Source organism: Cervus elaphus, chromosome 12 (assembly GCF_910594005.1).
Source record: "Cervus elaphus chromosome 12, mCerEla1.1, whole genome shotgun sequence".
NCBI lineage: Eukaryota > Metazoa > Chordata > Mammalia > Artiodactyla > Cervidae > Cervus > Cervus elaphus.
Genome location: NC_057826.1, coordinates 21,824,816 through 21,895,563, shown reverse-complemented (window position 1 = coordinate 21,895,563; position 70,748 = coordinate 21,824,816). Strand labels below are relative to the sequence as shown.

The 70,748-nt window shown below is 50.1% G+C and overlaps 2 protein-coding genes across 2 annotated transcripts; one reads left to right on the top strand and one right to left on the bottom strand.

Annotated features, from left to right (window-relative positions):
* Positions 1 to 36,014: 36,014 nt before the first annotated feature.
* ZFP36L1 (ZFP36 ring finger protein like 1) lies at positions 36,015 to 41,822 on the bottom strand. The gene is made up of 2 exons (XM_043920019.1): positions 41,280 to 41,822; positions 36,015 to 38,833 (listed from the first exon to the last, which is right to left on the bottom strand). The coding sequence occupies exons 1-2, from the start codon at positions 41,334 to 41,336 to the stop codon at positions 37,874 to 37,876; spliced, it is 1,017 nt and encodes a 338-aa protein (XP_043775954.1). The 5' UTR covers positions 41,337 to 41,822; the 3' UTR covers positions 36,015 to 37,873.
* A 1,143-nt stretch (positions 41,823 to 42,965) lies between these two features.
* Positions 42,966 to 60,145, top strand: LOC122705109 (protein piccolo-like). The gene is made up of 5 exons (XM_043920318.1): positions 42,966 to 43,062; positions 43,984 to 44,037; positions 44,168 to 44,244; positions 44,401 to 44,847; positions 59,376 to 60,145. The coding sequence occupies exons 1-5, from the start codon at positions 42,966 to 42,968 to the stop codon at positions 59,418 to 59,420; spliced, it is 720 nt and encodes a 239-aa protein (XP_043776253.1). The 3' UTR covers positions 59,421 to 60,145.
* Positions 60,146 to 70,748: the final 10,603 nt, after the last annotated feature.

The following is a 70,748-nucleotide window of genomic DNA, read 5'->3' as shown; positions in this document are numbered from 1 at the left end:
GGTCTACCTAACCATGTCCCACCAGCATGGGAGTTCATGAGGAATAACACCATTGGGCTCTTCTGGAACTTCAAAACTGAATTTTCCCAGGGCCTAAGGACCCACAGCTCTGTGACAAACATGACCTCAGGTACTCTTGTGATACCCTCATGAGCCAGAGGGAGAGGGTGGCCAAAGGGGCCCTTTTCCTTCTTTAAAAGTGGAGGGGGTCTTCCCTGGCATTCCAGCAGTTAAGACTCCGTACTTGCAATGCAGGGGACACAGGTTCGATCCCTGGTCAGGGAACTAAGATCCCACACGCCGTGTGGTGCAAAAAAAAATAAATGAACGGTGGAGACACTGAGTTACAGAAGAAAGATTGGGTTTGCCGGCAGTTGATTAGCAAGAACTGAAACTCCGGTCCCTTTATCTGCCAGGAGGCCAGAGCCACAAGACGCCTCCACTGCTTATCCTGATCCAAGAAAGAATGATGGTTTCTAGGTCTCTCAAGGCAGCTGGAATAGAGGTGGCTCCAGGGCGCTCATTTAAAGAAAGGCAGTGGCCCTGATGGGAAAGAGCCCAGACAGCTGGAGTGAACAGTTTGGCCATTATCTGCAGGCCTCCCCACCTCCCCCTCCTACTTAACCGCCCTACCCCAAGATAACACTCAGGGGCCACTCTGAACACCATGGGCTGCCTGTAGACATCGCCTTTCCTCTATGCTGGCCTCCAAACAACCAGGAAGCAAAGCTACCGTTAGGCTGGAGAGCTTAGCTTGAGTCCTGCTCTAGCCCAGCCGTGCTGGCCTCCACAGCAAGGTCCAGCTGGGGGGGCCTCTCCTCCTCGCCTGCCCCAGGCAGACCCATTCAGCAGAGAGCTGGCCGGGCAATCCTGTGAGGCAAGGGCGCCCATCTCAGTCAGTGAGCGGGGATGACATCGCTGACTCCAGCCCCCTCAGAGGTCTACCCAGGCTGGATCTCGGCCTTGGGGTCTCTTTTGAGATGGCCCAGCAGGATGGACAAAGCCTGAGACGGTGGCTAATTGCTCTGATTCCCTATTCACAACCCCGACCCCTAACTCTGACCTTCCAGCCCTTCTTCCCTGATTCCTGCACCTCAGCTGGTTTCTATGACTGCCCTCCTGCTCCCCGAGTTGGTTCCCCCTTTAATACCCACCCAGGCAAACCCCTCAGCCTGAATTTCCTAGTGGTCTCCCTGACCCACCCTTGGTGAATGGCCTTTGCTGAGAACATTCAAGCTGGAAGAACCCCCCAAAACCACTGTCAGCATTTCACATTCAAGGAAACCATGCCCCCCCCCTCCCCCAGAGGGTTAGTGGCAGGTCCAGGGCCCCCTTTTGGTAAAAGCAGAACCGAACTGGTGTCCAAGATTCCAGAAATGTTTGCTCCACCAACCTACACACAAGAAACCAAATTAAGGTAATTGGGGTGGTAGGTGGGGTTAGGTAGAGAATGTTTCATCCATTTAAAGATGAGGAAACCAACTTCCAGAGGGGTGAACTGATGTTCAGGGTTACTGAATACAGGGTAACTCCATAATCAGATTGTTAGTGTGATCTCATATACACAGACTAAATGGATGAGAAGCCCCCAATTCTGTTGGTGACAGCAAACGTCCAGACAGCATGATTTTGTAACCTCAGTTAGTCACCTATTAACAAGCACCTCTGAAAATCCTTTGGCAGGGTTGCCGTCAATCCCTTTGGTTACAAGGTACTGTACACACCTTGGTTCCCAGGAGAGCTTCTCCACAAAGGGATTCGGTTCCCAAGTCAGAATAGAAGCCGGTGAATCAGAAAAGGAAGCAGGGCCAGGTGTGTGCACTGTGTGTGTTTAGTCATGTCTGATTCTTTTCGACCCTCTGGACTGTGGCCCACCAGGCTCCTCTGTCCATGGGATTTTCCAGGCAAGAAGACTGGAACTGAAGTTGGTTACCATTTCCTCCTCCAGGGGATCTTCCCAACGCAGAGACCCAAAGTTTGTCTCTTGTATCTCCTGCATCGCAGGTGGATTCTTTACCACTGAGCCACCAGGGAAGCCCTAAGGGCCCTACAGTACTTTCATTTTTAAAATGGTTTAATAAAGAAAGTTTTAAATTATTCAAGTAGCTAAATCACTAGCTCCTGGAGATCACCTGCTCATCCCTGAGTTGTGGGCACCACAGCTCAGCAGCCGTGGGAGCCCAGCTCCCCTGCCCCTGCTCCAGTTTCTCAGCCCCTTTGAGCCTCAGTTTTCTCATTCATCACATGGGAATATTACCTCCTTTTCTGTCTCTGTGTGAGATTGAAATTAGAAAATAAATGTAAACAAATGCTGTGATTTGTTAAGTGTTCTCCAAACATAAGCAGTTATTTGTGATTAACGTAATATTCTCCTGATGTTTGAGAAGGGCCCTTTGTGGGGAAGGAGGAGGGCATTGAGGTGACTGCCAGGTTACTCCCACCAGCCTGATTTAATGAGCCCCGCTCTTAGTCACTGAAGCTCCTCTCTCATAGGGCTGTCTGGGCCCATCCGCTCTCCTGAAATCTGTAATCCAGCTGCCTTGTCCACATAGCCCGTGGTCCCTCTCCACTGACGATGGAGCCCCCAAGGGCTCTCAGGAAAGGGTTTCTCCTTCGCCTGCTCCCACCTCCAGCTCCCGTCCAACAGGTGAGCTGACTGGGTGACCTGGGCAAGCTGGCGAGTTCCCTCCTTTCCCTGTAGAGGCACCACACGGTGAATCAGAGGCTGGCTGACCCCCGGTCCTTAAGGCAGAGCCTCTCAGGTCAGTCAGACACTTCCGGGGCGGGGACAGAGGTGGGCTTGGGCCAGGCTGGTGGCAGCATCCCTGGTCCCTCCCATTTTCTGAATCCCACACTACATCAGAGGGAGGGGCGGGGAAGTAGCATTTACTAACCCTCTATTATGTACCCACATGAGGGTTACTTCCCATAACCCACAGAGGGTATCATTATCTCCGTGTAACAGATGAGGAGAAACAGGTTCCAAAATGCTAAGAAACACATCCACAGTCACACTGGGCAGAAGGGATGGGACAGAAATATAAATCCAGGGTTCTCACCTCTCAACTTCACGGTGGGGGTAGATGACACACACCATGGTCATCTCCTGAGTCTATAGATAGCAGATTTACAGGAGCAGATGAAAAGAAAAGAAAGCATAAAATTCCACGGACTTCTGGAATTTTCTATTATGATTTCACAATAAATACTAGAAGTGAGTATAAAAAGTTATAATAGTTGCTGTCAGAATAGATATCTTTAATATTGCTGTATTACCTTCTCAGTAAAAAAAAAAACAAAAAAAACACCAGAACAATTCTTTCCCAACAATTTCCTATTCCCAAAGTGAATAGCTGAGTTATATAAAGAGTAGCAACTAATACTGATTGACCACTTAAATACACAAAGTCTTATACAGAAACAGTCTCTTTTAACCCACTGCTATGCAATAGGAACTATTGTTGCCTGTTTTACAGATGAGGAAACTGAGATGCAAGCATGATTTCCCCCACTGAGGTAGCTAGAACATTTGAACCCAAATAATCTAATATTGGGGTCTTCCCTTGTAGCTCAGTTGGTAAAGAATCTGCCTGCGATGCAGGAGACTGGGTTCAATTCCTGGGTTGGGAAGATCCCCTGGAGAAGGAAATGGCAACCCACTCCAGTATTCTTGCCTGGAGAATCCTATGGACAGAGGAGCCTGGCAGGTTATAGTCCATGGGGTCAGAAGAGTCGGACATGACTTAGCAACCAAATCACCACCAGTCTGATATTGGAGCCCATACCCTGACCCATTAAACCTAACATTATCAGCCCTGGGGCTTCCTGGACCAAGGATGGAACTTAAGCCAATGAAGGGATCTACTGTGGGCTAGTGCCAGAGTAAGTAAACAGTAACCACCAAGTGGAATGGAAAGAAGGAAGGAAGAGATGAGTAGAGAGCAAATGGATGACTTCCTGGGGGGGCCTCGGGGGTAATTGACACACATGGAAGGGTTGAGTTGACCATCAGCAACTGGATCCTTCTAACTGCCACCCAACGAGGACAAGATGGGGATGCAGACAGACACAGCTTCAAGAGAATCAGGCCCTACCCATATGGGGTACAGCTCAACCCTCAATATGGATCCCACCTGTCCTACTCCAGAGAGGCCAACCACCCAGGACAACACTGCCTGTCTGGTGTCATCTCAAACCATCCAAGGCTGGGCTGAGGGACCAGACAGATGCCTGCCACAGATGAGGCGGAGGCCAAGAGGAACACCCATGGGAGGGAGCCCAAAGCCCACAAGCGTTTGCCGAGCACTGACACTGGGAGGCAACCAGATGAGGATGATGAGGCTTCTTGCTCTGGGAGTTATCACGTAAGACCATCTCAGACTTGACTATGGTTCCTACTTCTCCACAGAGGAAAGTCTCCCAGAGTCCTCCCACCTCCCATCCCAACCAGTCCACGTTGCTCCCATTTTTTTCCCCTCCTCTCCAGGTCCCCCTTGTTATTTCTATCTGTCTGCCTCTGTAGCCCCATACCTCACTGCTTCCTTCAGACTCATGAAACACCACTACTGTCTTTGTCTCCCAAATACCCCAGTCTCTTTATCTGCATGATGTCCTCTGCCTGGGATTCTGTTCCTCTGTACTGTTCCCAATTATCTAGACAATCCTGCTCACCCTTCAGAAAGTCTTCCCCAACCATCAGGAAGGTTGGGTCCCTGCCATATGCTTCTATAGCACGTCCTGCCTTGTGCTTAGTTGCTCTCCACGAGGGCATGGACTATGTCTATTTTGTTCATTATTCTATCCCTATTCCCTAGCACAGCACCTAGCACAAGAGCAATTAATCTTCCACTGTGTTTAGCTCCCCAGGTATTGTACAGTTTAAGCTTTCTTTCAGGGAGGCTGAGGAATGCAGTACAGAAAAAAGTAAAGCAGGGGATCGTTGAATTAGCTTAAGCATGCTACCATAACGCTCTGTTGTGGCTGGAAACCCTTTTCCCAGAGAACCAGGAGGCCAGAGGAGAGGCAGAGCTGCCATACCCATTACATTGGGGATGCCAAGCCACACTCCAAGGTGAAAGCCTTGTATTGTAGCTCAAGTCCTTGCCTAGCCAGCTTTCTGCAGAAGTCTGGGCTGGGGGTGGGAGGTAGAGATGTAAAAAGTCACTCAGGCCTTGGCCAGCTGAAAGCAAGCCTCGGTCCAGGAACCCCACACTGCCCTCCGCCCACACGGCTCCTCTACCCCCACCCCCAGGGACCAGCAGCAAGAACTCAAGCTTGTGTAAACAAGGCCACAGGAAAGCAAGCACCCTTATCTGTTATCAGTTCTCTTTCTCCAGCTCAGCCACTTGGCTGGAATGGCAGCCAGGAGGTGGGAGCTGGCCAGGCTCCTCCCCTTTTCTTCTTTATCTTTTCTCCCTGGTCATCTCCTCCTCCCCCGGGGCTTGAGCTCCCCGGGGTCACTGCTCCCGCCAGCTGGAGAAGGGAGGCGGTCCTATCTTAACAACCCAAGTCAAGGCCAAGTCTCTGATTGTCTGTGCTGGGGAGGCTCCCTCCTCCCTCCTTTCTTCCCTCCCAGCTCCCTCAGGATGGGGTCGCAGATGTGTTTATCTTGTAGGAGGAGATGGGGAGGGGCAGTGGGCAGCTGTCTGAAAATAGCTAAAGGGTATGGAGTGTCCATGGGGTCTTAAGTCCTGGCTTTGACACCTAGGATAACAGCATTGCGTTTTGGTCCTCATGGCTTTCAGATATCCAGTTGGAACCAGATGGACAAGAGTTCATTAGGTGCAAGGTCTGTTCGTGCTCTAAACTTGTGTGATGACCAGCTAGAAGGCTGCGGGGGAAGGTTCTTGGCTGGGGTGAGTCTGCCTGTCTGCCTGTCTCCTCTTTGGACTTCTAATTACATAAGTCTGGTACTGACCCAGAAAGAGGGGGCGGCCGGCTAATACTCTCCAGACTGTCATATCACACCAGAGGCATTCCAGCCTGGAAAAAAAAAAAAAAAAAAAACCTATGAGTCCGAGGCATTAGGTTCCATGACATGAAAATATCTGAGCCACATCCCTAAGAAAATAGAGCTCTCTTCTCAGATCAGCTGAACTGTGAAGGGAGTGGTGAACTTCTTCTGCCTCATCCAGCCCTTCTCTTTTCCAACAGTCTAGAGGCCCCTCAGAGAAGTCAAACAAAGAATGTGGACTCATGCCCCAAAGGAAAAGAGATGAGGATACTGATTCAGTAGACACCTGAGACTTACAGCAACACAGTGAGACCCCAACCCTAGCCAGGCCAGGGATGTTAGGGAAGGAAAATAAACTAAAGCAGAAAATTAACACTGGAAGCAGATGTCAGGAGGTCCCCAAACTATTTTACAGAGATTAGAATAATAAATGTATGACCCTAAGATGGTCCCTGAAAAAGATATTGGGGGAAGCAAGGGGGAAAGCAAGAGCTTCAGAAGGCAGCCTTATGGCTAGATTAGAAGTAGGCGAACTACAACCTACCAGCCTATTCTGGCCCACAGACTGCCTTTGCAAATAAAGTTTTATTGGAACATAGCCACACCCACTGATCACCTGCACATTGTCTCTGTCTGCTTTTGTACTTCTACAGTTGACTAGTTGTCAGAGACCATATGACATGGCCTCCAAAGCCTGAAATCTTTACTATCTGCCCTCTACAGAAATAAAGCTTGCTGACTCCTAGGCTAAACCAATACGGGCTGAAAACAGCATCCCAAGTCAGGAGGTGTAGTCTTAGCTCCTCTGGTTTCATCAGAGAGCTACAGGTTCTCCATACCCAGAGACATAGGAGCATAGGACACAGATACTCCTTGGCTGAGGCAGAAAGAGTCAAATTGCACCTTAAACCCATTTATAATTCATTCAGCAACAAATACTTGTTGAAGGGCCTGTTCTTGGCCCTCAGGATACAATAAACAAATTATACCAAGATTCATCCCTCATGGAGCATAGGTTCCTGTGACTGGTTTATATCACTATCCCAAGACAGCAGTTATCTACAACAGGACTCTGAGGTGTCTACACCTCTCAAGAACTGGTGAGGCTGGATCCCGAAAGGATCTAAAGCAAAGCAGGCTTTGTGGGAGAGACTTTATTGTTGTTCATTAGAGAGCTACGCTTCCCTCTCCCAGGGGAGTTTAGGTTTGGCCACATGACTTGCTTTGGCCGATGAAACGTGAGCAGATATAACAACTGTCACTAGAGTTTTAAGGACCAAAAAGTTGTTCGTTATGTCAGTCTCTTTTCCTTCTGCTATGAAACCATCAGTGCCCCAGTTGAAGAAGTCCCACTGTTCCTCCATGAGCCCAGGAGTAAAAACCACTCAGCATCCCTAAAGCCAAGACACAATAGACATGTGGGACAAATGAAAAATAGCCTTTGTTACTCTGAGTCGCCAAGACGTTGTGGTAGTTACCACAGCATAACCACACACACCCTGACTTCATTTTTGTACACTAGATGTGTCCCCAGTTGAGCTGACTGTATGTTTTTTTCTTTTTCCCCATTGACTCTCATTGGGAAAATGCTCAACTGATTCCAGTTGACGACATGAAATTCTCCACAGGCCGCAAGGACTCTTCACCACTCTTCCCTGTACAACACAGGCCTCCCCTCAAGACTTTTTATTATTCTTGGTTAGTTCACTCACAGCTCCCCATACCTTCTTTTTGTGGCCCCTAAAGGACAAGTCTTGGTAGATCTGTGTTGAAATCTTCCTTTTTTTTTTTTTTTGGCTGCATCACATGGCATCCAGTAACTTCCCCAACCAGGAACTGAACTCTCAACCCCTGCAGTGGAAGCACAGCGTCTTAACCACTGTACCACTAGGGAATTCCCTCACAATTTTTAAGTAGGTAGAACCATCTTCCTCATACTTACAGATCTTAGCCTGATTCTAGGGGATCCCACTGGTTATAAAATATATCCAAGCTGACAGATGAATGGATAAAGAAAATATAGTACCTACATACAATGGAATATTACTCAGCCATAAAAATAATAATAATAATAATGCCATTATAGCAACACGGATGGACCTAGAGATGATCATGCTAAGTGAAGTCAAACAGAGAAAGACAAATGTCACATGGTATCATTTACATGTGGAATCTAAAAAATGATACAAATGAGCTTATTTACAAAACAGAAACAGTCTCACACCGGTAGAAAACAAATTTATGGTTAACAAAAGGGAAAAGTAGGGTGGGCAAGGGACCAATTAGGAGTATGGGATTAGCAGATACAAACTACTGTGCATAAAATAGATATAAACAACAAAGTCCTGGACTTCCCTGGTGGTCCAGTGGCTACGACTCCGTGCTCCCAAAGCAGGGGGCCTAGGTTGATCCCTGGTCAGGGAAGTAGATCCCACATGCCGCAGATAGACCAGGTGCAGTCAAATAAGTAAAAATATTTTAAAAACAAAGTCCTACTGTATAGCACAGGGAACTATATTGAATACCCTGTGATAAATAGTAAAGGAAAATAATATGACAAAGAATATGTATATATGTATAACTGAATCACTTTGCCGTATAGCAGAAATTAATACAACATTGTAAATCAACTGTACTTTGAATTAATATATACATATATCCACATCTGTCTCTCTCTTTAGTTCAAAGTCATACACATCAAATTCACTTGTGTTTTATCTGCACATATGTGCTCCATCAACCTTTCCTCACAGTACCTTCTATTTTGAGAGTGTTTCCATTTGTCTTCTGGGACTCTATACACCTTTCTTCTGACTCTCTTACTTCCCTGGCTGGTCTGGGGCAGCCTGCAGGTATTGGCAGAAGTTTCCAAAACTAGAATGCTGGGAAGATTGGTGTGTGTGGGGGGGGAAAATATTGGAGCATTTATCTGGGCCAGGATTGCCTGAGATCTGTGCCATTTGGCAGGAAGGAGGCTGAGACCTCGTCGGTATGGGAGACAGTATTGACCTCTGCCTCGCATGGCTGATGGACCTGCAGAGTCATTGGCAGAACAAGATGGAAAGCCATGGGCAGACCCGGAAGATGCGACAAGTGTGGAAATAAACAGGGGTTACTGTGATGTCAACAAGGTACCAGGAGCTCTGGTTCCCCTCCTAGCCTAGAGTTTCTCCCTTCTGGGAGACACAGGAAGAGGGGAGCCCAGATACGCCAGGCAGGTGCATGGGTCTGGGAAGAAAAGGGGAGCAGGATTAACAGAGATGAAGAGGAGTTGCAGGAAGGAGCACCCTCCCAGAGCCATAATCCCTCCTCTGACCCTACATGAAAGCTGAGCATAGCCGCACATCCCATACAAGTTCTCAGTCCCGGAAACAGGGAGGAGAGGGATGGGAGGGTCAGGGTTAAGGCCCTCATGGGAGTACATGGGGTGGAGGCAATTGAATTCCTCAATCCTCTCCCAGTTCATGAGCTAATAGATGTGAAAACCCTTTGTACACTACAGAACATCATAAAAAAATGTAAGGTATTGTCATGGTTGGTGGTGGTGGTATTATTATTATTACTACTATTCACTCTCTCCTTTGCCCCAGAGGTCAGCCCAGGTTCTATCAACCCCAGGGCTCCATTTCTCCTTAAGGACAAGGAGTCTGGTCACATCCCCAGGCTTACAGGGAGCTCTGTGTTCCATAGCATTTTGAGAGACATGTCTCCCCATACCCCTCTGCACCAGTGGTCTTGTTTTTTGGCTCCACCCACCAGCGTCCCCATCTCTCCTGAAGCGGCATATCATTCCATTTCCCTCGCACCCCATTCCATCCAGGCTGGAGGTGAACAGAGGCCTACCTGGTCTGAAGACCACATTGACACAAAGAGAAGGGCCACTGGGAGATTCCTGGGATGGTTCTCAACAAAGCCCTGAGTAAGTCAGTTGTCTTCCTTGTCCCAATGCCTCTTCTTTCCACCCCAGAACTTTCTTCCCTGGCGACTACAGTCTCTGGCTGTTCCAGCTTGGAGCCCCATTGTCTTGCCCCCACTGTGGAGCCCACCTTTCTTAGGCAGCACCCCCGAACTAAGCATTAAAGCCTACCAGTCCCATGACCCATCCTCTGAAGCTCTGCTCTCCTATGTAGCTCAGCTATCTACAATCTATCAACCTTCAGTAGATGTGTTATAAGCATGCAGTACTGTGGTAAGTGATGTGTGGACATCAGTGGGACCTGAGCCTTGTCTTCAAGGGAGTTAAAGAAATAAACATGTACCTGGAGACAGACATTCATTCAAGAGAATCAAGGCCATGCATGGTGCCCTATGTTCTGCGTAGGTCATGGAGTTCTCTGGGGGTCTATGGAGCTCAGAAGCAGGGTCCAGTCCTTCATGGAAGGTGAATTTCATCTGGGTGGAGAGGATACAGTGGGCCTTGCTGCCCTAATATGTTCCAGAGGGATGAAAGTCTATCCTGTTTGTGAAGGACCTCCAGGCTGGAGGTTCACGGCGGCCCAACGGTCTGGTGCACTGTTTTCCCTTTGACCTCTCACAGACATGGCTGTCCACTGCTGCCAAAACCCCCTGCTAACCCCCAGGGGATGGAAAACAGCTGGTGGCCAGCCTCAGGGCAACCACCTGACTAGTAGATGGGTAGATGGGCAGAAGAGTAGAATGGATGACGCTGAGAGCTGGGAAAACCAGCCCAGTTAGACCTTGAGGAAAGGATTGAGGGAGCAGCCCGCACCAGTCATCTGATATCTGGTTTCCATGATTAACAGACATTTAATTAGACACCATTCTAACAAGGGGGTGGGAGGTATTTGGGGATCTGCAGGGGACAAGAGATTCCCAGGTGTTCTCAGGTAGTGAGGATGATTAAGAAGGAAGGCGTGGCCAGGTTGTGGGAGGACAAGGCTTCACAGTCCCCTTCCCAAAAGGGAAGTGTATGCTTCCAAACTGATGAGGCTATGAAATGAGCCTTCTGTTGTGGCTGGATGCAGGCAAAGGAAGAGCCAGGTGGGAAAGGATGTTGTGTTCCTATTCTTTCCCTATCCGCCCCCCTCCCCTCCATGGCCAGCACAACAATCAATGTTTATTAAGCACAGATCATGGGCTCTTCACCATGCTGAGATCCCACTGATCTGTCCCCAACTCATGGCAACTCTTTTAAAGTGGGTTAGGTGTGTAGCCCCCAGCATAGACATAAGCAAACCTCAGAAGGTTTGTTGATCTGCCCAGAGTCACACAGAAAGAAGTGGCCAGAAGCCCCCAGACAAATCCCTGCTCCAGGTTCCCGCAACTACCACGTGACCTCTTGTAATCTGCGTCAACCCTCCATGAGGTCATAATAGTGCATAACAGTGCATGACTGGTTTTTTTTTTCTTTTTTTTTAATTTTATTTTATTTATATATTTTTTCAGTGGGTTTTGTCATTGCATGACTGTTTTTATCCCCATCTCACAGCTGAGGATATGGAAGCTCAAAGAAGTCAAGCGCCTTCCCCAAAGTTATGCCAGGGGCCAAAGGGCAAAGTTAGGGTTGAACCCCAGGCTTTCCAACTTCAGAGCTCACACTTGTAATCAATCAATCTCTATTACCCACCTTCCCATCCTCAACTTGAGAAGCAGAGAGGGGTTCAGACAGTTTTTTCCAAAAAGAGTCACCTTCTCCAAGAGTAATGTGATCTGTAACATGAAAATGCATGTGAAGATACACACACCTGGGCTTCCCAGGTGGCTCAGTGGTAAATAATCCACCTGCCAGTACAGGAGACATGGGTTCGATCCCTGTATGAGGAAAATCCCCTGAAAAAGGAAATGGCAACCCACTCCAGTATTCTTGCCCGGCAAATCCCACGGGTAGCGGAATCTGGCGGGCTACAGTCCACGGGGTTGCAAAGAGACAGACACGCCTTAGCAACTAAACAATAATGACCCTTTTTAATGTCATGTGGCTGTAGAAGGTTGTTGAGTGGGATAGCCGCATGCTGCCTTTTTGGTTGTTTATTGTGGATTCGTTGTTACTGGGTGGGGAGAAAAACTGCCTCTTGGTAAAGCATAAGGGCATACCTGCCGAGAGACTGTGTGTGCAAACACCAGCAACGTCACAGCAGACAACGTGCTGTAGGAGAAACTCACATCACACAAAGGAAGGGGAGGGAAGACCCAGGAAGGCATCCCACGTCTCTGAGAAAGCAAGAAGACCCCTTCTGCTGGGGCTTCATGGGGCCAGGGCCAAGGCTGGGGAGTTTGGGAGACTTCAGTTTCTGATCTGCCGGCCTCACACTACCTCCAGACTCTACCCAAAACTGTTTCCTAAACCAGGGAGTTCAACCTGACTCTACTTAGGAGTCTCGTAAGAGGAGCCGGCAGAGGATGGGATAGCTCTGTGACAGAGGACCAACTCCTGGCCCGACCTCCCACCCCTCGAAGGATCTAAGTGCCTGCTTTGTGCTCTGAGGTCCTACCCTCCCTCCCCTACAGGTCCCCAGCAGGCCAGGAAGACATGAATGGGGACACCCGGCTTGGCTTCGGGGTCCCACGGAGACAGGTCTGGTGGCGCTACAGCTCTGGGCCCAGCCAGCGGAGGCAGAGACACAGGCTGGCTGCAGCGGGGACCAGGGGAAGAGCTGGGACACGCAGAGCATCTTTATGGCTTGAGAGTTAAGTTGCTTCAGGCTTGTCCGACTCCCTGTGATCCCTTGGACCATGACTCACCAACTGCTCTGTCCATGGGATTCTCCAGGCAAGCATACTGGAGTGGGTTGCTGAGCCCTACTCCAGGGGATCTTCCCGACCCAAGAATCGAACCCACGTCTCTTTACATCTAACTGCATTGGCAAGTGGGTTCTTTACCACTAGCGCTACCTGGGAGGCCATCTTTATGGCAGCAGAAGGCAGACTCAGCCCAGGCCCCTCTTCCATCTTCCACCTGGAGGAAGTGGAGAAGAGCTTAGGCTTTCCCGGGAGCCCCTCACCGGCAAATCTGAACAGGTGGTCCTCACTGCCGTCCTTTGCTCTAAGTGGACAAGAGCCATGAATTCCTCACTCTATGATTTCTTGTACCTCATTCTGTAAGACTTGTGTTGCTTATATTGTCCTTTACCTTTTCATGCCTATGAGTCTTGTTTCTGAGAGGTATTGGGTCGTTTCTGGTTCCTATGCACAGCTGCATTCCCCATCACACCCACAGGCACATAGTGGGTCTCAGCAGTTACTCGTTCAGCAAGCGCCTGTGCGGGGAAAGTTAGGACCCAGCCCATGTTCTCCATTCCTTCCCCACCTGGGTACCACTATACGTGTCCTCCATCACCTCCTCTCTTGGTTCATTTCTCTGTTTCTGCACTGAGTCCTAGAAATAGGGCTCTTATCCACCCCTGTTGGAATCCTCCTTGCCCAGCACAGTGCCTGGCACACAGCTGTTATTGGCATTCATTCACTTAACATGTATTCCATTCCTACTGCCGGTTTTTTCTCATATGCTTCATATACATTCTCCTTGATTTTTAAACCACATTTCCGTAAGCGTCCGTAAGATGGGTATTCTCCCATTTTAGGGATGGAAAACTGAGGCTCAGAGATCTTAACTGAGGACATCCAACTTGTAAGAGGCAGAGGCAAAATTCAAGTCCAGGCTCTTCTGGTGCCCAAAACCAAGCCCTCTCTTGCAGGCCCACTGCAACCTCAGCCTCAAAGCAACAGCCTCTCTCATCCAACCCTTCCAGGCCTGTGGGATACAGCCACACTATCACCCCAGTAGGAAGCCTGCTTCTTCTGGGCCCCAGGGAGAGGTCTTGGAGCTCAAACCTGGAGCTTTCCATCAGCATGCTGGGAGCATGGGAAGCGGGTGTTTTTCTTCCTTGCAGCCTCATGGCTGTTTCCTACAATGTATCCGCCCTGGAGAATGCCCGGAAGAGGTGGCTTCCGGCTGGCATAGGGAGGGGCTGGCCTCTTTCCGTCCTGCAGAGAAGGGGTTTTTGCTCCAATGCAGCAGTTCCCTCTGCCTTACCCTTTAACATGGAGCATGGGTGAGTTTGGGTGCAGGGTCTGGATTCTTCCCCTGCCTGTTCAGATCAATGAATAGCTATTGAGCACCTCCCAGGTACCAGGGACTGCCTGAGATGAACTCCTCCCATCACCACCTACCAGCTGTGTGACCTTGGGAAAGGTATTCCATTGTACTGAGGCTATTTCTCCATCTGAAAGCGGGAGAGCGATAGTTATCTCAGGTTACTGGAACATTAATACAAAAATATAAGCAAGGGGCTTAGAACAATGCTTGGCACATAGCGAGTGTTCAGCAAACGTTCAAAAGCATGTGAGAGATAAACAGATACTACCCTCAGTGTCAGTATTCCCATCTGTAAATTGCCCCCAGTTTGCCAGGGAGAGAGCTGACACCAGTAGTAGTTGCTCCCAATTTACAGATGGGAAAACTGACACAGACAGTAAGAGTGAAGCGGGGACTTGAATCAAGAGGCCCTGGTTCCAAATCCTCTACTCTTCACAAGGCTCCTCACTCCTCACAGCTCTCACCACGTGGCCAAACGACACAGCTGGTAAGTGACAACACCAGGAGGATTCAGGTGTTATCTCAATCCTGTAGAATCAGAATTAGGAAGTGATGAAGTGGGGGCATTTATTATATTCACTATTAATATAATTTCTTAATTACAAGTTTGTAGAATTTACTATTTAATAATGGCTATGTTTAACGACTGACTCTCAAAATTCCTGGAAACTTAGCAATCAGCTCTCATGAGCCAGTGCTTCTACAATGACCGATTACTTCTCAGGGCTGTTGTTAAACCAGAGGAGGAAAGGTCAGTGTCAACCATCGGTGTGTTAGAACCAGCTGTTGGGCTTTGGGCAAGTTTCTTAAGCACCATGTACTTCAGGTTTTCCTCAGTTGTAAAATGAAGCTGTCATGAAGATTTCTTGAGAAAATGTATATAAAAAAATCTAGCCAGGGCAGATCCAGGGTGAGGCAAAATTCAACCTATGATGAGAACCTACAGTACAAAATTCAATAAGGTTCTCTCTTTCAGGGTTGCCTAGTGCAGGGTCAGCAGTGGGGCGTGCCTTAAATTGTGTATGCTAATTACCTTACCTCACCCTCCTCCCAGCCCTATTCCTGGCACACAGTAGGCAGTTGCTGTTATTACAAGAGCTTCAAGGAGGGTGTAACCTATCAGGGTAGACAAGGCTTAAAGATGAGAAAAGTTACCTAACAATCTACTGTTTGTGAGAAAAACAACAGCATGGTACATTGTCCTGGGGCATAAGGTAGGTACCGCGATGAGTCTCTCAGATAGCGGGGTTAAATTTCCACAATAATTGGCCACAGCCTGCCAAGGAGACCGAGCCATCTCTAGATCCAAGGCTGTCTCCGGAAATAGCTACTTACTGCAAGCAGGAATTTCTTCACAGTAATTTGAAAGATAAAAACACTAGTCCTCAAATATACTTTCTAATAAGTGGCAAGAATACGCAGAAGAATTATACGAAAAAGATCTTCATGACCCAGATAACCATGATGGTGATCACTCACCTAGAGCCAGACTTCCTGGAATGCAAAGGCAAGTGGGCCTTGGGAAACATCACTATGGACAAAGCTAGTGGAGGTGATGGAATTCCAGCTGAACTATTTCAAATCCTAAAAGATGATGCTGTGAAAAGTGCTGCACTCAATATACCAGCAAATTTGGAAAATTCAGCAGTGGCCACAGGACTGGAAAATGTCCCTTTTCATTCCCATCCCAAAGAAAGGCAATGCCAAAGAATGCTCAAACTACCGCACAATTGTACTCATCTCACATGCTAGCAAAGTAATGCTCAAAATTCTCCAAGCTAGGCTTCAACAGTACATTAACCGAGAACTTCCATGTGTCCAAGCTGGATATAGAAAAGGCAGGGAACCAGAAAGCAAATTGCCAACATCCATTGGATCATAGAAAAGGCAAGAGAATTCCAGAAAAACATCTACTTTCTGCTTCTTTGACTATGCTAAAGACTTTGACTGTGAGGATCACAGCAAACTGTGGAAAATTCTTCAAGAGGTGGGAATACCAGACCACCTGACCTGCCTCCTGTGAAGCCTGTATGCAGGTCAAGAAGCAACAGCTAGAATCGGGCATGGAACAATGGACTGGTTCCGAATTGGGAAAGGAGTACGTCAAGGCTGTATATTGTCACCCTACTTGTTTAACTTATATGCAGAGTACATCAAGTGAAATGATGGGCTGGATGAAGCACAAGCTGGAATCAAGATTGCTGGGAGAAATATCAATAACCTCAGACAGGCAGATGACACCACCCTTATGGCAGAAAGCGAAGAGGAATTGTGATGAAATTGTGAGGAATCTTGATGAAAGTGAAAGAGGAGAGTGAAAAAGTTGGCTTAAAACTCAACATTCAAAACACTAAGTTCATGGCATCTGGTCCCATCACTTCATGGCAAATAGATGGGGAAACAATGGATACAGTGACAGACTTTATTTTCTTGGGCTCCAAAATCACTGCAGATGGTGACTGCAACCATTGAATTAAAAGACACTTGCTCCTTGGAAGAAAAGCTATGACAAACCTAGACAGCATATTAAAAAGCAGAGACATTACTTTATCAACAAAGGTCCACATTGTCAAAGCTGTGATCTTTCCAGTAGTCATGTATGGATGTGACAGTTGGACCATAAAGAAGGCAGAGTGCCAAAGAATTGATGCTTTGGAACTGTGATGCTTTGGAACTTTGGAGAAGGCGCTAGAGAGTTCCTTGGACTGCAAGATCACACCAGTCAAACCTAAAGGAAATCGATCCTGAATAATCATTGAAAGGACTGATTCTGAAGCTGAAGCCCCAATACTTTGACCACCTGATACAAAGAGCTGATTCATTAGAAAAGACCCTGATGCTGGGAAAGATTGAAGGCAGAAGGAAAAGGGGATGACAGAGGATGAGATGGTTGGATGGCATCACCGATTCAATGGACGTAAGTTTGAGCAAGCTCCAGGAGATGGTGATGGACAGGGAAGTCTGGCATGCTGCAGTTCATGGGGTCACAAAGAGTCAGACACAGCTGAGCAATTGAATAAAAGCAAAAACAACAACAACTCCCCCCAAAACTTTGCCAGTAAAATTGACACAATGATAAGATGAGCCTGTTGACATGCAGTTTCTGAGGCTCCCTGACACCCCACTGGGCACCAGCCACTACTGGGGAGGATGGGGGGGCGGCGGAGACCAGAGTTCTGAGACCCTAGTTGTACTCTGTCAGGAGAAGGAGAGAGCTGTTTGGGCTGAGATTTCTCTTGTTGAGGAACAGGGAAGGGGATTTGGGGACTGGGTTTGGGCTTCCCTGGTAGCTCAGATAAAGAATCTGCCTGTAACACAGGAGACCTGGGTTTGGTCCCTGGGGTGGAAAGATCCCCCAAAGAAGGGAATGGCTATCCACTCCAGTATTCTTGCCTGGGAACTCCCATGGACAGAGGAACCTGGCCGGTGACAGTCCATGGGGTCACAAAAAGTTGGACACGACTAAGCAACTAACACTTTGACTTTTCACTTTTTTCACTTAGGTATCCCCAGAGACAGAATCAATAGGATATAGAGAGATAGAAAGATGGATTAGTCCAGGTGATTATGGAGGCTGAGAAGTCCCCCATCTGCCACCTTGTAGGCATGATGCCCAGGAAGCCAGAGTTATAGTTCCAGTCCAAACCTGAAGGCCTGAGAACCAGGGGGGCTGATGGTGTCAACCCCAGTCCAAGTCTGAAAGCCTAAAATTTGGGGGACATACAGTATCAGTCCCAGCAAAGGTCTCAGAACCAGGGGCGCCAATGTCTGAGGACAGAAGATGAACATCCCAGCTCAAACAAGAACAAATTTGTCCTTCATGCACCTTTTTTGTCTTATTCAGGCCTCAATAATTGGATGATGCCCACCTGCATTGGTGAGGGCAGTCTTGGTCTACTGAATCAAATGTGAATCACTTCTGGAAAAACCCTCACATATAAAAATATTCTACCAGCCATCTAGGCATCCTTTAGACCAGTTAAATTGACACATAAAATTAACCATCACAGGGTTGATGCCTTGAAAATTCCTAAAGTGTGTAACATTTTAAAGGACGTCAGCTCTTAAAACTCTAAGTCATTTCCCTTCAGTGCAATATCTGAGCAGATTCTGGACTGATGTTGGCAGTGTGATAAGAGGATTGGATTTGGAATTTAAAAGACTTGGTTTCATGGAAAGTAAACTGGCTATTGCTTAGGACTGGGAGGGTTTGAGGAGGGGAGGAATGAGGGGTGATAGCTAAAGGATGTGGGATTTGAGGGGAGGTAATGAAAATGTTCTAAAATTGACTCTGATAATGGTTGTACAACTCTGTGAATATACTAAAAATCATTGAATTGTACACAATAATGGGTGAGTTATATCTCAAAAAACTTTTTTTTTAATTTTCATTAAAGATTTTGTGTGGTATTGTCATGAAAAATAAAAAAATCATTGTTTAAAAAATAAAATATAAATCCCTTATCACCTCCATAGCCTTGAACTAGTCATTTGATCTCTATGAGGCTCAATTTCTCTATCTGTAAAATGGGGACCATGCTGAGGAGCCAATGAAATAAGAGCCTTTCAAGGTGAAGAGTTGCTACACCACAGGTCACATGGCTGTGAGTTGACTGACCATATTAAGATCCAAAAGCCAGATCACTGGCTTTTGGCCAGAGATGCTAAAAGCCTCTTTGACTTCCAAGAGGCATGGTGAGCACTGCAGTGAGGGCCACTCACATAGATCAGTCCTGACCCGTGCATATTTGAGCTCTGCAGACTTAGTTCACACCCAGCTGGGCCCGTGTAGAAATACTGCAAGAATGTCTCTGCCTCCTGGTTTGGAAGGAGGGCCTTCCATTGCAATTGATGTCTTAATATCAAAGGAATTTGCTCCCCTCAGAAAGACCACACCACCAGGGAATGAGGATGAGGCCAGAGCCCCCCAGCCTTTCTTCACACTCAAATTCGGTGAGTCTGGGGGGACGTCCTAGCCCTGAAGGTGGGTTGGCCTTAGGGATCACTCTCCTCCCTGCCCAGTCTGGCTCTGCAGACTTTGGAGAATACACCTAGATTTGCTCTCTTCTGAGCTTGATGGTGCTGTCAGAACACAGTGGGTTCCTACATGGCACTTAGGAGAGCAGGGTAGAGGAGGAGAAAAGGCCCGAGATCTGCAGGAGGCATTCAAACATGAGCTATGTGATGGCGGAGAGGTGGGTAACCCAAAGGTGGAGGTGTGACCCCAGGCAGCCCAAGAAACACGCCACGGCTGGGCACGTGCTCCCCAACTCATGTCTCGACAAGAACTGTCAGTCCACCCAAGGTAAACAGCAGGGCCACACTCTCCACTGGGTCAAAGCTCTTTGGCGAGCCCTTTGTATGTGTATTTCTTCTGTGTTTTATGTAGGGAGGTGAATTAATACCTCTCCGTTGACGCCACCTACATTTGAAGTAGCTGCCAAATTTCCTTAAGCTCAAAAGTAAACTTTCTTTAATGGTTGATTAAACCAAGGGAAGCACTAACATCCTATGTGATTCACTCACCTATGTTTTTTCCTATAAAAATAGTTTCTCTTAAGGAAAGAAAATTTGCTTATTAGCTAAGCAAGTTCAGGGCTTTAAAAAAGTAAACCACTGAATACAAATTATACGTCCTTGACTCAACCTCACTGTTACAACACGTCCCTGTCCAACACTGGATGCTCTTCAGAGAAAAACAATGAATTTTGTCCTTGGTTCTTTTACCCTAGGATCCATGGCTGTGCTTCACGTCTCCCCTACCACCACGACTCCCCACCCGCAGGGCCATCCCAGAAGTTGGCATCTGCTCCAGGGCTCCAAACCGGAAGCACACGACATCCCCATGTTTCCAGATCAACCTCTCTCACTTATTCCTCCATTCTCCAATTGGCTTCCTAAAGAGGAAAACCCTTTACCTTCTGAAATTCTACTTTTTTAAAAGACAAATAAACTATCCCATGCTTTCAGAAACATTTACCCAGTTTTCTTTACCATTCCCCATGGAGCCAGCATTGAGCAAATTAGAGAAGTAGAACCAATGTCTTCTTTGGGCCAATCTCTCCCCTCCTTCCATCCACATGTTTCCCTCCCACTCCCACCTTACAAGTTGGGTTTCTTAGCTGCAAGCCGAGTAGAAATACATTAAGAGGGTATTGTACACTTCACATAATCCCTGGGAGAGCTAAAGAACCAAGTTGGAGATTCTACAGCCAGAAGCATGCACGCGTGCTACATTGCTTCAGTCTTGTCTGACTCTCTGCAATCCTGTGGACTGTAGCCCATCAGGCTCCTCTGTCCATGGGATTTTCCAGGCAAGAATACTGGAATGGGTTGCCATGCCCTCCTCCAGGGGCTCTTCCCCACCCAGGAATTGAACCCGTGTCTCTCATGTCTCCTGCACTGGCAGGTGAGTTCTTTACCACTAGTGCCACCTGGGAAGTCCCTGCAGCCAGAAGCAATTCCCCCGAAACATGCCACAGAACTTGTTTAGCAAAAGCACAACTGCCAAGGGTGCTGGACACCGTGGCTGGTGCCAACAGCACACAACAGCTGATACGGGACTCAGCCTCTATTCCCACAGCCACCACTGCTCCAGGAATTCAGACCACCTCTAGAGAGAGTTCCCCGAGCCCACTTCTTCATGTCACTAGCTCCTATCCTGAGTCCAGAGGCAGGTATGTCTGCTCAGCAAAGCCCAGGTTGCACACCAGGTCATACCTCCTGGCTGCTAGGAGGCTAGGAAAGGGAAGACACGGTCTTTCCGCCGTCTAAAGTGGCCCGCTGTGCCACCACTCATCAGAACTAGCAAAGTAGGAATTCCCTAAACACAGGGCAAAGGCTTCAGATACTGGCCAAAAAGAGACGTACGTGTCCACGATATCTCCTTTCCCCAAAGCCACACAGCTCTTTTCTGCTCTCCCAACCCACACAGAATCACCGCCTGGGTAAGCGGAGATGCAATGAGCTATCCCTCAGAAATAATTGCTTACTTACAGAAGGTCAACGGGAAAGACTGCTTAACAGAAAGCATCTGTGAAGGGGATACTGTAGGACAGAGATGTTCCCACACTTGACCCAGACAGCTTCTGACTCCTACTCCATCTAAAAGACAGAGCCCACTGGTTTTCATTGTCCACCGGAACACAAGCTGCCTCGAGGCTCAGCCATGTGGTAGATTGTTTGTAAGAGTGGATGCAAATGTTCCTCTTCCTGTCCACATCCTCCTAAATATAACTTTCTAGCTCTTCCCACCAAGAGGCAGAGTCTATGTCCCCACTCTGAATCTGGGCTGGACTGATGATTGCGTTGGCCAACAGACTGTGGAGGCAGTGATGCTGTGCCAGTTCCAAGCCCAGGCCTCCAGAGCACTTGCCTGCCTCAGCCCATTCCCTTTCCAGAGAATAAGCCCCAGCTAGCCCGCTGGACAGAGAAGGCAATGGCACCCCACTCCAGTACTCTTGCCTGGAAAATCCCATGGACAGGGGAGCATGATAGGCTGCAGTCCATGGGGTCGCTACGAGTCGGGCATGACTGAGCGACTTCACTTTCACTTTTCACTTTCCTGCATTGGAAAAGGAAATGGCAACCCACTCCAGTGTTCTTCCTTGGAGAATCCTAGGGACGGGGGAGACTGGTGGGCTGCCGTCTATGGGGTCGCACAGAGTCGGACACGACTGAAGCAACTTAGAAGCAGCAGCAGCAGCCTGCTGGGGGATAAGAGACCATGCAGGACAGAGAAGCTGTCCCCACGAGGCCATCTCAGACCAGTCAGTTGGTCAAGGATGCATGAGTGAGCCCTGCTGAGTCCAGAACTGCCCAACTGAGCCCAACCCAAGTCGCCCACCCACTGAGATGAGAGCTAAGTAAACTGGTTGTTATTTCAAGCCAGAAAACTTGAACAGGTCTGTTATATAGCAAAAACTCATTGGTATAGCTCGGGCATAGTGCCTCTGCAAAGCACCCTGGGCTCCAGACAGGACACTCAACCTGAATGGATAGAAGGGAGGCTGCGGGTGCAGCAGGTACCCTCCTACACATCCCTTCGCCCTCACCATTTCAGTGCATGTCTGTCCAGATGCCAGTTGCCAACACTGTATCTCTGCTGCCGGAGCCTCCCCTGCCCACCCTCACATCAGGTCCAAGTGGCCTTAACCCATCACCGAGGGGCTGGTGTTTGAACACTCCAGCTCCCTTCTTGCCCCTTGGGTATGCTGTGTCTGAAGCATGTCCTTCACTGACTCCTAGACCATCCAGGAGGATCAAGGTCCAGCTACCCCTGGGGAGAACAAGCTTGATTACAAACACTTCATCAGCTGCCTACCCTTCTCTGACTCACTTCTCCCACTCTCCCATTTGTGCTTGCTGGGATTGCCTCTCAAATAAACTGCTGCTTCTGCTGCTGCTGCTGCTAAGTCGCTTCAGTCGTGTCCGACTCTGTGTGACCCCATAGATGGCAGCCCACCAGGCTCCTCCGTCCCTGGGATTCTCCAGGCAAGAACATTGGAGTGGGTTGCCATTGCCTTCTCCGTCTCAAATAAACTACTTACATTCAAATCCTTATCTCAGGGTTTGCTTCTGAGCAACTAAATGGCTGGCACTGAGATTGGGGCATCCACACACGACCGCTGCTCTCATCAGCCCCTCTGCGTTCCACAGCTATCCCCAACTCCAGTCCTGGATCCAGCTCCATAGACACTGCCCACAGTCCCGCCCTGCTGCCCCTGGGCACAAATCCACAGGACAGCCCCTCTCAAGGCTTCAGTGGCCTGGAGGACCACTTCCTACTCCATCGGGCTTCATCAACAATTACTGCTTCTGCCTTCACTCTCCAGGGAAGATGCCTGCTGTCTCATCTCATAGTCTGGAGGGTGAAGGTGGTGGAGAAAGAAATACTTAGAGGAGATCCAGACTTGGAACACAAAGGTGTGGAGCAAGTTAGTCTGTCCCCGCTTGTCGCTCTGATCAGACCTGAGCCCCCATCAGGACATTGTGCTCAGAGGAACAAGTTCAGTAAACACAGCCCCAGACCACAGGGATCAGGGACCATCTGCCAGCACATATATTCAAAGATATTTACCAGGTGCCTGTTAGGCACTGAGTACTGCTCTCAGTGCTAGGACAGAGTTTGCACACATGCGCATACACACACACACACACACACACACACACACACACACACACCATGCATCTATCATCCCAGGCCAAGGGCATCTCTCTTAAAGCCTCATAGCACAGAGGAAGCAAACCTGAAACTGGATTCTGGAGTCAGGCAGTTTTTGTTCAGTTGCTTAGTCATGTCTGACTCTTTGCAACCCAATGGACTGCAGCACACCAAGCTTCCCTGTCCTTCACTATCTCCCAGAATTTGCTCAAACTTATGTCCATTGAATTGGTGATGCCATCCAACCATCTCATCCTCTGTCACCGTCTTCTCTTGCCCTCAATCTTTCCCAGCATCAGGGTCTTTTCCAGTGAGTTGGCTCTTTGCATGAGGTGGCCAAAGTATTAGAGCTTCAGCATCAGTCCTTCCAATGAACATACAGGGTTGATTTCCTTTAGGATTGACTGGTCTGATCTCCTTGCAGTTCAAGGGACTCTCTAAGAGTCTTCTCCAGCACCATGATTCAAAAGCATCAATTCTTCAGTGTTCAGACTTCTTTATGGTCCAACTCTCACAACTATATATTCAAATCCTGTCTCCACCCTCAAGGAGCTGTGTGACCCTGGACATGTGACCCTAACATGTTGGTTAACCTCTTTATGTCTGCTTCCTCCTCTGTGAGGCAGAGATAAATAACAGTACCTATCTCTCAGGGTTGTTGGGAAGGTAGATGCACATATAAACCCTTAGTAAATCTCAGCTATTAGGACTAGTTGTCTTGAGGCAGAGCCTCTGTTATATAACCTGTTTCCCACAAACTTCACAGACACAGAGCCCAGCAGGAATCTACATGAGAGAGGCAGGTGGGCTAAATTCCTTCAACATAGATGCCCTTTGTTTGCATATTCTTCATTTCTACGAAGAACAGGCTTCTTCTTATCACCTTTTCTAAAAAAAAACACAGCTCTATTGGGCCTTTGTTTTTCTTAGTCTTGATAGAAATATGAGTACAAAGATATATTTCTCTACCATTACTGGAAAAAGATTCAGGCAGTATTGGAGACTTACAGGGAGTGGTAGGGACTGGAACAGGCTGAAGAGTATGAGCTTTGACTTAAATGAATGCAACTTAGATCCACAGGACTGTTGCCACAACTGATGCCAAAGAGGAATTTGAGTTTTACATGGCCAGAGCTCCCAAGTTTCCCAGAGATGTCAGACAACTGGATTTTTTTTTTTAAAGAATTTGATGCAAAAAAAATAAAGAAAGAATTTACTGCTTACATTATTTCCTGGTTTTTTATTATTTATTTTATTTTTTATTTTTGGCTGTGCTGGGTCTTTGTGGCTGCATGTGGGCTTTCTCTAGTTGCAGCAAGTGGGCGCTATTCTCTTGTTGCAGAGCACAGGCTCTAGGCACATGGGTTCAGTAGTCGCAGCTCATGGGCTTAGTTGCCCTGCAGCACATGGGATCTCCCCGGACCAGGGATTGAACCTGTTTCCCCTGCATTGGCAGGTGGATTCTTAACCGCTGGACCACCAAGGAAGTCCTGGATTATTGTTGGTTAAATCTTTTGATTTTTAAGTGTTGGCTCAAATATTTAGAAATATTTGTGTAAAGGGCAGTACATTTAATGGGTCCATGGGCAGACCAAGACCCAGAGGTGGTGACCTTGAGGCTTCTCCATCCTTTGCTCACCTCAAGGTCTCTGCAGTCTGAGCCTCCTGGTGCAGGGCTGCCACCCTACACAACCCCAAGTGGGCACCACGCACGTTTGATTCCCTGAGACTTGTGACTCAGAGCAGTAGCAAGGGCACGGCGGTACCCCTAGAGCCAGGCCAGTGTAGAGCTGCAAGCAAGCCTTTCTCCAGACAGATGCTGACGCTCGCCAGTCTCCCTCCTCTGACTCATTGGCACTACGTGTACCACCCAATCAGCAGGGTCTCACCTGCTACTGTCCCCTAATTATCTCAAGCTTGTCTTTTATTGTATCAATACACAGTACTATCAAAGTACAAATTCCAGTCTTGTTAATTGGTGGTTTCATTAGATTATGTCTTGTCTCCTCGACTAAAATGTAAACTTTATGAATAAGCATCACAGTTTATGCTTTTTGAACCATATAGCAACCTTTATATTATATTAGCACCCACTGCCTACCTATATGGATCTTCTAGCGGCTCAGTGGTAAACAAACTGCCTGCAATGCAGGAGCTGCAAGAGATACGGGTTCAATCCCTGGGTTGGGAAGATCCCCTGGAGAAGGAAATGGCAATCTACTCTGGTATTCTTGCCTGGAGAACCCCATGGACAGAGGAGCCTGGTGGGCTACAGCCCATAGAGTCGCTAAGAATCAGACACAACTGAGCACACATGCACCTACCTGTACATTGACTGCTTTATCACAGAGCAGTGATTTAATGAGACTTTAGGATGTAGAAAAAATCTTTTCCAAGTACAGGAAGAAATAGGAATATGTAGGGGAAAGCCCTAAATTTATCTAAAAGAAAAAAATTTCACTTTCTGCCCACCTTCCACGTCAGCCCATGCCAGCCACAGAGCACAATCCTTCAACAGGGTGCATTTTAACTTTCTCATTAAGAGTAGCTTGCTTTTAATTTTCTCACCCAGTAAAATGGAATCATCCAGGCTTACTAGCCATCTCCAAGAGAGGCCAGAGAGAAGAATGTGTACACTAACTCCATTTATAAAGTATTCTTAAAATCAGAATATTAGATATGTTGCAGCTGAGTGCACTGTTAAGTGGCTAAAGTATATCAGCAAAAGAATCTCAATTGTTAATTTATGCCTGGGTTGAACTATCTGTATTTAACCTGTCAATTATTTAATTAAACAGTCCTTGGGGTCTCCCTGTAGTCCGTGTAATTTGTTAGGCAGAATAAAACAACCATTTGCATTTGTATTTACTCTTCCCTTCTCAAGGCTACTTAATTTTTTTTTTCTGTTTTAATAGGCCTAGAACCCGTAATAAAAGAAAGTTGAACAAACAGTCTGAGAACAGAGGAGTGAAGGCAAACACAGAGTACTTGAAATCACAGGTAGGCCAGCTGGAAAGAGTCTCGAAGATAACCGAATCCAGCTCTCTCCGTCTATAGATGAAGCAACCGAGACCCAGAAATGTTGGATGACTCACCCAGGGGACCCACAGCCAGCAAGGAAGATGATACACGTCCAGTTCCCAGGGCTCAGTCCATGCTCACTAACCCGGGACACCAAGGCCCCTTCCAACCTCCCCAACCAGGCTCTAAAGGAGCCTAATCCCATAGACCAGTGGGCTAGTAGACCTGGGAGTGATAAAACCTAAACCAATAGTAAACTTATCTGTTCAGCTGCTTCAGTCATGTCCTACTCTTTGCTCCCCTGTGGACTGTACCCCACCAGGCTCCTCTGTTCATGGGATTCTGCAGGCAATACTACAGCGGGTTCCCCTGACCTTCTCCAGGGGATCTTCTGGACCCAGGGATCAAACCTGTGTCTCCTGCATTGCTAGCAGATTCTTTACCGCTGAGTCACTGGGGAAGCCCCAGTATTTGATGAGTGACTGCTAAATGCCAGGAGATGGAAAGCTGGAGGAAGAATGATGGACAAGAGTCCAGGTGCCTGGTCTGCCAGTTTTACCTCCAAGTTTAGTGAGGTAATAGCCAATGAATAAAAGAATACATGAACGTGACACTTAAGGAAAGTGTCAAGTATTAAAATACCCAACCAGGATGGTATGACAGGGTAGGGAAAAGGGGGCTGCTTTGGACAGGGTGTCAGGGAATCACTCTGCAATGTCCCCAATGAGAGTGAGGGGCAGGAGAACACGGGAGTGAGCAGAGGGTCGGTGGTAAGCACCAGGCTTTAGTTTGAACATTACCAACAACAGGAAGTTCAGCATCTTTAAAAGCCAGCCCAGCCTGTTAAAAGTTCTTTCCTGGACTGAGCTGAAATCTACCTCCCTGGGACTTCAGATATCAGTAACTCGTTCTCACGAGTGTCACAAAAACAAGTCAGCTAAAGAGATGTTAAACAGCATGTTCGGATGCTAAACACAATCCTCAAATAAGACAGTTGCTTCAATGTTTTAATTTAAAATGGCATGTTTGGGGAAATACAACATACCAACGAGATGACTTACATGTTCTCAGTCAACCTCCAGTTCATAAAAGGGTTTCAAACCACCACTTCAAAGGAGGTTCAGACAGCCAGCTTCTAGAGTCTTGGACCTGTCCATGTGAATCACCTGACATCATCAGCGACTCACACCAACTCCTTTCTGTCTAGAACTACAGTTGGGGTTTTACAGCGTCAACACTGCTGCCCCCACTGCCCCATCATTCAACATGGCAAAGGACATTTGGCTCCATGTGTTTTGCTTTCTAAGATGTTCATGGAATCATAGAACTAAGAACTCATCTGGCTCAACCCCTTTCTTTCACAGACAAGGAAACAGAAGCCTGGAAACAAGAAGTGATGACTCAGGTCAATCTATCAGCAAATTGTAGCCAGCACTTATCCCCTCCAGCCCACAAACCAAGCTGGACACGGTGGGGGAGTTGCACAAACATGTAACCAGGGCTCAGCTCGTGCCTCTGGAGGTGGTTTCAGTGCCATGACAGGGACACTTTGCCCCGTGTTCCCACAGCCTCAAGTAAACCCCTCCACCCCAAGGCGGCCGTCTCACCACCAGCCTCCAAAATCACTGTGGACAGAGACTGCAGCCATGAAATTAAAAGACACTTGCTCCGTGGTAGAAAAGCTATGACAAACCTAGACAGTGTATTAAAAAAGCAGAGACATCACTTTGCCGACAAAGGTCCATATAGTCAAAGCTACGGTTTTCCCAGTAGTCATGTATGGATGTGAGAGTTGGACCATAAAGAAGGCTGAGCACAGAAGAATTGATGCTTTCGAACTGTGGTGCTGGAGAAGACTCTGGAGAGTCCCTTGGACAGCAAGTTCAGACCACTCAATACTAAAGAACGTCAACCCCGAATATTCATTGGGAGGAATGGTGCTGAAGCTGAAGCTCCAATACTTTGGCCACTGATAAAAAGTCGACTTGTTGAAAAAGACCCTGATGCTGGGAAAGATTGAAGGCAGGAGGAGAAGCAGGTGACATAAGATGAGATGCCTGAATAGCATCACTGATTCAACGGACATGAGTGTCAGCAAATTCCAGGAGATAGTGAAGGACAGGGAAGTCTGCCATGCTGCAATCCATGGGGTGGCAAAAAGTCAGACACAACTGAGTAACTCAACAACAACACAGCTCAGAGATCCTCCGAACATCTGGCTGCACATTGAAGGGGTCAGGGACAAGCATTGCTTGGTTTAGGGGGAGGGGGGCCTCCACTGTGCAGGAAAACTAGCTTCCTGCTCCAAAACCAAACCAAAAGATGCAGGATGCTGGAAGAGAAGCCAAGGTCAGGGTCAACACCAAAGCTAAAAATATTCTAGCTTCTATCTGAGTCCAAATAGCTGACTGAACCAATTGCCTGACTGCCCTCAATGCTCTCAGGAAGGGCTATAAGCTGAGCAGTGAAATGAGAATCACACAAGAAGGAAGAGGCCTGAAGATATGGGCCTCCTTGAGCCAGTCAATGAAGCACCAGGCCCTGCCCTCCTTCCCCCAGCTTGAGGCAAGCAAGGGAGGATTTGAGCAGCTGACAGGCAGGGCCTCCTTCCTCTGCCCTTGCTGGCTTCTGCTGCTGGCTGGAGCTCTGAGAATGTAGCATTTTTGTCCCTCGGACCCCCACGCTGGCAGGAATAAACGATTTCCTTGGGTGGAAGGGGAACGCTGGAATGCAATTCAATAATATGGGCAGCATCCCTCAGAAAAGAAAGCATCTAAAAAGGAAATACCAACTCCAGCAGCCAGCCAGTGCCTTCCAGAGCAGGCCCCCAAGGTCCCCAGTTTCAGGTAGACAGTACAGCTGGTACCTGACTAGACAGTAATCCCTCTAGTCCTGGGGAGGCTCCCACGTTCCCCGGGATCTCCTCATTCCTCATCAGGCTGGACGACAGCAGCCCTCTGAGTGGTCAATATGCCCTCCACCTCCAGCCGTGCAGCGACACAGCCGAGGTAAGGATCTGGTTTTCAATCAGCTGCTGCACCTGAGGGTGAGCCCAGCTCCATCGCCATCAACAGATCAGACCTCAGACTGCCCCTTGATAAGAGAAGCAGAGGGCTTCCCAGACGGTTCCGTGGTAAAGAACCTGCCTGCCAAATGTAGAATATGTGAAAGATGTGGGTTTGATCCCTGGATTGGGAAGATCCCCTGGAAGAGGGCACGGCAATCCACGCCAGTATTCTTGCCTGGAGAATCCCATGGAGAGAGGAGCCTGGTGGGCTACAGTCCAAAGGGTTGCAAAGAGTCAGACACGACTGAGGTAACTTAGTATAGCATGCACACAAGAGAGGTGAAAGACAAGCCTACACTTGCTCACAACCCCAACCCCGTGGGCTACAGGGAGGGTAACCAGATGGGATGGAAACATCCCAGGGAGGGATGGGCTGGGAGGAGACTAATTCTCCTCCATGACTGTGGGTCTCCAGGGAGAGCAAATATCAGAGTCCAGACCTGCTGAGTGACCCCAGTGCCATCTGACTTCTGCCTCCCAAGTGAAGTACGGGGGCTGAGAGCTTGGGTGTTGGGGTCACACAGATCCGGGTCCCAGCTTGGTTATGTGTGACTAGGTGGTTGTGAATGGAGACTTCTCTCTGAGCCTTTCTTCGTTCGTAAAATGGGTCTAATGATAGCACCTATTCATAGGTGCTGTCAGACGGGACCACATGACCGAAGTTGGGCCCAGAGTATGCTCGGTAAGTCTGAGTTGTGTGTAATCTGAATCGTGTGGTTTATTTCATGTAAATTTTAACGAATCACCTACAACATACACACCACAGGTGAGTTTGAGACAGGAAATCTAGAGGGTGGGCCAAGGCAGCACAGCGTGCCAGGTGATGGCACTAAAACATCTCTGGAGAAGGGCTTTTTCACCCCAAGGGCTACATACTGTTCCCACACTCCTAAAACCACCCACGTCCAGGATCTTTTCACTCCTGACGCTCCTTTCCCTCCATCTCATCTGATGCTCACCACAGCCCTAGAAGGTGGCCAGGGTGTCCCTGTTTACAGGAGGAAAACGAGTCTCAGAGAGGCTAAGTGACCAGCCTAAGGTCACACAGCTGGAATGTGACTGAGCAGAGTCACAGATCCAGGCTCCTGGCTGACAGGACTGGAACGAGAGGAAAGCAAGTAAGTAAGATGCCGGGTGTGTAAAATGTAGCTGGCACACGGGAAGGAGCATCTCCTTCAGTTCAGCCCTGCTCATGTCTGAGCCCAAGCCCACGGGCCCTTCCTGGAGCATGAGGCTGCTGTCCACACACACTGCCTTTGCAGGTCAGCCCCGTAAGAACCCACCCCCCAGAGCCTCGGGGTGCCCACATCTCCTGGCTGTGCTGGGTGGCTTCCTCTGTCAGGATTCAAGAACATTTTCCCAGAGCCACTTCCCAAAAGAGTGAAATGGAACAGATTGCAGAGGTGGTACCATAACGGCCACATGAGGCTTCCGTGCCCTCTTGAGCCTGAGGACCTGGGAAGACAGGCTGGGCCTGGCCCACGAGGCCTCAAAACCCCTGCCAGCCTTAGGAAGAGAAGGGCGGAGATGTCAGGCCACACTGGCAAGTCCTTAGACCGTGGCCCCTGGATGCTGGTCTACCCAGCCAAGCTCTCCTCTCTCCAGCCCCTCAGAGCCCAGCCAGGCCCCAGCTAGGCCTCCTTCAACCTCACACAAAAGCTGGAAGGCATCAGCCAGCTAACGGAGATTTCTTTAGGGTCTGCAAAGAGCAATTTTTCTAACACGGATGATCACATTTAGGTATTAATCCACTTGCCCAAGTCTGGATTACAGTATATTTAGTTTTTCTGAAGAAGCATCACCTGTGTACCAAGGGCCGCATTGAGTCATTGGCACCTGTGTAGACTTGAGAACGGATCTGCCAGATTCAAGGCCCACTTCACCTGGGCAGGTTACTTACCTATTCTGGGCCCATTACCTCCTTCTATAAAAAGAGGATGAGAACAGCACCTGAAGATTTCAGGTTGTTGCTATTAAAAAAAAAAAAAAAAAAAAAAAGCCACAATGTATTAAATGCCTATAAAGGGCCAGGCACTGAATTTCTTTTTTTCTCTTTTGCCTGCTTATGAACTTCCTACACATGAACTCAGATAAAATGTGCTCTTTTGTGGCAGGCTTCTTTCACTCAGCTTTCTGTTTTTGCAGCTCACCCAAGTTGTTGGGTATATACATGTCATTTATCCTTTTATATCACTATATAGTATTCTACTGTGTGCCTCTGCTACAGTTTATCCATTGAATTAGGTGTTTGTCCTCATCATTATCATCATAATCCCATTTTGCAAATGAGGAAAGTGGGGCCCTTGAGCTGCTTAACTAAGTTTTTAGCCTGAAGTCTCAGAGTGTAGTTAACTCCGAGCAGGAACTTGGATCCAGACTCTTGACTCTAAAACTAACTCGTTACCTGGGCAACAGAGACTTCCTTCCTTCCTGCAGTGCTTGGGTGGGCAGAAATGAACTCTGTCCCACATGGTCATGAGCTCCTTCTCCCCGAAGTACTATTGGGAGTCAGGAGCAGCTACCTGACTGGCTTTCGGTGGTGAGAAAATTGCCTCTGCTTCGGCCATTGCCAATATTTATTTTTCACTATCCCCCTGATAGTGCAGGCACAGTCGTCACTCCCACCCCTGTACCTTGAGACCCAGCCTCTGCTGATATGTCCAAAGAACTGCAAACAGCCTAAGTGTGGTGGAGGCAGCCTTGGCCCCCAATCAGCAACTGGCTTTCATGGACAAGAGGACAGAGCCCAACCTAGCATGCGGGCAGCCCCTGCCCTATTTCCTCAGAGACTAAGCGCCCACTGTGGTAACTCAGATGTAACCCTTCGAGGCTCCTGGAGAAGTATCATAAGTCCTTGGAGGTTTCTCTGTAGGCCAAGCTTTACCCATCGAGAGGTAGGTCATCCTAGGACCCTCCAGTGCTGATCTGACCTTAAGAAAAAGCCAAGATTTCACCTTGCTTCCCACCTCTCTGAATCCTTGTTTGCTGGCAGAGGCTGGCCTGAGGGGGGCCACCTGCAAGGAGAGGGGAGGGGCGTGGCTGGTCACCACTGTCCCCGGCCCCTGAACTCAGGTAGCATTCAGGTCCATCCAGCCAGATGTGATTAAACGATTGGTTACGTGCAGGGAGGGAGACCCTGGGGGAAGAAGGCCACAAGGCCAACTCTCGAGGCAGCCCTGGGCACCCTTTGCTCTGTCAGTCATTAACAGAAGCCACCCCATGACAGGCAAAGAAGGGGAAAGTCCAAGGCAGTGTCCTGCCCCTCCTCCTGGGCACCGTCCTCCAAACGCTCCAATCCAGGGCCCTGTGGGACATGAGATCGTGACACCCAGTGGAGGGGGTGTGTACAGAGTCATCTAATCCAACTGGTCACCTCTTATACCCCTGCAAAATCTCCACAAAAGCCAAGGGAGATAGGAACTAACACCATCAATCTGCAGTTACTATGTGCTGGGGACTACGCCAAAAGCATTCCGTGTGCCAGTCTGAGACATAGTAGTGAAATGTAGGCATGGAGCCGGCCTATTCGTGTTCAAATCCTGACACTTCTAACCATGTGACAAATGAGGGAACTTCTCTGCACCCCAGATTCTCCATCTGTAAAATCATGGTAGTATTGAACTTCCTCTGAGCGGTCGCTATAGCATTTAATGAGTTAACACACACAAAGTTCTCAGACTACCTGGCACTGAATGGAGAACCATCATTGGTATGGTTTGCTTAATCCTCACAGTCACCCCTCAAGATACAGATGGAAAATTCAAGGTTGAGTCATTCACCCAAGGCACAAGCTAGCATAAGTAGAGCTGGGATTTGAACCCAAGTTGAAGAGCTCCAACCTCCATGCCACAGAAACATCTTCCTGCCTTAACCGTGTCTGCCCATAACCAATGCTTTGTTATGATCCACTTGAATGCAAAACCCATCTCACGTTTGCCTCCCCATTCCTCCCAAAGGTCTTCCTCTCACCAGGGTAACACTGAGGTAGAGCAGGCTCCCAAACTCCTTCCCAAAAGTGAGGCTTCAAGGCCTAAAAAGGTAAATCATTGCTCAGTGGCCAAAAGATCTCATGTCTTTGAGCTGCTCCAAGAAAAGAAATTTAACCAAAAGCCAGACTGTGAGTCATAGACCTGATGCTGGGAAAGATTGAGGGCAGGAGGAAAAGGGGGCAACAGAGAATGAGATTGGTTGGATGGCATCACTGACTCAATGGACTTGAGTTTGAGCAAGCTCCAGGAGGTAGTGAAGGACAGGAAAGCTTGGTGTGCTGCAGTTCATGGGGTTGCAAAGAGCTGGACACAACTGAGCAAGTAAACAACAACAAAATGAGTTGCAGGGCCAACAGCCATTGGAGGCCCTGCCCCACCAGGACAGACCTTGCAAAGGCTCCCAAAACAGATGCCCCAAGTTCCAGGGCAGGAGGTGAGGAAGTAGACCTCTTGCCCCAGGAAGCTGGCTGACAAAGGCAGGCCTGGCCTTTCCTGCCCCACCTCCCTCTCTGGAGGCCTTACTTCCCGCTCTCTCTGCATGGCTCTTATCTTCTCTGGCCATAGAGGGGCTCAGGGAGGTTCCCTGCCAGCTCTGGGCTCACACCTCCCTGGAATCCTTGCCAGCCCAGAGCACAGGACTAGGGCTGCTATTGAGGCCTTTCATCACCTAATATCCCGGAAAAAGAATGGGCCTGAAACCATTCTGCTATTTCATTTCCCAAGTAGCTTTGGACTGCAGTATCTCATCTACCTTTAAGATCTATATGGTAGAAAATCAGGTTCTTGTGGTGATTGTGCTTGGGCCTGAGTGGGCCTAAGTCCAGCCTGTGTGAGTTTCCCATGGAGACACTGAAGTGAAGGGTCAAGTCTTGGGGACAGAAAGCTTCCCCAGGTCATAGAGAACCTCCTCTCACCTTTCCAGCCAGTGCCTACACTCCAGGATCTCTGAGAATCAATGCTTCCTTCTTTGGTATCACCCAGAGGACTGACTCCAGAGGAGGAAATTCTGGGCTGGCCAGTGGGTATACTCAGCCCCCAACCAGTGCTCCATGAACTGGGGAATTACAAAGATATCTGCCATATGCTCATCTATGCCTACAGTAAGCCAGCTCAAGGTGCACAATTATGTATCTTTTTGCTTTTATTCAGAAAGGAAACTCACATGCTCCCATACCACCATTACCACCCACCGCATACACATACACGTACTCATTCCCTCTGCAAGGGACAGAGGGCCTACCTAGGTTTACTCCAGACCCAGGAAGGGCTGATTTTCCTTCTTCCACCAGCAGCCTTTGCCCTGGAAGAGGTTAATAGTCCCTTTTTTCTACCTCCTGGCCCTGCCCCCCAGCAAGCACCTACTGTCCAGGGAACAAAATCACAGGATGCCTAAAGTAGGTCTGCCCCACCTCAAGGACAGCCCTGGGCCAACTGATGTCTATTGCAGACCTGTCTGCCTTGGGAGGGGCCCAGTGGAGTCCCAGTAGAAATTCAGCTTATTCCCTAAAATTGAATGCTAGGAAAGATTGAGGGCAGGAGGAGAAGGGGGCAACAGAGTTAAGATGATAGGATGGCAACATTGACTCAATGGACATGAGTTTGAGGGAGCTCCAGAAGATGGTGAAGGACAGGGAAGACCAGCATGCTGCAGTCCATGGGGTCAGAGTCAGACACGACTAAGTGACTGAGCAATCACAACAACCCCAAAACTTACTGAGTGCAAGGAACTGAAGGCAGCTAAGCCTCAGATATCCCTGCCTCCTCAGAAAGAAATCATCCCAAGAACCAGACTAAGATTTCAGAAGGACGCAGCCTCTCTCTGGCAGGCAAAACATCCCCTCTAAGTGGCCATCTGACACTGGCTAAGGTTCCTCTAGCCAAAGGGATCTCATCCTTCCCAAGATGACCACCTGCCTATCCTGCATGGCATCAGGGATGCAAAAAAGACTAAAGTGGTGGAAACTGATGACTTCCCGTTACACTGGCCATTTTCATGCCTCTTCAACAGTCTTCCAAATATAGCAGCACATGTTGAGTCCAAATGAAACTACTTTTGCCCCTAGTGCCCTGTGACTGAGCCCCTCGCCACCCTGAAAGCCCATGAGTCTGCAGTGGTTCATTATACCCACCCCAGACAGGTGTTAAGAGGCTAGAGCTTCAGGTCCATCTCCTGCGGGGAAAAACAAGCCAAGAGGGAATTCCCTGGCTGCCCAGTGATTAGGACTCCACACTCCCAATGCATGGGTGTGGGTTTGATCCCTAGTCTAGGAACTAAGATCTCATGTGTCAGGTGGCACAGCCAAAAAAAAAAAAAAAAAACGCCTGGAAGCGCCCAAATAAAAGAACAAATCCAGGTTTGCTGGAGTGCCATATGCTACATCCCCCTCTTCATCCTTTCAGCACCCCAAACATTATGACCACAGACTAAGCAGGGAAGATTGGAAGCCCCCATGCCTCAGGTCTACAGAAGAATCTTCCAGGCTACAAGGGTGGGTAAGGCTGGCGCCTTGTCAACAACCAACAACTGGGCAGGTTAATACAAATACAGGCTGCTTTGCAATCAACCCCCACACCATCCCCTCTAAGCTCAGCAGAATTCCAACCTCAAGAAAAGGAACCAGCCACTGGTTTAGCTGTTAGAGAGAAGAAACCAACCAACGCCCTTCCCCCCTCCGCCCCCTCCTAGCACCTACCTCATCTACAAAGGACAAGCCTACAGGCAAAGAGCAAAGCCAAAGCAAGCAAAACCAGCTTCACCATCAATGTTTCTTGAAAAAAATGGGTTTATTGATTTTTAAACTGCAAATAGTCGTTACAAAAAGTTTTTTTTAAATAAATTCACACAAAGAAAGAGAAATAGAAAGCGACGGTAGTGACCAGCAAGAGGAATAATAATTACATTCATCTTAATGTGTGGTGTGCCAGTTCTGTTTGTATTAACATTGGAAAACTCCAAAACCTGGAATCCAGAACCTCAAATCTGCAATCGGAATGTCTTGAGATGGGCACGTGGAAGTCAAAGGGTTTCTTTTTTTTTTTTTCCCTTTTAGAAGCTATACATAAAAAGTTGTTTTCCTTCTGTACTGTCACAGAACTTTTACATACATTCTCAGTCCTAGTTGTGAAAGGCCAAAAGAGAAAGAAACTCAATTTGCAGTCCAACACAAAGGGGGGAAATTTCTAAAATAAATAATCCAACAGTTTTTTGCATTTTTTTAAATTAATTTTTCATTTTTTTAAAATAAAATAACCAAAAAAAGTGTAAAGTTACAAAAAATGTCGTTGAAGAATAATATATTAAAACTGTGGAAAAAAAGGAAAAAGACACGTCACAAAATTTTAAGATTAATATGAAGATCATAATTTAACATAAAAGAATATATTCTATGGATTTGTCATCCCGATAAATATGAACAAAATTAACAAAAAAAAAAGCATAGTTTGGCAATAAATACGTTTTGATAAGTTAAATAAGCTTTTTTATATTGATGTGCAGTGACAAGCAAAATTTTTGCTCTCCAATTTCTGAAAGTTATATGAAGTTTAAAACCCAGGGAAAAAAGCATGGCGTGAGTGCTCTAAGGATAGACCTACGGTATTCTAGAGCAAAAACCATTAAAGCTACTTCTACAGGAAATCGTTTTACACAGATATTGTATGTGGAATGAATACCATTAACTGCTCACCCCTTACATGTTTTTTTTTTTTAAGCTTTTCTCTCTTTTTGTTGTTATTTTTTTTTTTTTAAGATGTCACATATGAACTGGGGAACTTTAGCACCAAAATCAAGTCTCTCATAGTCCATCTAGCTTCCCCTTCCTCCCCACTTAAAAAAGAAAAAAATTAAATCACAAAGTCCCACTTATGTCACAATCTTCATCCGCTTTTGCAGTCTTCCTTCCTGCAGACCTACACGAACCCAGGCAAGATTAGTCAACAGAGGTTCAGGTCGGGAAGAAAAAGGTTTTGAATGTCAAGACAGGTTTCCCCAAAAACCCAAGTCTGGCAACAACTCTCCCGAGGGGGGTGTGGGGGCTACCAGGGAGAGGGAGGGAGGAAGTGTTGTGGGAGACAAATTAAGGAAAGGTGCAATTGTGTTGCCAGTGGAGGGAGCTGCTGGTTCTACATGCCCCCCCCCACCTCCCCCTCCCCTGGGCAGAGGCTCTGGGGAGGCCCACGGGTGCCCTCTGGCGCTGAAGAGGTAATGTAGTCACAGTGACAAAGTTAGATTACAAGGCACTAAGTTGCTTCTGTAAACTGTTACTGCTTTTTCTTTTGTGATTTGGCACTTAAGGCTTAAGCCAGGGGTGGGTAACAAAAAAAAAGGCATCTACTGACAAATATGGGACTTGTCTGTTATGCATGGTTAAGTGGGCTATAAAAATCAAGGGGGTTCAAGCCAGAGGAAGCTACTGACAAACTGACTTGTCCTTATGTTGGGGGTGGGATGTAAAGAGGGGGGGGGGGGGTCCAAGGTTCTGGGGGAAAGGGGTTGAGCTTAACCTTGTTATGTAGGGGTTTGTCAGGAATCGGATGGGGAGAAGGGTAAGGGGAGGGGATGTGGGGAGGGGATGAGGCGGTGGGGGAGGAGAGTAGGCAGGGGGGGGTCCCTCTCTACCCTGGTTTAGTCATCTGAGATGGAAAGTCTGCTGAAAATGGGCAGGCGTCTTGAGTTGTCCAAAGTAGGGGAGTCTGAGCCACTGTGGCTGCTGCTGGAGCTGCTCAGGTAGCCCTCCTGGTCCGAGAGAGAATCCTGAGGGCTGGGGGGAGAGTCAAACATGTGAGGGGACTCAGACATGGGCCGGAAGAGGAAGGTGGTCGGGGAGCCACCCCCGGGCAGCCCCATGCTAGGGGCAAAGAGGCTCGCCAGCTCCTGGCTGGAGAAGGCGAAGGGGTTATTGGTGCCATCGGGGAGGGTGGGTGAGCCCAGGAGGTCATCGGCGCTCAGGATGGGGGGTGGGGTGATGGAGGTGGGGCTGTCCAGCAGCCCCGAGGCAGCGGCGGTGGCGGCGGCACTGGGAAACCCAGCAAAGCTAAAGCTATGCTGGAGGCGGGGACGGTCAGCAGAGAGGTCCCGGGCCCCGGCCAGGGCACGGCGCTCCTCGGCATTGTGGATGAAGTGGCAGCGGGGCCCGTATGGGCAGAAGCCAATGGTGTGGAAGGTGCGGCACAGCTCCGTCTTGTACTTGGGGTGGCGGGTCAGGCTTCGGAGCTCGTGGATGCCGTGGGCGAACTGGCACTTGTCGCCGTACTTACAGGCTCCGTTCTCCTCGAAGGGGCGGCACAGCTCGGTCTTGTAGCGGCTGGAGTTGACCTGGCCGCTTCCCGGCTGCTTCTGGGGGGGCAGCAGCCGCTCGCCCCCTTCTGAGAAAGAGCGGTCTCGGAATCGGCTGTCCCGAGAGCTCAGAGCTGGGGCTGGCTCACCCTTGAGGCTGCTGAGGAGCTGGTTCTGGTGGAATTTGGAGCTGGGCAGGGTGACCGAGTGCCTCCGGGGGAAGCCCCCGCCGGCAGGGGTGCCCACCGCCTTCCTGTCCAGCAGGCACCCCCCGGCACTGGGAGTACTGTAGTTGAGCATCTTGTTACCCTGGAGGGGAAAGCAAGGAGAGACTGTGGTTAGTGACAAAGGCCATCCACCAGGCCAAGAAGGGTACCCCTAAGGGCAAGCCCCCTCCACAATCAGAAATGCTCCATCTCTCTCAAAGGAGCCCACCATCCCCACCTCTGCCCTCGCAAGCCCCCTCCTCCTCTTTCTCCCATTCCAGCAGTCAAAAGGGTTTACTTTGGTCCCAGGCAGAAGAAACCACAAAAATCCTGGCCTATGTGAGAAATTGTTTTATACACGCACCTACTCCATGCCGATCCCTGGAATCCACTGTCATATCCTGTCCCCAAAGCTACCACTTTCATCCAGAAAATCCAACTCCACCTTCCTCAGTTGAAAATATCTCACACAACTCAAACTCTCACTTCCCACCCTCCTAACAAAAAAAGGTAAACCACAGGAGACTATGGGCTAGGCCTCCTTTCAATCAGTCCCTGCTTAACTGACTACCCCCCCCACACACACACACACAGTCTGGCCGAAGTCGCTCAACTTCCTCCTTCAGAAGCGATCTATTGCTTTGGCAACAGGTTTCCAGACTGCCTTCACTTTACCTTGCAGCTTAGAGGGGGAGAGGGAGGGGCTGGAGGAGAAATCCCTGATTTGGGGGGGGGGGGGGGGGCAGGGGACGGGGAGAGGGATGTGATCCCCTCAATACAAAACTCCCATGCTCCCAGAAGGGGAGCCTTCTACAATGATCTCTCCCACCATTCACTGCGCACCCCACCCCCTCCGCTGAGAGGATGCCTTTGCAGTTAGTTTCCTGGCTGCAAGAGCAGGGTAGGATAAGAGCGCCAGTGTTTAATCTTTAACGCAAAGCTGCAGGTGGGAAGGAAAAGGAAAGCACCAAATCCCCCCAACCTCCTCCCAGTCAATAATGGACGTGGGGGGCGGGGGGGGGGGGGGGAGAGGCACTACAGGCAGGTCTCTGTTCCAATGGGACTCTATTCACCTGCCCAACCTGTACCTAAGATTTGGAAAGGGTGTGAGCAGGGGACCTGGGAGTTGGCTTCCCGGCCCATGTGGGTGTCATTGTGCAAATTCTAAAGTTGGCCCCTTAGGATCAGCTGCGGGGGATCGGGAATCTGTAACAGCAACCACCCCCTGGAGCGGATTACAGGAACCAAGTGGAGAGCCAGTTCCCAACAATGAGGTTCATTTAAAAAGTCCTGCGGGGGGAGGGAGCAAGAGAAAGAGAAATAGATCAAAGAGCCGGAGAGCCGCGAAAAGAAGGAAGAAGTGCCGGCTAGCTCGGGCAGCCGCCAGGGCAACTGAAGTTTGGAAGAGCACAGGGAGGGAAGGAAACTGAAATTCAAATTTTTGATGTTGCTCTTCAGCTCCAGGGTGTCCCTGCACCCCAATCCTGCAGCCCTGGGGCCCTGGCAGCTGCACCGACTGGAGAAGCAAGCTAGGAAAAGACAGCAACATGACTCGACGTGTTTAAAAGAAAGCAAAACACTTTAGCAATTAAAAGTAGCCAAGCAGCTTCTCTCTTTCAAACTGGGGAGAGGGGGCGAAAAAAAAATTAACATCCACAGGCTTCTGTTATATACCCTTAAACTGCACTCCTGGAATAAATATTTCGGATTTAAAATTCGCCTTTTTCCACACCGGCTGGCAAGCTACACGACTTAAGGAGGCCCTCATTAAATCCTTCCTCGCCAAGACCCTAGAGCTCAGACGGGCATTTTGTCGTCGTGTCTCCCCCTCCGCCCCCCCCCCCATCCCGTCCATATCCACGAGTCTCATTCTCAGAAAAGAGTAAAGCGGGTGAACCCGAGTCCCACTTTCACCCCCAAAGTTTGCAGCACGATCGGCTATCACAACAGGAAGCCTGTAGAGCTGGGGCGAACTGAAGTCCCAATGCAAGCTCGTTTGACAACATCCTTTGAATCACAACTCTTGGCCTTTTTCTCGCAGATTCCCAGCCGCTCCAGAACAGAGGGGGAAATCACCCAGCAAAACGTCATCCCACGATTCTCCTTCCCGAGGGACCCGCACCTCCCGACCTGCAGTCCGGCAAAGTGACTGGAGAGACTCGAACTCCGTCCCGGGAGCGGCGACACCCGAAACGGAGCAAACTAGCGAAGCCGGGCTCAAGAGCAGAACGTCACGGACGAAAAGAATCACCGAAAAATTGCCCCAACCCCAAACACTGCCCCGAGCAACCCCCACGCACACTGCGCCCCCTAAAACTCTGGCCTCTGGATTCCCAGGTAATCCCCGCCAGGAATGGTTGAAACGCAAAGGGTGGGGAGGAGAAAGCCAAATTCCTTCAAACTGGGGAGAAAAATGAAGCGGAAAAAACAACCATCTCGCCTCTCTTCCTCTCCCCCACCACTGCCTGTCCAGACCTAAACTTTTGGAGATTCTTTTTGAGGACAAAAGAAAAAAGACTTTGAAAAGGAAACGCTGCGCCCCACTTTACCTTGCATAAAACTTCGCTTAAGTCGAAGATGGTGGCAGACACGAGGGTGGTGGTCATCTTGGGCGCTCGCGCGGGGCAGGGACGAGGGTCTGGTGTGTCGCGAAGGTCCCGGTGCGGGGAAGGCGCAGCCTCCGGCTCTCCGGTCAGGAGTCCCACACGCCTGCTCCCGGCGCCCCTCGCCTTTCTGACTCTCCCGGGCTGCGGCGCGCGAAGCCCAATTTATATAAGTTTCAGATTTGGTGGGCCGGAGGGGGAGGAGGAGCTTTAAACTTATTTAAATGAGGAAGAGGAGGAAAAAAAAGTTGATTGACACTTAAGTTGAATCAGCCATGCGGTCAAACTCGGGGGAAAAAAAAAAAAAGAAACTTTCAAAAGGAAGAAGGGGGAGGGGAGACGAGGAAAGAAGGCGAAGAGGGAAAAAAAAAAAAAAAAAACCCACTGTGAGCCGCGCACAACTTTTTTTTTCTTAAAGAGGAAAAGTTTCGAGTCCGCTCGCCTGTCTACCCCGGGGCGGCGCCCCTTTCTGGGGCCGCGCGCGGCGCGGGGGGGGGGGGTGGGTGGGGTAAAGGGGCGCCCCCCTTTTGTCAGCCTGCGAGCGCGGCTCTGTGACATCACTCATTCCACACTCTTCGGGGTTCTTGTTGTTATGTTGTTATTTTTCTTTTCTTCTTTTTTTTTTTCTTTTGGTCGGGCAGGAAGGCGGGCTCGACTTTCTCTTTTTGCAAGCGGGAGCAGAAGCCCGTCCTAAGCGCCCTGGCTGCGGTTTCCATCTTGTGCCGATCTCCCTTGAAACTTCTCCAAGTTCCCGCACAACTTCACTCTTTTCCCGGGATCTCTTCAGCCCTCGGTTCCCCTCCGCAAACCCCACGGGGAAAGGAAACTGGAAATAAGGGGAGCACTGAGCGTTCAAGTCTAGGGTTTTGTTTCTTCAGGGGCGGGGGTAAGGGAGAAGGATTAAGGAGGTCCCCCCCCCCCCCCGCCCCACAACACACACACACACACACACACACACACACACACACCCCGGAGGACCGGGCCTGGCGCGGGCGAGCACCAAGCGACTTAGCGCGCCGCTCGCGCCTACACTGGCGCTCGCTGTGCCGCGGACACCCTCCAAGTCTGGGGCGGGCGGGCGGGGTGGCGGGGTGGGCGGGGGGGTGCTCCGTGAAAAAGACCCCGGTCCGGGCGGATTGTTTTTCACAGGCCTGGGAGTGGTATTTATTGCACGCAGCAATCTTTAAATATTTTTCTAAAACAAACCTGAATCCTCACGAACGCCCTTCTGCCCACCCCCGAAAAAAAAAATCACCGAGCAACGCACAGCTTGCCCCGCGCTCTGAACCACAGGCTGCGCCCGAAACTCCCTAAGCAACACATATACGCACCACAGACGCTGGAACCATGAAAAAAAAGTTACTTTGGTAAGAATGAAGATACAAAGATGGGGGGAGGCGACACTTATTGTTGCTTCTCCCCCGCCCTCACGGGAATGGAACATATGGCTTGTCACACTACGCTGTTTTGGCGGGATGGGGGGAGGGGGCCGTGGGATCCTCGAAACCGAAAGGCCTCGAGTTGGCAATTACTCTTCTGAAAACTGGAAAGTATATATTTATTTACTGTTGGTTCGGACACCCCTCCACCCACCCAGATAAAAAGTTGTGAATGTGTCCCCCACAGACCGAGATGGAAACCGCGGGGCTGTGTTTCTTTCCTATTTCCCCGCGTGCCCGGCCGCCTCCTCAGCCCTCGCACGTTTCTTCCCAGCACTCGAGGCCGCCGGGTCTGTTATGAAACCCCGTGCGCTGAGTGGCTAAGAGCGGGTTCCATTGCGATGTAATTAGGTCACCCCATTATGAGCACGTTTCTTTGAAAAGGTTGGGGCGGGCGGAGCGGGGCGCTGGAGTCGCACTCTCGCCGCCGCCACCACCACACACATATTTTTACTGCATTTCTTATTTATTTGTCAGCCTCCGAGCAAACCCGGAAACCTTCCAAATCACAACTGTTTTAGGAACCTGTTGTTTTTTTTTCATCTTCGCGTAACACACCACCTTTGCTGCAGCCACGAACCAATGTATGTGAAACCCAGTCCGGTCTGCTTTTATTTGTCCCCTGTGACTTAAATTGATGGCCCCCATTTTTAACCTGGCCGCTGCCCCCCTTGCTTTTCTTCTTCTGGTGTCTTCTTTTGCCTGTTGCTTCCCTCCCCCTGCTCCCATTTTTCAGCTTTTCTTGAAATCTGGCAAGCGCCAGAAGGGGAAATAACTTCCATCCACCTTAATTTAAATCATTCAAATGTAGGTTTCTTTCTTAAAGGGCTGTTTGCTGCCTCTCGTCCCCGCTTGCGGGGGGGGGGGGGGGGGCGGTTCCGTGCAGTTTCTTAGTGATGAGGTAATGAGTTCCAGATTTCAGGACAGAATAGGGTGCGCGTTAAAACCACAAGGTTAGTCTGCGTCCTGATGTGAAGCTATTTCGGTTTTTTATACCCCCACTCTCCCCGCAAGAAAAAAAAAAGAAAAGGGCCCATTGGTCTTTAAATCTGGAGGGTTCGCGAAGCTCTGCTGGGCGGCGGGGGGGGGGGGGGGGGGGGGACGGACGGGGGAGGGGCGGAGAAGCGCGGGTGGAAAGTCTTGGGGAAGGGGCCCGGAGCGGGCGGGGCCCAGGGCCAGTCCCGACCCGCACCCTGGGTCCCCGTATCCAGGTGGCGCTTCTTCCCCCCTCAACCCCCGCGACTGCGGGACCCGCCAGAAGCACCGTGACGGGGCCTTGGCACCGCGGGCTAGCTAAAAAGTCTTCCACTCCCCCCCCCACCCAAAAGAAGGCCGATTCCTCGAATTTCCTTTGGTTCCCAACTCCTGGAGGGCGCTCCCCTCCCCCGCTCCCAGGGGCAAGGGCTCCGCGGGCGGCGTCCAGCCCGGCCCGCTCGCTCCGGAGTTGTTTACCGGCCCCACCGACCGACCGGGTTTGTTCCAACTCCCAGAGCCTGTCTCTATAATTAAACTCTTTTTTTTAATTGTCGGGTTGCAACGTCATTTCGGGGACTTTCCAAGGGTGAGGGAGCCGGCCTCCTTAACCCTTCGCTGACCTGGCATCCGCGCCGCGGCGGACTGGGGAGCAGCGTCCCGCCGGGCGGAGGAGGGACAGAGCCGGCCTGCGCGCCCCCTCGACCCCGCGCCCCGGACGTGCTCGGCAGGTGCCGGGTGTGGGGGGAACAGCAGCCAGCCGCGACCCGGGCCGGAAGCCCGACGCGAGGCGTGCGCTGCCCTCCTCCGCCGCCTGCGCTCAGCCCTCGGGTTCCTCGCCCGCGCCCTGCCCAGAGCGGCCGCCCAGTCACCTGCACTACCTTTTCCGACCGGGAGGCGACGGGCCAGGTTTGCCGTCCCGGGCCCGACATCCGGGCCCTACCCGCTCACATGGAGGCAGTCGCCTATGCGAGGAGGGGCTAGCCAGGTATTTTCGGCTTGGGGATTTTAGATTTTACGAAAAGAGGAAAATGAAAGTCCTCAGAATTAGGGAAGCGCGACGGACAAACTCCTTCGGCCAGTTTGGGCGCACCTCGAGGCAGGTGAGAGTGTGGGGCGCCGGGCTGCTGCTATGTTGCGCTTCTTCCCCAGCTTCAAGTCATTTGCAAAAAATAAAAAGCCCAAATTCTCAGATCAGACCCCGCGCTTCCCTCGCAACTTCTGCTACCTGAGACCCTAGGACAACAGCTAGGTTCCTGGATTAGAGAAAGAGGGAGGAAGGGACAAGTGCTGTTGCATAGTTATCTGGTTCAGATTCGCGTGTGGAATGCAGGTTCCCCTGCCTTGGTTCCAGGCCCAGTGAATCAATTACTCTGGGATGGGACCAGGAATCTGCATTCTTTGTAAATTTCATGTTAGTGACTCAAACACCAAGGTGTAAGAATCAGTGGTCCAGGGCTTTGAAGTTTGGGCGGTTCGGAATCCAAATCTTGGCTCTGCCACTTCCTAACCTTTTTTCAAGACATTGACCAAAGCCTCTAAAGTAGGGACAACAATTCCGCCTTAAATTGGCAGGTAAAGTGTCTAGTCTTATGCCTAGCTGTACCCTTGTATATGCCCAGCCACTGTGTGTAAATTAAACCATTCTTGGTGTCTTATTAAAGCATAAAACAAATTTAGGAAGTATTCACTTTGCAAAGGATTCTTCAATATAGATTCTTCCATAAAATGATCAGCTGACAGCTTTGATCTAGATCACTCTCTGACCCCCACCCCCATTCCCAGGCCCCTGGCTTGGACAAAGCAGGCCTGGACACCTGGAAAGGGGCAAAGGACACTGACCCCAGAGCCTGGGAAACAGCAAGGTGAGTCAGGATGAGGTGATCAGGATCTGCTGCCCAACTAAAAAATACCGGGTTGTTGTCACAGGTATTTCTGAAAACTAGATCACTCCGCCCTGTTGATATCCAATAAAAGCCAGATTCTTCTTTCTCTCAATATCCTCAAGCAACCTCATCGCTTAGTGGCCACAGCTCAGCTGCCAGTACCCCATGAACCAGGCAGAGGCTTCAAAAGGTGGCAGTTAGGGTCTGCTGTAAATGCAGTGTAAATGCACAGTGTTGGGAGCCTTTGGGGTACAGCTCAGGGAGCCCACCACCTCCCGGTAGGACTGGGAATCCAACCCCAGGGCTACCACAGCCTTAGGGAGTCTCATTGCCTGGCAGCGGGATATCTAAACCTACTTCTTGGGTCAATTGTTTTAACACATTTCCTGCAGAAATGTCCCATCATTCCATTAAGTTCCCAGGCTAACCCACAGCTATATAACCCCTCTTTCCTTGCGTGGGTCACCTGCCTTGAGACACAGGATAGCCACACAGGATAGCCCATGAGTTTTGAGCCACCTAGACTTTGATGGGAAGCCCAACTCTGCCAGCTGGTTACCTGTTGCACAACCTCGAGCAGGTCACTTCGCCTCTGGGATGATCAGGAAGGTGTAGCCCTTTCCCGACAGTGCTAACCCCTGAGAGCCATTTGCCCTTCAGCCACTCCAAGCTGCTAACAGTTGCTGACGGTTGCTGTACACCCCTCCCTGGGGCTTCCTTTTGCTGGGGTTTCAGGCAGCTCCCCAGCAGGCAAAATACCTCTCTCCTAGTGGTGCCGTTGTAGCCTGCAGCATTTTATGGAAATTACCTGTTTACTCCCCATAGACTGAACTCCTAAGAGCCAGGGCTTCTCTATTACCTGCAACTCTTGAATAGATCCTGCGTAGGTGGTCAGTAAATGTTTTCAGTTTGCACCCGACCCTTGCTGTTGAGTCCTTTCAGACTCTTTGGTCACCATGAATCTAGCAGCAGGAGTAGAAGAAGGAAGGGGCAGAGGTTCCAGGGGTGGCAGGAAGGGAGGGAGGGCCTGGGCTTTGCAGGAAGAGGGGATGACAGCCTTAACACTGGAATGTTCAGAAAGCCAGCGCTGGTAACTCAGGGAGGCTGGGCTTCCACAGTTTGCCCAGGGCATGTTCTGTGCAGCTGTTAAGAGGCACCAGGGTTCAGTGGAATGAGTACTGGTCCAGGAGTTAGGGATTCTGGAGCTTCTCTGCCTCCGGTTCAGGGGGTCATTTCTCTAGTCTGGGCTCAGTCTTCTGAGGTATAGATGGAGAGTGGGGACTAGGCTGGTGGTACCCAAACATTACTCTAAGCACAATCATCTGGGAAGCTTTTAAAATAATGCTGGAAAAAAAAATAATGCTGGGCATCAGGCCCCACCCCACCTCCAAAGATTTTGCTTCAGTTGGTCTGGGGTGAAGGCCAGTATTTGTATTTTCTAAGCTCCCTAGATGATTCTATTGTTAAGACAGAAATATTTTATCTGGTTGTTTTAGAGCGACAGTTCTCAACCGGGGTTGATACACCCCCAGTGAATATTTGGCAATGTCTAGAGATGATTTGGCTGTCACAACTGGAGGAGGGAAGGTCAATGCTACCAGAATCTGGTAGGTTGACACCGAGGATGCTACCGAACATCCTGCAATGCACAGGCCAACCCCCAACCCCCCCCCGGCAACAAAAAATTATCTAGCCCAAAATGTCAATAGTACCAAGATTGAGAAATCCTGTTTGAGAGGTCCTTTCCAATTCTATGATTCCTGTGTGCTCCCAAAACCCTCTCCTTTGGGCAGCCCAGGTAATTTTTTTTTTCAAAACCTAGATCTGATCTTGTGTTTCGTGTGTGTTAGTTGCTCAGTCCTGTCTGACTCTGTGAGACCCCATGGACTGTGGCCTGCCAGGCTCCTTTGTCCATGGGATTTCCCAGACAAGAATACTAGAATGGGTAGCCATCCCCTTCTTCAGGATCTTGTGTTATGCAATTGCCTAAAACCCTTCACTACGCATCCCTTGTAGAGTCAAAACCAAACCCATAATCTAGCATAATCAGACTCTTATTGCTCAGTTCTGGACTGTGATGCTCCCCCCCCCCCCCGCCCCCCACCATCTCTCCCATCCCTCCAAGGCACTCCCTGTGCTCAGGTCTGTTTCAGATGAAAATGAGCCATCCTTCCTCCTGCCCCAGGGCCTTGACACGTTCAATTTCTTCTATCTGAATTGACCTTCCTTTGACCCAAGTAAATTCTCAATCTTTCTTTAGAACCCAGCTCAAGCATCACTTCCTCAACCATTCTTGGCACCCTCTCCCCCATCAAGGCAATGTGTCTATCTTCTCTCTTCTATCTTCAAGGAATATTTATTTCCTCCCAAGTTGTTGTTTCAATTTGTATTTGTACATTCCTGTAACTTTACTATTTAAAATATAGTAAAATTGACCTTCATTTTGGGATACAATTTTATGGGTTTTAACGTGTGAGTCGATTTATGTAGCCACCACTTCAACTGGGAAACAGAACAGTTCCATTATTCCCCCCAACACTCCATCATGCTTTCCCCTTGTGGTCAGCTGTACTGTGCTAAGTTGCTTCACTGTGTCTAACTGTGACCCTGTAGACTGTAGCCAGCCAGGCTTCTCTGTCCATGGATTCTCTAGGCAAGAATACTGGAGTGGGTTGCCGCACACTCTCCTCTTTGTGGTCAGACCCTCCCCCATCCCTTACTCTGGCAAGACTGATCTGTTGTCTATAGTGTCATTTTGTCTTTTCTAGAATACCATATAACTGAAATCATACAGTCTATATGATTTCACAGAGCATATTGCCTTTGAGACTTATCCATGTTGTTGCATGTATCAATAGTTCATTCCTTTTTTTTTAGTTTTTTTTTTTAGTTCATTCCTTTTAAGTGAAGAATAGTATTTCACTGTACGGGTCTACCACCATTGGTTTATTCACCTGTTAAAAGTCACTGGATTATTTCCAGTTTGGGGCCATTGTAAATACAGCTGCAGTAAACACTGTGTATAGATTTTTGTGTGAACATAAATTCTTGTTTCTTGAGGGTAAATAAGTAGGAGTGGGATTACTGGATCACATAGTAAGTGTGTTAAAGTTTAAAAAACAAAAAGGCAAACCTTACTTGAGAGTGAGTATGCCATTTTGCACCTCCCATAGCAATTTATGAGTTTCCAGGTGGCTCAGTGGTAAAGAACCTGCCTGCCAGCACAGGAGACGCAAGAGACGTGGGTTTGATCCCTGCGTCAGGAAGATCCCCTGGAGTAGGAAATGGCAACCCACTGCAACATTCTTGCCTGGAAAATTCCATGGATAGAGAAGCCTGGCGGGCTGCTGTCCACGGGAGTCCACGAAGAGTCGGACACGGCTGAGCACACACGAAGTTTGCTCTGTATCCTTAGCAGCACTTATAATTGTCAGTGTTTTTTATTTTAATCACTCTAACAGTTGTGTAGTGGTATCTCATTGTGGTTTTAATTTACATTTCCCTAACAGGTAATGATTTTAAACAGCTTTTCATATGCTTATTTACCACGTTTATGCCCGCTTTGACGAAATGTCTGTTCAAGTCTTTCACCTATTTTTTAATCCGGTTGTTTGTTTTCTTAATGTTGAGTTTTGAGAGCTCTTTAAATATTCTGAATATAGGTTTTTGTCAAATAAGTGATTTGCAAATATTTTCTGCAGTCTGTATCTTATCTTTTCATTCTCTGAACAAAGTATCTTTCACAGAGCAAAAGTTTTTAATTTTGATGGTGTCTAACTTATCAATTTTATGTTTTATGAATCATGCTTTTTGGTGACCCATCTAAGGACTCTTTACCTAGCCTTAGGTCATTAAGATTTTCTATTTTCTTCTAATAATTTTATAGTTGTGTGTTTTACACTGAGATCCATTGGTGTTAATTTTTATATAAAATAGATTTAGGTTGAAGTTAATTTTTTTTTTTTTTTTTTTTTGCCTCTGGAAGTCTAATCGCAACATTCTTTATTGAAAAGAGTATCATTTTTGTATTATAATTAAAAAATCATTTTTGTATTTGTATGTTGTATTGAACTTTTCTACTGAATTGCTCTTTATTCTGTTCTATTGATCTGTGTGTTTCATTCCTTTGCCAATTCCACAGTCTTGATTATTGTAACTTTGTGTGTGTGCTCAGCCCTGTTCAGCTCTTTATGACTCCCTGGACTGTAGCCCACCAGGCGCCTCTGTCCATGGAATTTTTCAGGCAAGAATACTGGAGAAGGTTGCCATTTCCTACACCAGGGAATCCTCCTGACCCAGGAATCAAACCCACCTTTCTTTCATCTCCTGCATTGGCAGGCAGATTCTTTACCACTGTGCCACCTGGGAAGCCCATTAGTAAGTCTTAAAATCAGGTTATATAATTCCTCCAACTTTATTCTTAATTTTCCAAATTGTTTTAGCTGTTCTAGTTCTTTTGCTGCCTTTTCATGTAAATTTCAGATTCAGCTTGTCTGTAACTACAAAAAAAAAAAAATCCTACTGGTATTTTATATTGGAATTGTATTAAGTCCATAGATCAGTTTCAGGAAGAACTATATCTTTACTTCTTTACTATTGTGTCTTTTAATTCATGAACATGATATGTCTATTTATTTAGATCTTCTTCAATATCTTTAATCAGTGTTTTGTAGTTTTTAACACAAGATTTTATGTATATTTTGTTAGATTTATATCTAATATTTCCCTTTTTGGGGGGGAACTATAGTTGACACTTGAACAGTGCAAGGGTTAGGGGCACCAACCTTTCTCACAGGCAAAGTTCCATGTAGAGCTTATAATTGGCCCTCAAGAATATGTGCAGTTTCTCACAACCACAGTTCTGCATCTGCGGTTTTAACCAACCTTGGATCATGTAGTACTGTTGCATTTACTTTTGAAAAAAATAAGTGGACTTGTGCAGTTCAAACCAGTGTTGTTCAGGGGCCAACTATATTATAATTTTTTTCTTAATTTGTTTTCAATTTCTCATTAGTATTTTATAGAAATACAGTTGACTTTTGTATATTTATCTTGCATCCTGTGACCTTGCAAGAGTCATTTTAGTTTGTTTTTATTTTATTCGCTGTGCTGGGTCTTCATTGCTCTGCGTGGGCTTTCTCTAGTTGCAGCAAATGGAGGCTACTCTTCCTTGCAGTGCGTAGGCTTCTTATCGTGGTGGCTTCTCTTGTTGAGGAGCACAAGCTCTAGGGGCAAACAGGCTTCAGAGTTCTAGCACATGGGCTCAGTCATTGCGGCACACAGGCTGAGTTGCTCTGAGGGTAAGTGGGGTCTTCCTGGACCAGGGATCGAACCCTCATCCCCTGCAGTTGCAGGCAGATTCTTCTCCACTGTACCACCAGGGAAGTCCTCCTTTAGTTTTAAGACGGTTTTTTGGTGAATTCCTTGAGTTTTGTTTTGGATTTTCTTTTTTAATATAGAAAATCATGTTGTCTATGAATGGGAATAGTGTGACTTCTTCCTTTCCAATTATATGCATTATATTTCTTTTTCTTGTGCTATTGCCCTGTCTAGGACTTACACTATGATGTTGAATAGGTGTGGTGAGACTGGACACGCTCATCTGGACTCCAATCTTAAGGGAAGGTGTTTAATCTTTCACTATTAAGTACGATATTAGTTGCCAGGCTTTTGTAGTCCTCTTACTTTTTGACATCTCTCTTCCCACCAGTTTGCTCCATAAGCAGGCTCTTTCTGCTCTCAACTCAACCGCCAGTACCTGGTCCAGTACCTAGCACACAGTAGGCCTTAAATAAGTAATTCTCTACTTTGGTAACTTAGCTAGCCGTAACCACTGTCCTGTGACAGACAACAGAGGGACTTGGCTGAACGCTCACAGACATGGCGAAGAATCACGTTACAGTAAATATCCCAACAGATCCAACCAGGCAGTGGCCCCGTGGAGTTGACTATTTTAAGCTGTAGAGCATCTGCAGATCAGCTTTCTAGCAAGCCATACTGTGTCAAAGTATTTATCTATGAGGAATAGATGACTGCAGTAAAATAATTATTTTAGATCGAGTGCATTCCATTTTCAAAGGGAATTTTAAACAAAAAGCTCTCAGCTCTGAAAAACAGGGGCTTTCAGGGGAAAGAGTCCCACTGCTCTGAAATCTTAGGCCCTCAGACGGGTGGGGTTGTTTCGCTAAATTTATTTCAGCCGCTTATAGAAACAGAAGGGGGAAGAGGGGGGCGGCTGCTTGCACACCAGCCCTGGCTCTGGAGTATTAATATCTGCCGGGTCAGACTTTTATTTGGGTTTTGTTTTACCTTTGGGGGGTGGGGAGGCAGGCAGCAACAGGAATATCTCCCAGCTGCGCGGCTCTGAGCTGTGGTTTCCTACTTTCCTGCCCTGTATGTTCCCTGGCTGCCCAAACCCAGCCCACCCCTCCCCTGCCTCACCTTGGGATGGCCTGCTGCCCGCTGGGTACCAAGCGCTGGGCCAGGCCTTTTACCTTTTGACAGCAGCTTTCCTCTCAGGCCCCGGAGGAGTCTGAGCTCCGAGAGAGAGACAGCCTGAATCTACCTGTTTGCTTTCTGGTACAAGTATGAGTGCAGGAGGAGACTGGGGCCTCTGTCTCTGGCCCCCACCAGGAACCCCTCCCCATTCACACACCCGCCTTCCCAGTGGCTCGACCCCTTGGCGAGATCCAGGCCTGTTTATCCCCATTTTCTTTCTCCTCAGGCTCCCTCAGCACATATGCTTCTTCGTACCTGATACCTGAACAGTCTCTTCTGTCACACACACCACCTCCCCGCCATACATAGAAAAAGGAGTTAAATGACACCACCCTGTTGCTTTTTAAAACCTGTTCTTGCCCTGCGTTTAGGATGCTCTATGGAGCACAGGTTAATTACCTCCCACAAGTGTGGGGGAAACCGAGGTGCGGAGGGAGGCTGCAGCAGGTGACCTGCCCTCGCTGCAGGCGAGAGATGAGTGTCCGCTGGCTGGCCCCTGGAGGCTCCCCAGGACCTGAGAAAGCGCCCGGGAAAGACAGGGCACTGTGTCTGGGAGCTCACTGCTACACGGCTGTCTGAGGGCAGGAAGAAGAAACACACACAAGGAAGCTGAAAAATCTGCCAGGCTCAAGGCTTGAATAATTACGTGAGACTCTGGGGAAGTACCTTGCACAGCGCCCGGCCCGTGGGAACCCAACAAATGGCAGCTTGATTCTCTGGCAGACTCCTGCTTCCTAGGTCACCAAGGAAGACGGGGTCGGGGTGGGGAAAAGGCATCCGTCCCCCCCACTCCCCAGCCCCCGGGGTATTATTGGTGGGAAGTAAGGTGGCCTGGGGCAGGAGATGGGGAGAAGCCCCATATGAAGATTCTCCAGCACTCAGCCAGGGAATCTGCTTCAGGGGGAGGATCAAGGGTATCGCACCGACTTGCAAACTGTCAAGTGCTTGCAAGTACACTTAAGTTCCTGTTTTGTCCTAGCACCAGCCAGCTGGCTTCAGCATTGCTCTCCAGCCCTCCTCAGCACACCCAGCCCAGAGAGGGGCAGACCCCACCCTGGGGAGCTGTTTCTTGGAGAAGCAGGACCCACGACCCCAGCCAGAGCAGGGATCAAGACAGCTCTTGGAGGGTCGCCACGGAGGCAGCCGGCAGAGGAGAGCATGGACCTTTGCCACAGCCTGTGACTTCTTTACAGTTGAGTTTCTCCCGCCAACTGCACCCTCCACCCCAGAGGGGGCCCGCAAGGCCCCCAAACCAGGGCCTGCCCTTGTCTGACCAAAGGCAACCAGATCTGCTGCAGCTGTTCAGTAAGAGAACAAGCTCTCCCAGAGACCAGGGAAGCAGCTGGAGAAAGATTCCTGCCAGCCCGGGGGTGTAAATATTTATACAACGTGGTGCGTGGGAAGGGGGAAAGCAGAGGGAGGTGGCAGGAACGAGGCGGCACTGAGACCGCAGATTGAACGAGCGTGTGCTTTGGGCTCAGGTGGGAAGGGCAAGAGGCTGCCGGATCCTAATCCCCACCCAAATTCCTACATCAAAGAGGCCGGGTCCTCCCCCAGAGTGGAAGGGAGAACTTGGAAGAAAATCCATCATCTGTCCCCTCATCAACCCTCCTGTCTAGGTTGACCCTCTATGCCGGGGAGGAGGGAGGCTCTGCCTTGAACCAGAGATGAACCAAGTCCATGGGGCCCAGGAGTCAGGGCCTTGGGGCCGGGGGGTTGGTGCGCGGCTCCTGGTTCCAGGGTCTTGAGGGATGCTAGCTAGGCCCAAGAGTTGGACTCTAGGACTGGAGGCTTAGAAAACATAAGCAAAGGATAAGCAAAATATAAAACAAGTGAAAATTTCTCTCAAGCTTCTATATGATCAACAGTCTTTCCTAAAGTGGCAGCGAACCTTGTGCACTGATGAGGGAGGAGGATAGATGGGACCTGGCAAGTGAGCAGAGGGAGGAGAAGGCGAGGGGCTCTTGATGGCACTTCCAGAGAAGCAAGTGGCCGCCATCCCCACAGGGCCTTGGAGCAGGCAGCACACCAGAGCGCCTGGTGCTCCTGGGCCCCTTCGCCCCAGGGTGCAGCCCAGCTGCCGCGGTGCCCCAGGCAGAGCACTGAGGCGTCTGCCCCTCCGCCGAGGACTCAGCCAGCACCCAGCAGCATTGATGGCCCAGGGTGGGACGCCAGCCTGGGCCGAGGAGGACAGCCAGATGGACTCCAGTTGATTTGCCTCAGACAGCTGGGGAGCAGGGGCCAGCCGCTCCTCACCCCCGCTCCCCGCCCCCAACTCCAGACAAGGAGGGGTGCGGCTGCGACTTCTAGGATTTCTCTGCCACCTCACCCATCGAGAAGTGCCACCTGCTTCTCTTGGTACCAGACCTGACCCTCAGGGCCTCCCACAGATGGGCTCTGTGCGGCTCCCAGTGGCTAAGAGCCTTTAAAGACACCTCGCGGTTATCAGCCTCTTCTTGCATTCTTCCTGGGCCCTCAAAAGGCCCACTGGCCGGGATGGGGGGGTGGGAAGGAAGGACTTTCCACCGGAGAGCTGCCTCAGTCTCCCCATAGGCAGCTCCAGATGCTGAGGCCAGCTTTGACCAGGGACCCAGGGTCACAGAATACCTAGACTCCCCCTGAGAGGCAGCCCCCACGCAGCAGGTCCTCCCACCCACAGCACAGAGCTTTGCAAGTGATACATTCCCCTCCGGGGCACCTCCCCCGAGCTTCAGCCTTTCTGGGTGGAACCTGATGAGTCTTCCACCTGTCCACCGAGAAGGGCTGATTCCATCGCTGCCCTGTGAGATGGGGCCCCGGCCCACACACCGTGGAGGAAACACCATCTGCCCCCAACCTTCAGCCGGGGCCTGGCAGGCAACGTCCAGCCTCACAGGGGGGGAGCAGCAGAGGCCCAGCCCCCTCTCCAGAAGGAAGCCCTTCTTCCAAGGACACCGGAGCTGGGGGAGAATCCTCAGACTCCCAGGTCCTCTTCTGCCACCGTGGCCCTGCCTGCCGGCTGTGGCCTCCTCCTTGCCAGCACGGCTTAAACAGATGAACAAGAATAAAAGCCTGTGTGGCCCAAGGAAAGCTTTGGGGGAAAGAACTGAAGCTGAAGGAAGAGAAACAAGAACGTCAACAACAACAAAACTAAAAAAAAAAAATGGGAGAGGAGGGAAGTTCAGGAAACAGACAAAATAAACCATCCGGGAATCCAGATGTAGAACAAGGAAGGCCAAAAGAAAAGAAAAATTATGCGAAGAAGGCAGAGTGGGGTGGGAAGGGGAATTGAGACTGAGAAAGAAGGGGGTGGGGTGGGGGAGATGTGAATATTCTGAAGAGAGAAGAATGTGAAAGCAAACAACACCAAAAAAACAAGAAACACAGACCCAGGAGAGAAAAAGAGGCAGCAGTGGATTTAAAACAACTGTTTTGACCCTCAACCAACCACACTCAGGAATGTTCTGAGCCTTAATGTTTTTTATGGATTACACACTCTTCCAAACACTGAACAAGGACAGTTCTAGACAAGCAAGCTTTCCTTCTTGCCCTTGTTTTTCCTACAGTTCTCCCAACTCCTACCATTGGTCTTTCACAGAGTGAGGGCTGATCTTCCTGGAGCAAGGCTGAAAGCCAGTCTAGTTCACTGCAAATTCTGGTAGCTTTCATTGTGGTGCCTCCATGGAGGACTCACCGGAGGATCTGAGCAGGAGAAGCATATGATGGAGCTGGGTTATAGCTTTGCATCTTCCAGGCACCTCTCGGCACACTGGGGCAAACCCAACCCACCAGCACACCATTCCTAGAGGAGCAGAAGTTCATGGAATAGTGGCATACCCAACTGAGGCAAAAGCTGGAGGAGCCCCAGCAAATGCAACTTTTGGTAACAATGTAGATGATTAGATTCCTCTCTAGACATTCCCAAGGAGACCTAATGATAACGGCAGCTTTTTCATTGCCATGGTGGGCAGACAGCTTCTGGAAGTTCAGCCTCACTGCCTAGTGTCCATAACCCCCCTAAACACGTCCAGCAAACAACCACTTCCTCTCCTCTTGTCTGTTTGGCCTCATGATTCAGCTTTCGGTTGCTTCTCCTTCTTCTGTGAGTCCACCAAGGCACCTCTCCTCTGTGTCTGCTTTGGTTGTTCCATTTCCCTTCATTAATCAAACCCACCTCTGCGCACTCTTCCATCTCTCTAGAGCAGCAGGAGTTGGGAAAAGGCTTAAGCAAACTAAGACAAAATCAAGAATGTGAGTGAATGTAGTTTAGCACCCAGCTTTCATGCCCAGGCTGTCCACGGTGGGTGAGACAGGCTCGCAGTGGATTGGGACTGAGCCTCACAAGGCCACCTAAAACTGCTCCTGCAAAGTTCAGCCAAGGGGAAGCCACACAGGCTGAACTCTGATTGACTGGGGTAAAGGACACTGTGCCTGCACCAGCCCTTCTCCCTCCAAGAAATCTTAAGTATTCGACCCTGATTCCGTACGTTCCAAAAGTCACACTTTTCAGACTATCAAACACTGAGAGATGTGACCAAATGTACAGAAAGGATAATGTCTAGGTTGTAGCCTTCCTCAACCCAGCTTCTTCCAATCCCTCCTAACCTTCACACCTGTCACAGTCCTGTAATCTATGACTCAAACTATTATTTAACCATGAAAAAGACAAACCAGGAAATTAGAGGCTGAATGACCTAAAATGTATTCCATTCAACTGAGCTAATCTCCTAATAAGGGCGTGTATAATAATAAGTCATGCTATATCTATTCTGAAAGATGTGAACTTTGCAAGGAAAAGTGCATGGTGACTGCAGATCCCAACTTGTCGAAATTTGTCCTCAAAAGGGTAAGAGCCTCGTCCTAGGCCAAGTTGCCTAGAAGTCTGCTAAACAAGGCTTAACGTTTGAGAACCAGTGTTGCGATGGAGAGCACCCAGCATTCAGAGTGACTGTGTTCAAATCCTGGCACAGCTACTTCCTTGGCCAGCAAGGCACTTACCTGCCCTCCCCTAGTCTTATCTGCTGTGAAATGGCAGTGACAGCAATACCCATCTTCTGGCGCTGCCGTGAGGACAGACGAGCAAAGCGCTTGGCATGAAACCACCCTGTCAACTGTTGCTGTATGTTAAGCAGCAAATTGGCAAACCCGAGACGGCTGGAGGCCCCACAAAGTGGGGTTCCACGGAGTCACTGGAAAATAGTCAAGTATCTGGAGCAAGAGAGAGAAGAGGGTCCCCTAGGAGGCCCCGGCAGCTGGCGGGTGGAGCACTGCATGGAAAGCCAAGGACAGCCACTCAGAGTGTGGGTGGGAGGACGCAGGGGGCTGCTCTCCAGTCCTCCCGCATTAGCTCAACGCACCACATCCCCACCCTCCCTGTGTGCATCTTTAACTGAAGCTCACACTGACCCGGCCCCCACTACGTGCACAGCCCTGGCCAAGCAGAGGGCAGTAGCGGGAACAAGCTTTAGAAATGATCGCTGGCCTCCGAGAATTAATAACTGGGCGTTTCTGACCAAATTCAGAAATCTATCCTTTTAGGGGCCATTGTCAGGATATGACCCGATGCTGAGAAATACATGTTTCTTTTTTTTTTTTCTTTAAGTAGAAAGGCAAAAAGTTGAAAAAATGCTCTAGAAAGGTGAACAGCAGATCAATCTTGCTAATATTTAGGCAGTATTATTAATTTTTAAATGAAATAAGAACAACATAAGTATAATGAGTTTGTTTTTTTAAGAGATACATACTGCAATACTAAAAGATGAAGTGATATGACCTGATACATTGGACTTCTTTAAAAATTTTATGGGATGTGGGGAGGCAGATGGTGACATAAATGGACAGACTTGGCCAGGAGTTGGTGATGTTGGTGATGGGTACGTGGGTGTTCAGCATATCACTCTGCTCCTTTATATGTTTGAAATTTTGCATAATGTTTTAAGTTCATAAAAGCTGAAAAAAATGTGCAATGAGGGATTCTCATCTTACTGGTTTTTGCAACACAATATTTACTTCCTAAGGACATGTGCTCTTGGACAAGAGATAAGGCGGGGAGGCCTGCCAGGAGCTGGGAAGGGCTGGAGAACAGACAGGGAGACCACCACCTGGGGATGAGGAAAGTGCCCCAAACATGCTGAAGAGAGTGCTGTCCTGCCCCTCAAGGGCCTCCGAGCCTGGAGGAAAAAACATTCATTATTGTCCCTTTGCGCTGCTTTTGAACTCAGTGAAAATTATTTTTTAGCAGACACCCATGATAGCAGAGTGGACAAGTACTCCGACCTCACTTTCTTCAACTGGAAAGTGGGAAGAATCACACGTACCCCATTTCCCAGGGTGTGGGGTAAATGAGATGAATGGTCCTAAAGTGCCCTAACATTGATAAAGACTGGGTCTGATTGAGGGGATTCTGGCAAATGTCGACCTTCAGCCTATCGGGACCAAGGGGGAGCCACCCCATCTTGAGCACTCTCATATGTAGGTGCTCCACTTAAACATATAAATTAAATGTTAATCAAGGCACACATTCTCGGAGACCACTTGGGGCCAGGCATCCTGCCGAGTGTCGGCCCCTTTGGGTGTCACACAGGAGCCCCTGCTGGCCTCCTCCCTCCCCAGAGGGGCCACCCCTGCTCTGCACCCCTGGGAAGAACAGGAACGGAGCCCCCAGAGTTTTCTCTCTAGATAATGAGTTAGAAAATGAAAAAATAGGGCGCTACACACTCTGGGCTGTGGCTTTGAATGGAGAAATGAATCCTAAGAAAACAGATCTTTGGCAGGTCAGATCACTCTCAAAGAGGGGGACAAGGGGTGCAGGGGCTCCATGCTCAGTGGCACCCCCACAGGGAGCTTCTGGAGCTCTAAGCAAGCATGATGGCCTCCAGACACCAGGGGGCAGCCTCACACACCCTCCAGGGGTCAGAGGGACCCACCAAAGGTGACCTGGCAACAGACACACTTCCAAGACAAATCTAAGTAGCCCAGGCATGCAGAGGAGGAAATCCCAGGGACAGCCAGCTCATGAGTCTTTGCCACTTGCCCCCAGGCAACTGGTGAGTAGCTTCCTGCAAGACAAGCTTCAGCCAGAAGAGGGTGCTGGTGAGGGACCCACAGGCTACAGAATTGGCAGGGACATGGGAGGCAATCAAAGCAGAAGGTAGACTGGGGGCTGAGAGCGCAGCCACATCAAGTCTTTGGATTCTTGCTCTAGAACCTTCTGCCGAGCAGATGAAAGGTTTGTCCCATCCTAACCCCCACATCCTCTCGTTCCGCAGTCCACAGGACCCCACCGCCTGTTCTCTGTACCTTCATCCCAATAAGGAAACAGAAAGGAGACCCAAGGCAAGTTTGAATGTTTTCCAAAGCTCCTTGGAGTTTGAGATCTTTGAAACGCAATTCACAGGATTACTCTCTCAGAAACCCACCTGGCTCCAGAGAAGAGAGCAGCCTCTGTTGTGAGCCCTTCAGAGCTCCAGTGCCTGGGTTCAAATCCTGCCTCTCCTGTTTACCAGCTCTGTAACAATGGGCAAGGTACTTAGCCTCTGCGCCTCAGTCTCCCGCTCTGTAAAACGAATAACAGTGACTCTCTTGAGTCATTGCCTACAACAATGGCTGGCTACAAGAAGAGAAGGCATTTGAAGAAAGCCTGAAGCTTTCATAGAAAATAGCTCAGAGACATGCACAGCACTGCTCTCTGCACAAGCCAGAAGCCCCAGGTCTGTGCTTTTTCCCAGCAGGATGCGGGTCACGGAGACCACCAAGCTGTGGAAGCACAGGCCGAGTCCAGAGCAGGAGTCGGTTCAGTGTCTTCAGAGAGGGCAGCTCCTCTCACAGGGAGCTTACCCAGTGCAGCCCACCTGTGCCCACTCTGGGTTTTGTGCAGGACAAGCAGAGCACATCACTCACATCGAAGCTGGGCTTGTTAAACTCATCAGCCAGAGGCTGAAAGGCAGGCTGGCAGCCCTCTGGAGGACAGGCCCACGTGGGCAAGCCTGGGGAGAGCCAGCCTTGCGGAGGCCAGGCCTGCACAGAGGGTGTGAGGAACCTACCAGCCTCAGAGCAGGGTTGGGCTTCCCTAGGATGGAGACGAAAGAGTTAAGTCGACTCAGGGCTCCAGAGGGCGGCTCTGCAGCTATAAACAGTGAGCCAAGGGAGGGAGGGAGCTGACACAGGATGTGGCCGGGCTCGAGCTGTCTGATTATTAACTTCACTTTTATTTGGAGGGGGATTCGATTCTCTGTTTTACTTCCCATCAAGGAAGTGAAAGCCCAGGTCTCAGAGGGGCCTGGTTTCAAATTGTTTTGTCACAGCTCATTTATTTTTCCTCTTAAATAAATAAACAAAACCACCTCTTTGTTTTCCCCTGAATGAGTGTTCAGCAAATTATCTGTGGGTGAGGCATGAAAGGGGTTTTCTGGAGTCTTTCGTGGGGGTACTTGGGCTTTTTCTTTTAAAAGGAAAAAAGAAAAGATTCTTCCTTTAGCCTCGACCTTCTCCAAGACTGCCAAGGCACTTTCTTTTCTGTCTCATCCTGAGATGGCAGCCTGAAATCACGGCCTCAGGCCCAGTCAGATACACAGACCTTCCTTCGCTGGTCCTTGGGGCCAGCCTTCACATGTCACAGGCTCCAACCCCAAGGCCAACAGAGGAAGCAACAGAACACTAGGAGCTCAGTGGTTGGTTAGTCCTCTCGGTCAGCTACGACCCATGGTTTTTGTTCCTATGGCACTTTGGCGTTTCCACTAAAAATAACAAAGCAATTAAACACAAAAGGATTCCATCACAGGGCTTCATAAAACACCATTACATGTTCCTTCGCTCAAGGTCCAAAATATTTGGAAAATTTGTTTACAACACCAAAACCGTTCAATAACTTCTTGACTCTTGCAATAACCCTTTCCTGTATGACCTATATATAAGAGGGATCAAGGGGGATGCAAAGACCACGGTCACACAGTCCCTACCCTCCCGGTGCCCCAGTTCAGAGAGGAGAGAGGAAAACAGGAGCTCCCACAGCAGAGGCCAGTGGAACCACAGGAAGGCAGGGAGGGAAAAGACAGTCTCTGCTGGAAATGAAGGGGGGAAATGGAGGATGGTTTCCTGATGGAGCTTATATTTAAGCTGGATCTTGAAGAACTGATGCTATTAAGAAGAAAGGATATGCGAAGAGCTGAAAGTACTCAAATGACAGACAGTATCAATGCGTGAACCAGGTCAGATACAAGACCTCGGGACTGGCGGAGCCTGGAGGGCCTATGGTTCCTCAAATGGCATTCAAAAAGGCGGCTAAAGTCCTCACGGTAGAGAGGAGCTGAAAGGAGCAGGCCACTTCAATTCCGCTTCAGTCCCTGGCTCGGCTTGGTGACGGGCCTGCGTGTGAAGAAGCTGCCATTTATGCTGTGAGATACACTTGTCTGGTGGGGGCCAGACGCTGGCTAGTCCCAGACATCTGAGGACGACCACCGGGAGCTGCCTCTAGCTTTCTGCTCCTGGAATAAGGGGCAAAGAAGGAAGGAGTGACTGGAACAAATCCAATTCACTTACAAAGGCTTGGGCTCCTAATGCTATATGGGATATGGGATGGGGTTTCCAAACACCACCACCACCCCGGGGGGAGTTGCCAGGATCCAAGGTTTTCTTCAAGGTCTTGGAAATTCCTGCTCCGTCCTGTCCCCCCTGTGGCCTCGCAGCTTCCAACCCCCAAGGTGCCCTCGTCGCCGGGCTGGGCCGGGCGCCGCGGCCACGAGGGGGTTAAGGCGCCGCCAAGATGGCCGCCTTGTTTTGCACTTCTGAGGGGGTCACGCGGGAGGCTGCCCTTTGCCTCTGGGGAGGCAGTCAAGGTCCCGCCGCCCTCCCCGGGCGGGCGCTCTGCCCTCAGCGGCCTGACGGCGCCTCCTCCCCTGAGCGTCCCGCACTTTCGGGGCCGCTGAACTCTCCAGGCCCCAAGCGAGCCAAACTCCCAACCTTCCAGGCAGCAGGCCTGGCCTTGGAGGGGGCGAGGCAGGAAAGTCCCCCCACCCACCCTCGGCGATACCCGGGCCGGGGGCGCGCTCCAGCCGGGCCCCTTCGGCCTCTGAGAACGTCTGGGGGATCTGTGAGCCGAGGCCGCAGCCTGGGCCGCGATCCCTATTTCTTGTCTCTTGGCTGAAGCCGCCCCTGCCGTCTCCCGGAAGGCCTCCGCGGGCTGCTCCCGCCTGCAGCCGGGCAGGGGCGCGGTGCACGTGGTCGCACTGCCCTCCAGTGGCCGTCTGCCGAACAGCACGGCGGGCCGGGGCAGGGGTCCCGGTGACGACCCAGTGTCCCGTACCCTCGACCGGCCGGCCCTCCCTAGAAAAGGGCTGCCCCTTGCTGCTTTTGAAGACTTGGCCTTGCCCATCCCCAGTGCCTTTTATAGGCGGCCCTTTGCCGCGGTGGCCACTGATCCAACAGCACGGCATTTGCTTCTGCCAATGGTTCTCGAACTCCTGCGTGCCCTCTGAATCTGGGTGCCCAGTTGCTTCAAACCCTACAGGTCCTATACCTATACACACCCAATGAGTGAATCCTTATGACAGGAGGTGGAGAAGGAAATGGCAACCCACTCCAGTATTCTTTCCTGGAGAATCCCAGGGACAGAGGAGCCTGGTGGGCTGCCGTCTATGGGGTCACACAGAGTCGGACAGACTGAAGCGACTTAGCAGCAGCGGCAGCAGCAGGACAGGAGGAGCCCCTGGGCCAGTGGTTCTATAAATGTCTACCCAGGAGCCACTCCTGGGAACTTGTTAGCAAGGAAATGCAGATTCCCTGACTTTGGGTATAGGACCTAGCATTACCATTTCCTTCTCCAATGCATGCATGCATGCTAAGTCGCTTCAGTGGTGTCCGACTCTGTGCGACTCTATGGACAGCAGCCCACGAGGCTCCTCTGTCCACGGGATTCTCTAGGCAAGAATACTGGAGTGGGTTGCCATTTCCTTCTCCACCTCCTGTCATAAGGATTCTCTCATTGGGTGTGTAATATGCCCTGTTGGGCACCGAAGAAGTGACCATCACCAAGTTCCTACCTCACGGGGTCCACCTCTAACAGAAGAGACAGATTTGTTTAAACAGATAATCTCACAAATAAATACGGTTCCCTTTGAAAAAGTGTTCACATTTCTCTGAAGGAAAACAATAAGCTGCTCAAAGAACTTACATACATGGAAAACTATTTCAGAGTTGGGATGAGAAGGCTGTTGTTCCCTCTCTGAGGAAGCTCTTAAGTTGAGGCCGACAGGAGGAGGGAAGAGATGTCAGGGAGGTGGGAGAGGGCCTGAGGCAGCAGGCAGAGCAGGTGAGAAGCTATAGACAGACATAAATGGAGATGCAGAGGCTGGAAGGATGGAGCTGGATGGTGGAGGGGGAGGGGATGTAGAGAGTCAGAGTCCCCAGGTCTACACATCTGGTACCCAAAATCCACCTCAGAAGGGGCAACATGAAGAGAAAGCTGGACAATTAGCCACCCTCCTCAGCACCCATGAATCGTGTCCCACCAGGGGAAACCTCAGCCAAGTGCCCTTGGCCCATGAACTTGCTGCTCCCTGAAACAGATTTGTGCGGGCTTCTCCTTAAAACTTGAAGGAGAGCCACATTTGATGGATCCAGGTGAGCAATGGTAAGAAGACGTGGTGTACCATCTACCCACCTGCACATTGGGCGTTTCATCTCCTCCCTACTGTGGGTACAGGCTACAGCCACTACTCCAATGAGCATTTTTAATTATCTATGTGTCTGCTCTGGAGTCACTACAGTGACACATGAGGTGTGCCACATGGGGCATGGCCTGCCCCCTGGACTGTCCTGCAGGGCAGGGAGATGGAGGACCCCATCCCTGATCCCAGTCTCAGTGCCTAGCCAGCTGCCTGAACCCACATCCCACCCACATATCCCTGGGGCAGCTCCTGGAGGGGAAGGGGGCCAGGGAACAAGATGGCAAAGGGAGGCTGAGGACTCTACTGTGAGGATGTTGTGTGTGTGCGTGCTCAGTCGCTCACTCATGTCTGGACTGTAACCCTCCAGGCTCCTTTTTCCATGGGATTCTCCAGGCAAGAATACTGGAGGGGGTTGCCATTTCCTTCTCCAGGGGATCTTCCTAACCCAGGGATCGAACCCACATCTCTTGTGTCTCCTGCATTGGCAAGTGGATTCTTTACCACTGCACCATTTACGTGGTGTCAATGCCAGTTTGAGGGCAGGGGTGAGGTGACCTCCAGCCACGCCACTGCCTCTATTCCTCAAGCTTAATCTCTAGGTATCTTCTTATTAGGACTGTCACCTTGTGCAGTCACTTCCCTCTCTGGTTTTCTCATCGGAAAAATAGGGGTGGAGATGAGTTGTGTTAGATGGTCTCCAGGGTGTTTGATCCAGGCCTTGCCCATCAGCCCACGGCTGGAGGGATGGATGAAGAGGTTTCTGCTCAGGGACACGACAACTATGCCAAGTCAGGCCTTGGGGCTAATCACCTCCAGGTTGTGGGGAGGGAGAGAAGAGCACCTGGAAATCTGTTGCAGCTTCAGAGTCAAACCAGTCCGGTTTGAATATTGGCTCTGCTCCTGACTCGCTGTGTGATCTCCAGCAAGTGGCTCAACCTCTCTGAGCCTCAGCTTCCTCACTTGAGAAATGAGGATAACATAGTACCTTACCTCACCAGGTTGTTCTGCAGATGAACAGTGATAGCTAACCACTTATCAAGCACTTATTCCATGTGAGGTGGCACACTGAGGGCTTCTCAGGAAGGAATGACATGAGGTCACACACGTAGTCCTGGATCGCTGCCGGCGAGGAGTGAGGTTTGATCATGAGAGCCCCGGTTGTTATCATTTCACAATCGCCCCCTGGTGCTTTGCACAGGAGGGTGCGTTCAGTAGACAGGAGGGGCTTAGTAAGCCCTGGGCACACAGGAAGCACTCAATAAAAGATGGCCTTTATTATTAAGACAGAAGGGACCCTTGTGAAGAGTTCCTGCAGCAAGGAGAAGTGGGGGAGGGTGGGCTGAGAGCAGGGCGCACCCACTTCTCCGAAGGCGGGCCAGGCCCGGTGCTGCCTACTTGGCCATTGCCCGGGGTGCGACGTCAGCTCTTACTCACCCTTCCCAGAGAGCTGCTAATTAGCCTCCTCGCAGCCAGGAGCTCCCCAGATGAAAGGTGCCTAATACGCATGCAAGGCGTGACCCCCATATTTATAACCAAGGTTCCCTTGGGTGAGGAAGGCCCGGGGGCGGGGAGACAGGCCAGATCAGGGCCTCACCTTCTTTATGACAGAGGTTCTCAGGGAAGGGAGCTGCGCTGGGGTGGTTGCAAGCCTGAGAAAAAGGCTTCAGGGCAGTGGGTGTGGGACACCCAGGTCCTGGGAGTGGGAGGAGCTGGGTGGTTGAGGGGGAGGAACGCTCCAGGCCTCAGGCTGCATCTCGGACCAGCAGCTCAAGGTGGGAATCATGGTAGCACTGACCTCACAGACTTAGGACAGTAGGCCTGCCACCCTCTGGTCTTTATTCCCTCCGTAGACATTTATTACGCACCTACTCTGTGCACCTACTTCATGGCAAATAGATGGGGAAACAGTGGAAATAGTGGCTGACTTTATTTTTCTGGGCTCCAAAATCATTGCAGATGGTGATTGCAGCCATGTAATTAAAAGACGCTTACTCCTTGGAAGGAAAGTTATGACCAACCTAGACAGCATATTAAAAAGCATAGACATTACAACAAAGGTCCATCTAGTCAGGACTATAGTTTTTCCAGTGGTCATGTATGGATGTGAGAGTTGGACTCTAAAGAAAGCTGAGCACCGAAGAATTGATGCTTTTGAATTGTAGTGTTGGAGAAAACTCTTGAGAGTAACTTGGACTGCAAGGAGATCAAACCAGTCCATCCTAAAGGAGATCAGTCCTGGGTGTTCATTGGAAGGACTGATGCTGAAGCTGAAACTCCAGTACTTTGGCTACCTGATGCGAAGAGCTGACTCATTTGAAAAGACCCTGATGCTGGGAAAGATTGAGGGCAGGAGGAGAAGAGGACGACAGAGGATGGGATGATTGGATGGCATCACCGATTCAATGGACATGGGTTTGGGTGAACTCCGGGAGTTGGTGATGGACAGGGAGGCCTGGTGTACTGCAGTTCATGGGGCCACAAAGAGTTGGACACGACTGAGCAACTGAACTAAACTCTGTGCCAGGCACTGGGTGTGCTGGGAATACCAACATGGACACACCAGATCAAGCAGACCTCCCCACCATGGACTCACATTCTGGGTGGCAGACAGACAAGAAACACAAGAACTGAGTGATCCCTGACACTCTCCCTGACAGTGGCCTGCACTGTGAAGAAGACAAGACTGAGGTACAGAGATATATGACAGGGGTGATGCATCAAACGCAGCGGTCACACGCACCCGCCAAGGCAGGTCTGGGCAGATTAAGAAACGGACCAAGGTCGAAAGACCAGCCCAAAGCTGCCCAGCAAATCCAAGGCTGGAGCCTGGGTCCGCAGCACGGGAACCTTGATCACAGCTGGTGAGGCAGCCGCGGAAGTCCCCTTTACCTCTGGTTAAAGGATGCGCTCGCTGCCTGGCCTCATCTTGCACCGCCTGGGCCTGTGCACTGGCCACAGTCTGGAGTGGGGGGGGCAGGGGGGCAGCAAGTGTTACAGCCTCACATCAGCCTCACATCTCTCTCCGTCATCCCAACCGCCCGGCACGATCAGTAGCAACCCCATAATGTTCACTCAGGTGAGATTCACATACCAGAAAACGAACCCTCCTAGAGTGAACAGTTCAGTGGTATTTAGCACATGCCCAGTGTGCAACCCCCATCTCTACGGAGCTGCAGCTCATTTTCTCCAGCCCAGAGGAGAACATGTGTGCGGTAATCAGTTGCTTTCCATCCCCTCTCCCCGCAGCCCCTGGAAACCACCAGTCTACTTTCCATCTCTATGGATTTGCCTGTTCAGGATGCATCCTGTAGCCACATCTTTAGGCCTGGCTTCAGTCACGGGACCTGTGTTCAAGGTTCACCCACACCACAGTATTCTGTTTTTTGGTTGAATACTGTTCCATTGTATGTAAGCATCTCTGTAAGCAGTTTATAGGCAAGGAAGCACTCAAACCAGCAACGCCCCAAGGTCACAGCCGGTCCACACAAGATTGGATCCCAGCCTGAGTCCACACAGTGGAAATGTGGCCGTTTCCACGAGCGGGCCTGCTCCCCGAAGCCTGGGCCCGAGTCCCAGGATGAGAGAGGGCTGCCTCTGGGAGTGGACTCCGGCTCCCCCAGGCGTGGCCTCACCTCTTCTCAGCACAGGTTCTCAGGTGTGGGCGAGGTGGCCTCCCAGTCACCCTGCGCCAGGCCGGCCCAGAGCGTGGCTGAAGAAGCTGCCTCCTTGAGTGGAATTCCAGGTCCCTGCCAACCTCAGGGCACTCCTGGGCCCCAAACCCTCCCTCTCAGCTGGGTCACAAGGCTGGCAGGCACCTCAATCCAGGGGCAGCCTGGTGGGCTGGCCAGGTCAGGAGCGTTGTCCCCAGCTGGCTGATGGCCCTGGGCAGAACTGCCAGCCTACCCAGCAAGTAGATACCTCGACCCACAAGCATTTATTAAGCATCCATTCTTTGCTAGGTGGCATGTGGCTCCTGCCTTTACAGTGGCTCCGTCACTGAGGACGGCACCAACCCCTGCACAGAAAGTGGGTTCTGGGACCCAGTAACGGAACGGGGTGGGGGAGGCCCTGACCTTGGTCAAGAAGGCTGCACATGAACCAACCCTCCCAGCCTCCCTCTGCAGGGCAGGTGGAGGGCACAAGACAGGCTATACACAGACCACTGGGATGCCCACCAGGATGCCCACCTGGACTCCTCGATGCCCAAGCAGGATGCGATATTCACTGTCCATGTACCCTGACCTGACCGCTTGCCCACCTAGCATCCATCCATCCATTCATTCGTCCCATTGTGTCGGCCCGTGCCCATCTAGGGTGTGTGTGTGTGTTAAGTCACTTCAGTTGTGTCTGATTCTTTGCGATTCTATGGACTGTAGCCCCACAGGCTCCTCATGGGATTCTGTTCATGGGATTCTCCAGGCAAGAATACTGGAGTGGGTTGCCATGCCCTCCTCCAGGGGATCTTCCCAACCCAGGGATCGAACCTGGGTCTCGTACATCTCCTGCATTGGCAGGTGGGTTCTTTAACACTAGCACCACCTGGGAAGAGGATACAACGTTTTTAAAAAATGTCAAATAGTTCTCGTCCTTTGGGAGTTTGAAACCGAGCGGACTATGCAAACAGTGACCATGTGGCCTGGCACAAGGAGCCCAGAGCCAGGGCCCCCACTCTATGGGCAGCCACCGCTCGAGCGTGAGTGTGGGCTGCTCCCACGCATCTCACAGCTAAGCCTGTTTCTAGATGATAAGCTCCTCGCCCCACACATGTACACTGCCCCCATCCATACACACGACAGATTCACTTGGCAAATTGGGCTGAAAACATGGGCCGGGGGGGGCTTTGGGTTCCTTAGCCGCTACCCCTACCTGCACTTCCATCCATGATCCAGAAGGATTTCGCCATCCAGGAAATGTCCTCTGAAAGTTCCCCTGAGGACTCGCAGAGGGGAAGGAAGCACCCCCCAGAGCCCCCAAAGGGCACCATTGCATGGCTCCTGAAGGCTGCCTTGGGGGGTGCTGGGCTGAGCTGAATGACTTGGGAACTCCCCCAGGCTGGTACATGGCCACTGCCCACAGTGGCCTCCCCTCGGTGCCAGGCACATGCTCAGCATGGCACGTGCATTTCTTAAACCACTGAGATTTTTATCAGTGACCGGCCCAAGGTGCCAGGACCAGTGGAGAGTTTGCACTGTGGTCGGATCCACCCCGAAGTCCACACCCACAGTTGTACACATTATCTCCAAGACAAGGCTGGTATCCAACGCTCCCCCACGTACTGGGCAGCCTCCTGACCAGACTGTCTGCGGGAGAGGGAAGTGACCCCCTTTAACCTCAAGTCCCACCCCAACCTACTCCTGCCCGCTCCCCTCCCCCACCCCAACTGACCCTCTGGCTCAGCCAGGCTTCCTGCAGTCAGGAAGCACCTTCCACTCCCAAGGAGCCCCCAGAAGGCCTATGGAAGGAAGAGAATGAGGTGGGGATGGACAGGTCCACATATAGGCCTCAGAGGGGAGGGGAAATGACCCTTTGAGGGGTCAGATGCTCTAGGCCCCCCCACTCTCCACAGCTGTCATGCAGACCCTGCAGCAGAAGGGGAGGGAGCAAGCTGGTTCTTCCAGGTGTCTTGGCTGACCTGATGCAACCCCAGAGTGCCCTGCGGGCCAGAAGGCAGAGGAAGGGGTGTGTGGGAAGGTGGTGATTATCGACCTCCATTTCAGGGCTGGGTGTGAGGGCCACCTGCCCAGGGAGCACAGCCTGGCCAAGAGACAGGGATGAGCCCCTGCCTGTCCCAGGTGTAGCCTGAGGCACAGGGCAGCCATGGAAAACAGGCCAAGCGGAGTCCCCACAGCCGGGACATGGCCACTGAGAGCCCCATTGACCACAACTGCGTTCCCTGGGCTCTGGTTAAAGCACCTTAATTAATCCCGAAGCCAATCTTTTTGCCCACCCTGGGAGGAAGAGGGTCCCCATTTTACAGAAGAGGGTCCCCATTTCACAGATGAGGAGACTGAGGCTCGGAGATTTGAGAAATGTTCCCATCGTCGCGTGGCCTGGAAACAGTACAGTCAGGATTCACATCTGGTCTCTCTGACCCCAAAAGCTTTGCCCTCGGTCACTTAGAGCTTCCCTAATGGCTGGGTTCGGTGCCAAGACCGGTAACTGAGCTGTTCAGACACTCTCTGGATGAGAGGGTGAGCGGACAAAGGAGTGGACAAGTGGACAGTGGTCAGCATGAGTGAGGGCAGAAGTATGTCCACTTCCATCCCCACCGAGCCATTGAGCAAGTGGACAGGAAGGCAGGTGGACTAGGACACAAACGGACAGGAAGGCAGGTGGACTAGGACACAAACGGACAGGAAGGCAGGTGGACTAGGACACAAACGGACAGGAAGGCAGATGGACTAGGACACAAACGGACAGGAAGGCAGGTGGACTAGGACACAGATGATAGGAAGGCTGCAGGAGGGAACAGTAACCACTGCTCCATCCAATGACTCCTGGAGGACAAGAAGGAACGAGGCTTCTGGGAAGCTGGGTGGCCCATCTAGTGCTGGCTGACCATGAAGAATACCCTCTAGATTTCCCTCCTGAGACAGCAAGTCTCCAGAACAAGGGGCTCTGCCCGCCAGGTACACACGCTCCATGACCAAGTACCGGGCCGGCCTGGTCAGTCATTGACCGGCCATTACTTGATTATGTAAGAGGACCCCAGGCCAGGTGTTGACCTGCCAACCCCTGCTGGGAGGAAAAGAGGAACAAGAGATCCATTGGTCCTTCCTGAGGTGGAGGTGGGGGTGGTGGCCTAGAGGGCCTTGCTGCTGCCTCCTGCAGGGAGGTAGGCCTGGCCAGGACAGCAGCTCTGCCCAGCAGCCGCCGGGCCCTGGGGTCAGTGCCCAGGCCTGTTCGCCTAAGGGATTGGGTGCAAACTGGCATGGAAGTAGCTCACCAAGGGGTCACTGCCAAGGGCTGGGGGGTAGG

What these genes read in the sequence shown, in the direction of transcription:
- ZFP36L1 (XM_043920019.1), bottom strand. Translation starts at nt 41,336, where the DNA reads ATGACCACCACCCTCGTGTCTGCCACCATCTTCGACTTAAGCGAAGTT. An exon ending in TAAGCGAAGTTTTATGCAAG is followed by an intron (nt 38,834 to 41,279) that starts GTAAAGTGGGGC and finishes TTTCCCCTCCAG; the next exon opens with GGTAACAAGATGCTCAACTA.
- LOC122705109 (XM_043920318.1), top strand. Translation starts at nt 42,966, where the DNA reads ATGGAAACCGCGGGGCTGTGTTTCTTTCCTATTTCCCCGCGTGCCCGG. An exon ending in CCAGCACTCGAGGCCGCCGG is followed by an intron (nt 43,063 to 43,983) that starts GTCTGTTATGAA and finishes CCCCGTATCCAG; the next exon opens with GTGGCGCTTCTTCCCCCCTC. An exon ending in CGGGACCCGCCAGAAGCACC is followed by an intron (nt 44,038 to 44,167) that starts GTGACGGGGCCT and finishes CCCCGCTCCCAG; the next exon opens with GGGCAAGGGCTCCGCGGGCG.